We start from the raw sequence: 64458 nt of genomic DNA, 5'->3' as shown, positions 1-64458 counted from the left end.
GGGATGAGGAGGACCAAGCTGGGGAGCTTTGAAGAGATGATCCATTCCATGGAGAGCAGGAACTAAGACTGCAGCAGAATGAAAAAAAGCAAAAAAAAACCCAGAAAAACTTAGACAGCTGGTTCCCTCCAAGACACGAGCATCTCAACATTTCATCAAGTTTTTTCATCTATAAAATAGGATCACATTGCTTGCCCTCAACTTGCTGTGAGGATTACACAACAATCAATTAATAGTGGCCTTCATGGGCTTCTTTTTCATGATTATTTGCTTTCCTTTCTGATTTTCCAGAGCAGTGATTACCTTCACCACATATTCTGGCATATCTTGTTCTCCAAAATGTTTCTCTGATGTCATTTCCTCAGCAAAATTGCAAACTCCTTGAGAGCAGAGGTGGTGTCACCTCTTTCTCCCTCAGAGGAGGTGGCCCAGCTTTCACTTCCCTACCAAACATGTAGCTAGCGGCAGGTCTATGAGAGATGCAAAGATAAGTAAGACTTGGCCCCCTTTTTCAGGGGCCAGATGCCTCCTTGATATCGCCATCTGGACACACCCTCAAATATCATAGATTAAATATGGTAAACAGAGAACTTCTCTCCCCTGAACTGTGCCCCCATCCTGCTCTGTTTCGTTTTAGTGAATGACAATCACCCAGGTCAAAAACCTGGATGTAGCCTTCACCCTCTTTCTCTTGATCATTTCTGAATCTTTGCACAAGTTGTTTCCTCTTCTTGGACAACTCCCCTTCCTACCTCCACTCCCCACCCACCACCCCGCCAATTTACAGTATAGGTGAGATTCTGGACATGTCTTCCAGGAGTCCATTCCTGACTCCCAAGACTAGAGTAGATGCTACTCCTAGCTATACCTGCACCATCCTGTGTGTCACAGAGGTTAATCACATAGCTTCTAGACTCAAACTAGGCTGCCTGGGTTCAAGCCCCAGCTCTCCCCATTTTTTGGCTGTGTGAACTTGGCTCTATGCCTCAGATTCCTCACCTGTAAGGTGGAGATAACAATACTGTACCTCTTTCATAAAGTTATGAAGATTAACTGCCTGACACACAGTTCTAAATGAGATAATTAGTCATTACTACTACCTAACTTATCAGCCTCACACTGTGAGACCCAAGAGAGCGGGAGCTTTTTTCACCAAAGTATTCCTTAATGGCTTTGAATAAAGAATGAATGAACCCTGCTCACTGGCTCTGGTCAGAGCCAGGTTAGGGAAAGAAAACTGTATATTTATGGCCATAAGGAGTTATGGGTACCTGCCAAATACCAGAGAGCAAGAGTCTGGAACTTGTGAGACAGAAAGGATTTTCTGCCTCCTGGCTTCCTCCCGCGGGTTACAGGACTGCATTTAATCCAATGAGTGGGCAAGACTGCCATCTGGTGGTCAAATCTGGAATTTCTGCTTGGAGGTGGGTCTAAAACGACTTTTTTTTTTTTGCATACTTCGTGTATTTTCACTTTAGATTTCTAGTCCAAGAAGTTCTATATCATAATGTATTAAGCCTTGTTTCTCTCTCCACCCCCTCCTAGATCTTGCCTCTTTCCTTGAGTTCCCTCAGGCTTGGTACTGTTGGGTTCCCTTGAGTTGCAGGTAAACCTTGGGAGGTCTCCTTCAGGAGCTTCAGACTTTCCAGCTGCCCTAGACCCAGTCCCGAGGAGGGGACCCTGCTGGCTTTAAGGAAAAGGAATTTGGAGAGATGTGGACATTTAGATCCTCCCTCATCACAACACTAGCTAACCAGGGTTTGGGGCCCCGCCCACTGCCCTGGTCTCCCAGGCAACTGTCTTCCTGCCAAGGGTGCCCCTCTCCCGGTGTTACCCAGGCAACCTTCAGGCCCGCCTCCTTCAAGGTCCTGACTGGTTCATAGCAAATGTGGGTTGGGGTGTAAGGGAGGCACTGAGCTTTGAAGGGTGTGAGCTGCTGGGAGAGAAGAAGGGATGAGGTTTCAAGTGCTGCTGTAGGCAAGAGGTGCTTGTGCAGCCCTGGGTAGAGGGTCCCTTATGTTACATCCTCAGGAAAAGGAACTGCAGGTCCCAGGAGATGGTCACCAGGGTTTGAGTTCAGAGACACCTGGACCACTTTCAGAGCTGCAGACCCCAGCACAGGGGAGCCACTGTGAGGAGGAGGGGCTCCTGCTATCCTGCACTGCTACCATGCACCGAAACTGCCTTGTCCATCAGAGCTGGGCTTAGTGGGCAGTAACTCATAGCCTCTAATCCCATCTCTTCTTGCTTCGTCCTCCTAAAGACCCTATTACTAGGGTCAGTGGACTCATTCCCTGGCACTGCATGTCCTTCCAAGGAGGGGAAAGGCTGGGCCATTGAGAAGCAGCTGGGAAGGGGGTGCTTCCCTAGGAGGGGCTTTCCCCTCCTGGCCCTCCCAGCAGGAGCCTCAGGGAATGTGGTGTGGGGAGGCTATTCTGGGCTGGGGAGAGTTTGTTTGTGGAATGGGCCCCTCCCAGGTCCCTGCCCACAAACCCTGAAGCCCTCAGAGAGAACCTCCCTGTGTAATTACCATCCTCTCCCACACCACTGTTCTAAACCCTGTAATTATCCTGCCTGGATTGCCTGGCAGGCCTGTTAACCTCTTTAACCCCGAGGCCCTCTAGGAGAAGTTGGAGGTTGGGAAGAGGGAGCCAAAGACTTAGTGTTTTGGAGGGAGGGGGTGGAGGTGGGTGGGATACAAGTGGGGAACCCTGAGAATCACTAGGACTCACATCTTCCTCCAGCGCCCCTGCCCCCATCCGCTCCCCCTACTTTCTCAGGGCAGGCCCAGCCCTCTCAGTCCTTGGGCATGCCCTCTTTCCACCTTCACTCTTGGTCTCCCCAGGCCTGCCCACCTCTTCCTGTCTTTCTTTCCTGTTGCTCCTTCTCCAGGCCTGTGGTGGGGTCCTGCTGGGGGCGGTGGCCAAGGCTGGCTCCTTGGCCCAACTATGCTGGCAGGAGGCACCACTATTCCAGCTGTTGGTCAAAGAAAAGGAGGGGTCTGAGCACAAAGTCTGCCTTCTCCAGGGAATTCAAACCCCTGGTAGATGTGCTGATCCAGCCCCAAGGAACAGAAACCTGGGCTAAACACCCCGCCCCGCATTGCCTCTTTCTCCTTTCTCTCAGATTCATTTCTTATTTTTTTAAGAATTTATTTTTTTGATGTGGACCATTTTTTCAAAGTCTTCATTGAATTTGTTACAATATTGCTTCTGTTCCATGTTTTGGTTTTTGGCCACGAGGCATGTGGGATCCCAGCTCCCCAACCAGGGATGGAACCTGCACCCCCTGCACTGGAAGGCAAAGTCTGGACTGCCGGGGAAGTCCCTCTCCCAGATTCTTGTCTGCTTCCTCTCAGGAAAAACTTTAGTTGTGCTGACTCTCAGGTGGAGACCACTGTGCTCCCGAGCAGGTCCTGGTCCAGACCCACACAGCTGCCGAGCTCCTGGCCCAGGTGGTGCCTGGAAGACCAGGGGCTGCAGCTGCCTCTCCTGCCCAGTCACCAGCTGGGCATCTGGATTGGCCCTGTTGTAACAGTGACACAGGCTGGGAGGAGGCTGGGACAGGAGTCAGGCAAGGGTAGGGGGAAGGAGTGGCCAGAGGTCAGGGGCTGGGGGCCCCAGGAGCAGTGAAAGGAATGGGTAAGAATGTGGGGGCAGAGCTGAGGATGCAGCCTGGCAGCGGGGCTGGGGTGGAGCCAGAGCTGGAACTCTGGGCCAAGGCCAAGTTGAGTAGGAGGACCTAAAGGAGGCTGGGCTGTCCCTCCCAACCGTTTCCTTGGCCATCTCAAGTGGGGCGGCGTCCAGATATTTCTCAAAGCGAAATCATCTTAACTCCCATGAGTCTAAAAACAGGGTATGATCAAGACTTTATCATTCTTTTTTTTTTTTTTCCCCGGTACGCGGGCCTCTCACCGTTGTGGCCTCTCCCGTTGCGGAGCACGGGCTCCGGACGCGCAGGCTCAGTGGCCATGGCTCACGGGCCCAGCCGCTCCGCGGCATGTGGGATCCTCCCGGACCGGGGCACGAACCCGCGTTCCCTGCATCGGCAGGCGGACCCCCAACCACTGCGCCACCAGGGAAGCCCAAGACTTTATCATTCTTTTGTTTTGTTTTGTTTTGCGGTACGCGGGCCTCTCACTGCTGTGGCCTCTCCCGTCGTGCAGCACAGGCTCCGGGCGCGCAGGCTCAGCGGCCATGGCCCACGGGCCCAGCCGCTCCGCGGCATGTGGGATCCTCCCGGACCGGGGCACGGACCCGCGTCCCCTGCATCGGCAGGCGGACTCCCAACCACTGCGCCACCAGGGAAGCCCAAGACTTTATCATTCTTAAGGTAACAAAATTGCTCCCCTTCATTCTCCTCTGATCCTCCCAACTGCCCTGTGAGGTGAGGAAGGGAGTAGTCTCCCTCCTGCCTAAGTGGGAGAAAGCTGAGGCTCAGGGAGGGCGAGAGTTTAGTCCAAGTCACCCACTCACGTGGGGGAGAACGTGTCTCTCACCAAGGCTTCTGACCTCAGGGCGCTGCTTGCTGACGGCGAACACGGTGTGTCAAGACCCTGGTTCTCATCTGCAGGTGGTGCCTGAGTCAGTGGCTTCCTCTCTCTGGGCCTTACTTTCCTCACAGTGAGTAGGTAAGCTGACTTTGGCAATGATGATGTTCTCCTGGGTACCATGGTGTGCTGACCTTGTCTTGCCCAGAGTCGGAGTTGGCTGCACGGTGACTGGAGGCCCCTCTCTATGCCCACAGACTCCAACAATCAGAACATCTCCAACCTTGCCCTTGTTTTGATCTAACCCTGCCATCTGGGAGCAAGCACCCATGCCTCCCTCATATCCAAAGCTGGGGCCTCTGGATTGAAGTCTCAGGCCCCCAATTCAGACCCAACCTCTTGACCTTAAGTCCCAGCATCACCCTTCCTACCTTCCCCAGTGTAGAGATGCACTGTTTTCCTTTCTCTCTCCCATCCCTGTCTCCTCCCCTTCTTTCTCTCCACCCCCTCCTTCATGTCTGTTTCCCCTCTCCTATCCCCCAACCTCTCCCTTGTCTTCCACCCTCCTCTATTTGCTTCTGTATCTCTGTGCCCCTCTCCAACCCTCCTCAACTCTTCCCTCTCTTGCCTCCTCTCCTTCCCCATGCCTCCTGGCTCCTTTACCATGCTCCCCTGCCCCCAAGGGCTTCTGCGGTAGAAGTTCCCAGTTCACTGGGGCCTCTACTACCAGGGCACCTGCGTCTTATCTCTGAGCGGGCTCCTCCCAGTGGGGCTCAGGCAGGGGTCCTGCTGAGTGGAGAGAAGAAGGTGTCTGCAGCAGGCGCTGGACTCTGTATGGATCTGAGCTTTGGGAGGCCTTGGGCGCTGGCTACAAGCTACTGTATATTGCACTGGGTCTGGCCGATGCCTATGTGCTCTCAGATGGCACCACCCTTGCTTGGGACACCTGAGACTCCCATGCCCTGCTGCTGGCCCTGGTTGGAGAGCCAGAGGGCAGCCTGGCTCTGCTGTGTGGGCAGGGGACAAGCCCACCCCAGCTCACCCACCACCAGCCAGTGCCAGGCACTGAAGGGACAGAAGCCTGAGCTAATCAGGCAGCTTGATGGCATTTCTGGACACTAGCACTTGGAGTCGGTGCTGAAAGGTCTGAAGGATGTGATGTGAAGGCCAAGTCTGAGGTCAGCCTCCTCCCCACTCAGAGGTACACAGGGCTTTATGCCTACTTCCCAGGCTAGAGGGGGTAGGCCATTCTTCTTTTAAAAATTGTGTTAGGGACATAGAGAACAGACTGGTGGTTGCCAAGGGGGAGGGGGCCGGGGGAGGAATGGAGTGCGAGGTTGGGGTTAGCAGATGTAAACTTTTTTTTTTTCCCTTTTTTTTTTTGCCTCATCGAGGGATCTTACTTCCCCGACCAGGGATCAAACCCGTGCCCCCTGCAGTGGAAGCACAGAGTCCTAACCACTGGACCGCCAGGGAATTCCCCAAGCTTTTATATATAGAATGGATAAACAACAAGGTCCTACTGTATAGCACAGGGAACTACATTCAATATCTTATGATAAACCATAGTGGAAAAGAATATAAAAAAAGAATGTATATACGTGTATAACTGAATCACTTTCTGTACAGCAGTAATTAACACAACTTTGTAAGTCAACTATACTTCAATAAAAAATTGTGTTAAATAAAATTTAAAAATAAATAAAAAATTATGTATACATAACACAAAATTTACCTTTTTAAGTGTTCAGCGGCTCTAAGTATATTCACGTGTTGTGTAACTGTCACTACCATCCATCACCAGAACTTTTCCACCGTCCTAAACAGAAGCTGCATACCCAGTGGAACAATAGCTCCCTATTCCTCCCAGCCCCCGGCAGCCACCACACTACTCTCTGTCTCTATGAAGGTGACCAGGAATGGACTTTTCTTGCCCTCTCCCTTCCAGCTCCACACAGGTCTGTTCTCCGGGGTTTCCCTGGCCCCATCCTTTCCTATCTTCCTTGGCCCCATTCTTTCTCTCCCATTGCATGACCAAGCTGCTGCAGTACTCTGCACTGGCCACAATTTGCTCCCTGCCCTTCCCCTGGCGTTCCTCTAGGAGGGTCCCATTCTCCTGACTTTCACCTCAGCTCCACCCCTGCCTACCTTGATGCCTCCACTCCCCACTCAGCAGGTGCTTGGGATCCTGCCCTGACATTACACTGGAAAAGGCCACCTCATCCAATGGCCTTCTCTAGCATCTCACCTTTCTTTACTATTTGGCACTTCTGGCCACTGTCCCCTCCTCCTCTCATGGAGTTCTCTTTTCTCTTGGCCTCTGAGAGAGAAAGAGGAAAAAGCACGGGCTTTGGAGCCCCCAGAGATATGGGTTCAAATCCTAACACTGCCCTTTACCTGCTTGGACTCTGGGCACATCACTCCCTGTCTCTGAGCCTCAGTTCCCTTATCTCTAAAACAGGACAAATCATACGGACCTCACCAGGTTGTCATGAGGATTAAATGAACTCATGGCTCTAAGTGCCCAGCACAGTGCCTGGCAGAGTGCAGGGGTCCAGATCTGCAACTTCCTTTCTCTTTCAGGTCCTTTACTCCCCCATGTTCCTTAAACATAAGGGTTTCCCAAAACTCTGTCTCTGTTTTCTTCTCTTGCTCTGGCCTTCACCCATCTATGGGTTTAGATATCACTTTTATATATATATATATATATATATATATATATATATATATATATATATTTTAAATTTTTAATTTATTTTTGGCTGTGCTGAGTCTTTGTTGTTACGTGTGGGCTTTCTCTAGTTGCGGCGAGCGGGAGCTACTCTTCGTTGCGGTGTGCGGGCTTCTCATTGCGGTGGCTTCTCTTGTTGCGGAGCACAGGCTCTAGGCACGCAGGCTTCAGTAGTTGTGGCTCGCGAGCTCTAGAGCGCAGGCTCAGTAGTTGTGGCGCACGGGCTTAGTTGCTCCGCAGCATGTGGGATCTTCCCGGGCCAGGGATCGAACCTGTGTCCCCTGCACTGGCAGGCGGATTCTTAACCACTGCGCCACCAGGGAAGTCCTAGATATAACTTTTTATCTCCAGTCTGACTACTCCTCCCTCTCGAGTTTCACATCCCCAATTCCAGGTGGGACATCTTCACCCAGCTGCCTCTCGTGTGACAACCTTGGGTGACAACCACCTCTCCCCTGAGCACCCAGGTTTGGAAACTCTGAGTCATCTCAGACTCTTCCCACTTCCTCTCCTGCTCCCACAGGTAAGCAGTCACCCCATTCTTTGATCTTCCCTCTGAAGGGCCTTTCCAAGGATTTTCCCCTCCTTTCCCTGGTTCTGGCCTTCATCAGCTCTCCCTTGGACCATGATGTGCCAGCTACCCTCCAGGCACTCATCTCTCCTTTCATGGTAGGAACAATCCCAAGAGAGTTCAGCCTCTCCCCTCTGCCTCTAGAACACACCCCACACAGCTACTAGGTTCTCAACAGTCCTGTCACCCAGACTGTCTTCTTTTTTTTTGCTTCATCTATTGTCTTATGAAGTATTCCAAAATAAATTACAGACAGGACATCTCACCCTTAAATATTTTAGTATGCAGGGCTTCCCTGATGGCGCAGTGGTTGAGAGTCCACCTGCCGATGCAGGGGACACGGGTTTGTGCCCTGGTCCGGGAGGATCCCACATGCCGCAGAGCGGCTGGGCCCGTGAGCCACGGCCGCTGAGCCTGCGCGTCCGGAGCCTGTGCTCCGCAACAGGAGAGGCTACAGCAGTGAGAGGCCCACGTACCACAAACAAACAAACAAACAAACAAAATAATTTTAGTATGCATCTTTTTTTGTTGTTTTTTGTTTTTGTGGTATGCGGGCCTCTCACTGCTGTGGCGTCTCCCGTTGCGGAGCACAGGCTCCTGACGCACAGGCTCAACGGCCATGGCTCACGGGCCCAGCCGCTCCGCGGCATGTGGGATCTTCCCGGACCGGGGCACGAACCCGTGTTCCCTGCATCGGCAGGTGGACTCTCAACCACTGCGCCACCAGGGAAGCCCAGTATGCATCTTTAAAAAATAATTTTCCTATATAATCATACTATCATCACAGCTAAAAAAATTATTTTCTCATGTCTAATCCTCAGTTTATATTCAGATTTGCCTAGCTGTTCCCAAAATGTCTTTCACAGTCAGTTTGTTCAGGCAAAGATTCAGTCAAAGACCAGGCATTATACTTGGTGGTTAGGTAGCTAAAGTTTCTACATCTTGACTTCAGACCACCTTCCCCCACTTCCATCTGTCACCACATCCTTCCCCAGCCCTGTGAGCTGGCCAACCCCAACGTGTCATGGACTTTTTTTTTTTTTTAATATTTATTTATTTATTTGGCTGCGCCGGGTCTTAGTTGCGGCATGCATGTGGGATCTAGTTCCCTGACCAGGGATTGAACCCGGGTCCCCTGCATTGGGAGCTCGGAGTCTTAACCACTGGACCACCGAAGTCCCCATGGACTTTGAAAACTACTCCTTTTTTACACTTGGCCCTTTCCTTGTCCCTGGAACGGAGCGACTACCCTTTTATTGTCCAAGGTCACCTGGGAGCGCACCACCCACCTCTGTGAAATCTGTTCTTTTTCTTTTTTCTCTGGGGCAGAGGCACCACCTGTCCCTCCCTCTGAGCTCATCCAGCTGCCACTAGGGGTTTCTGCCTCTGTTCACAGTGTGGGCTCGGTTCTGCCTGCTGGCAGAGGACAGGGCCACCAATTGCCTCACCTCGCTGGCCCTGCGCCCAGCACGTCCTGGCAGAAACAGATGAAACTCCTTTCTTCAGCTTCTTTGCTCCTCCTCCACGGCCTGCCTGCCGTGATAACTGGGAAGCAAAGTCCAGAAGGAGCTTGGTGTGTCTTGCTGGAAGACTGTGATCCTGGAAACTGGTTCTCAGCCCAGCCCAGATCTCCTTCCTTCTGCTCTTACAGTTTCCTTCCTTGTGTACACATACCGAAGGCTCAGGAAACGGTTCTTCAGGCAGGACCAGAAGAACCTAAGGGGTTGGGTCCAGGCCAGGGGGGCAGGGGTGTGGTGGTTGGTTCTGTCCTTTGCTTGTTCACACAGCTCCTTCTGGGGACCACCACGGCCCACAGGAAGGGAGGCAGCTTGAGACCACCCCCTCACCTTCCAGTCCTCTCCTGGCCTTGCCCCCTGGGCTGTCCGCTAGGATGGGATGGGGAAATCCAGGGGATATATGCCATGCCCGCCTTAGTGTCCTCCCCACGCCTCCACCGTTAACAGGCTGATCCAGGAGGGGTGGGAGCTGACCTCAGCAATCCTCTCCCAGAGGGAGGGACCTGACTCTGACGTGCCATGATTGGGTGGAATGGTGCTGGGAAGGGCTTCCTCCACTTCTCGGCTCACTACTCAGGAGCCCTAGACAATGGAGAAGGGACTAAGAGACAGAGGGACAGGAACAGCCACTCTAGAACGCTGGGGGACCCCCAGGATGTGAGGCTGGGGACTTTCTGAAAGTTTATTCTGCCCCCACCCGATTCCAGAGAGCCAGCAGCGCCCTCTGCTGACTCGGGGAAGGGGTGGAACGGAGTTGGAGCGAGAGGAAGGGAGTGGGCTCTGGGTGGAGGATGCAGGCCTCTTGAAGACCATCTTGTCACCTCGACTCAGCTCTGCCGCCCGGCCGGGCGCTCAGAGAGTAACTTCGGGCCGCTCATCCCTCCTTTGGCTCTCACACGTCTCCTCCGCTTCCCTGAGCCAGAGAGAACCAGGCGGCGCCGGGCCCCGCTCTCCTACCCCGAGGTGGCCCCCTTCTGGCGGCGCCAGAAGGGCGCCAGGTACCCCGAGGTCCTGCCCTGGGCGTCCTCTCTTTGCGGGGGTGGGCGCTGTCTTACGGACAGGGGCCACGTGGCCTCGACCGGGCTGGGGGCTCGGCCTTACCCACGCGGGCCGGGTGACTCAGGCCGCAGCTGTTCTCGCGTCACATGAGGGAGGCTGGGGCCACTCGGCGGGGGAGCGGGCTGTGGCTGGAGCCGGGGCGGGGCCGCGCGCCGGGCGGGGCCAGAGCCGGGGGGCGCAGCTAGAGAGCCCCTGAGCCGCGGCGGGAGAGCAGCACACAGCCTCGGGGAACCCAGGTGAGGCCGCAGGGCTCGCGCCGGCTTCTGCTTGGGGTGGGGAGGGGCTCGCCCCGGTCCTCCGAAGATCCGCCACCCTCCCCGCCGCTCCCGAGGCCCTTGCAACTTTGCAAAGTTCCGGAGGCCCGGGTGGGGTGGGGTGGGGGTGGGGGTGGGAGGGGCGCCGGCCGCACTTCTGTTTGGCGGTGGTCAGAGCCCAGGGGAAAGGGCCTGGGGGTCGGGCTGGGGCTGAGGACTGTTTTTCGTGACTAGTTGGGTGGGGAGGGGGTGTTTAACGCCTGGGGGCTGGAGGGCCGAGGGTGGGCGTCCGGCCCTGGCCCCCGCCGGCGCCCTGGGTTGGGTCCCGGGCCGCGGAGGCGGCGGGGCGGGGTCCGGACTGGGCGGCGGGCGCCCCCACCCCTCTCCTGCGGGGAGAAGAGGGGGCTGGGAGACGTGGATCTGACCGCGGGTTTCCGGGTGGGAGGGGCCGGGAATGGGGGCCCCGCAGGGAAGGTCTCGAGGGCCGGCAGGGAGCTCGGAAGCCGAGATCCCCCCTCGACAGGTTCTGATCCCCCTGCCGTCCCCTCTGCCCCAGGCCAGGCAGCCATGGCGGTGGAAGGAGGAATGAAATGTGTCAAGTTCCTGCTCTACGTTCTTCTGTTGGCCTTTTGCGTGAGTGGGGAGCGGGGACGGTGAGGGCGCGCTGGCAGGGTGCGGGGAGACCTGGCTCCGGAGTGGTGAGGGCTGAGGGGCCGGGAATGAAGGCAGCTGGGGACCAGATGTGGAAGGAAAGCCCGGGGAACGACCGAGGCCAGCGCGGCCGTCCTCTTCTCCTCCAGCTTTCAGGAACCTCTGAGGCTGGTTTGGACCAACAATGGCCGGCCACCCTCCCCGTAACCCCTCCGGGCCCTTCCTGTCTGGTGACCCAGTCTCTTGTGATATGGGGCAGTGGGGCAACCAGCCAACCGCCTGATGCTATCGCCACCCTCCTCTCTCCCCCTCCACTCCCTCATTCCTTGCCATTCCCTCATCACCCCTCCCGGCTGCTTGGGGTGGGTAAGGGCTCTGCCCACCTCCATTCTCCCGTCCTGGGCTCCTGGCTGGAGAGGCTACTGTTTGTCCAGGAGGAGGCAGGCTCCTTTTACCCCCTTTTCCTCCTCCCTTCTCCTCCCTGGCCTAGTTGGCCTGAGGAACCCTAGTCACAGCTGATGAGGATGTGGTGGGCATTGGAGGATAGTGAGAGGGCAGTTCTGGGAACCCTAGAGGCCCATAGGAAGAGGCTCAAAGGAAGCACTGCTCTTTGTCAGGAATATGTGCGCTGGGGTCAAGGCTTTCTGGGAACTTCTCTTTTTGCTTTTGGTGAGGAGCTGCTTGAAGGAAGGCGTGGTTCCTCCTGGCTGCCTTCTCCCAGAGAGCCTTGAACAATTTTCCAGCCCTCACTGTGGGGCAAGGATGCGTCCTCTTTCTCCGCCATAGTCAAAAGTTTCCTGGAGCTGTGAGAATTGGTCTCTCTGGCGTGGGGTTCCGCCTGTGTCCTGGGTGCACCTGCCACCCTCCACCGTGGAGGGCTGATGGGTTGTGGGTCTTTGAATCCTGACCTGCCCTCCTCCCAGGCCTTTGCAGTGGGGCTGATCGCCGTGGGCATAGGGGCCCAGCTCGTCCTGAATCAGACCATCACCCCGGGGGCCACCCCTGGCTCCCTGTTGCCCGTGGTCATCATCGCAGTGGGTGCCTTCCTCTTCCTGGTGGCCTTTGTGGGCTGCTGTGGAGCCTGCAAGGAGAACTACTGTCTTATGATCACGGTGAGTGGGTGTGGGCCAGCCTGGGTGCCTGGGACTGTGGAAGGGCATTTCTCTGGAGGGGTCTTGTCGGGGTGGGTGGGTGAGGGAAACCTTGGTGAATGTTCCCGAGACCGGCGGGCCCCTCTCACCCGGACTCCAAACGTGACTCCCGTCCTTTGCACCTGCAGTTTGCCATCTTCCTGTCCCTTATCATGCTGGTGGAGGTGGCTGCAGCCATTGCTGGCTATGTGTTTAGAGACAAGGTAAGCAGGGAGTAAGGGGAGCGCCTTGCCTCAGAGGCCTGGATACTCTGGGACCCAGGTGCCCTGAATTCTGGCCTCAACAGTGCTCCTCCCTACTCCCAGGTGGTATCAGAATTTAATAAAGATTTCCGGCAGCAGATGCAGAATTATCCCCAAAACAACCACACAACATCGATCCTGGACAGTATGCAGGAAGACGTGAGTGGGGTTGCTGGGGGCAGGGGTAATGGGGGAAGGAGATTCTCATCTCCATGTTGAAGATGGAGGTTCACCTAACAGCCTTTTCCCCCATATCTTTCCGCAGTTTAAGTGCTGCGGGGCGGCTAACTATACAGACTGGGAGAAGATCCTGATGACAACCAAGCAAGTCCCTGACTCCTGCTGTGTCAATGTCACTCAGGGCTGTGGGATTAATTTCAACGTGAAGGATATCCATACTGAGGTAGGGAAGGGGCTGAGATAGTAGGGGACTTGGGGAAGCTGGGAAATGTTTCAGGAGGAAAGAGGGACCCGGGGTGGAGGTGGAGAGGGTTGGGGCTCTGGGAAGTTGGGTGTCAGGGGTGGGGAGGGAATTTGGGAATGCTAGGGGTGGGGTTAAAGGTACAGAGGGTGGGGGAGAGACAGATGGTCCAAGGAAGGTGGGTGGGAAGTTTCTGATGGTGTCTTGTGTGCCTGCCACCCTTCAGGGCTGTGTGGAGAGGATCGGGGGCTGGCTGAGGAGCAAAGTGCTGGTGGTGGCTGCAGCAGCCCTGGGCATTGCCTTTGTGGAGGTGAGAGACGCCCTTGAGCATCTGGGATCTAGGGGAGGGTGCTGAGCAGGAGGTGCTGGCCTGGGGAGGGGAGCCCTTGTGGTGTTTGGGGTCTCTTGGGTGGGTCCCGGGTACCTTGCCTCCCTGACTCCTCTTCACCCCCATCTCTGTCTTTCTTTCTAGGTCCTGGGTATCGTCTTTGCCTGCTGCCTTGTGAAGAGCATCCGAAGTGGCTATGAGGTGATGTAGGGGGTCTAGTCTCTTCAGCCCCCTCATCCAGGGGAGTGGGTAGACTCCAGGTTTTTCAATTAAACGGATTATTTTTTCAGACCGAAAAGAGAGAGAGTCTCAGTTTGTCTTAAAGAGTGATACTTTATCCCTTCCCCCTCCTCATCCATGTTCCTGTCCTCTGGGACCTCGTTCTGTTTGCACCTCTGGAAAGGCAGGCCTATTTTGGGGGGTGTGGAGGAAAGGATGATTGTGCTGAAGGCGTTCGTTGGGCTGGCAGTGGAAGTGGGGATCCCGAGGAGGCTGAGGCCCACTGCCCTCCCTGTCTCCTAGTCTCATGCTGCCAGGCTCAGTGCTGAAGGGTTCGTGAAGCCATTTCCCACGTCAAAGGGATTCTCTACAAAGGTCCTACCTGGGAGAGACCAGCCCACATCCACTGTCGACATCTTCTCCCTGGCCTTCTGCCCACCTCTGAGGGCCCAGCAACTCCTTGCCACACTGACCCTCAAGGGGGCCTGGCTCCTTTCAGGATGGTGACAAGTTGCTTTTATACCTGTGTGGCCAGTGTCTATCCTTCTTGACTTACGTTAGATAACAGAAGAATTTAAGAGAGTATTGGCTTTTTTCCCATGGAAACCACCCAGCTTGGCCTTGACCCCTCTTCATCACCTCCCCATGCCCCGCTTCCCACTCCAAACACTGAATTTCAACCTTACTCCAGGTAGAAAGGAAACATCCAACAGTGCCCTCTAGTGGCCACCCCTCCAGGTGCAGCTTCAAAGATGCCTTACAGATGCAAGACAATCCCCTTGCGCCCCCGAGTGGGTGCTGGTTGTTTTGCAGGTACTAAATGGGCCAGAGACCCTGGAGGATGTCAGCCTAGTTAGTTAGGAGTTACATGGGGTCTTCCACTGGGCACCTTCATTTTTGCCCACCTACAGTGTTTTTGGTTTTGTTTTGAACAATACACATTTTAATTAATTAATTAATTAATTTTAAATTTTCGGCTGTGTTGGGTCTTTGTTGCTGTGCGTGGGCTTTCTCTAGTTGCAGCAAGCGGGGGCTGTTCTTCATTGCAGTGTGCGGGCTTCTCATCGTCACGGCTTCTAGTGTTGCAGAGCACAGGCTCTAGGTGCCCGGGCTTCAGTAGTTGTGGCACGCGGGCTCAGTACTTGTGGCTCACGCGCTCTAGAGCGCAGGCTCAGTAGTTGTGGCACACGGGCTTAGTAGCACTGCGGCATGTGGGATCTTCCCGGACCAGGGCTCGAACCCGTGTCCCCTGCACTGGCAGGCGGATTCTTAACCACTGCGCCACCAGGGAAGTCCCAATACACATTTATTGAGTGCCTGTTTTGTACCAGGCACCAGGCAGTGCCAGGGTGGGGGACAGAAATAAAGTCCTTGCCTTGAACAACAACCTCTTGCTGGAGGGCTGGGTTCAGTAGACCGCCTGAGCAGGCTTGGGAAGGACCCAGGTGAGCACAGCATCCACCAGGCTGGCTGGCAGGTAGGAGGCTGGCAGCCAGAGCAGCTTGGCGTCCCAGCCTGGGCTGTAGCGGGTTCTGGGGTGACGGGCAGTCAGGGCATGCTCCAGGCACTTGCTCACCTTGGTCAGGTCCGGGTCACAGATCAGGTTCATGATTCGCTGCTGCACTCTCAGATCTGCAGCCCAGCGGACAGTTGTAATCAGTGTCCCCGCCCCGTTCCAGCCTACCTCAGGCCCTGTCTCCTGGGTCCTGGGGCTTGCTGCCCAGTAGAGGTGAGAGGGGTCCTCAGTCCCCTCCCCAGTTTGGGGAGTGGGCAGGTTGCACATGGCCTGGGTGTTCTCCTATGGCATCCCATTCACCCTCACCCCTTCCCTGACTGCTCTACCCACCTCCCCCCAGCAGGCTGGTGCAGGCCTGGCCTTTGTGGCACTCTCATTTCCCTTCATATGCCCTTGCGTGGGCCCATCACTCACACTTGGTGAGGAAGGTCTCCCCATAGAGGGCCTGTGTGGCTGGAGGCAGCCGTGCCCAGCAGGCCTGCAGGTTGTCCTCCAGACTTTGCAGGTTTGTCACAGGGGTTCGGAAGAAGCCAGGCTCCACGATAGAGACTCGTACCCCGAAAGGAGCCACGTCCCGCCTGGAGTGGGGGCAGAGGGAGGTTTCTGGGTCCTTGTCTTTATAGGGAGAGGACTTCAGGGACATGGGTAGGGAGGAGGCTAAGATAGGAAAGCATCACAGGGTCAGTGGTCATGACAGGAAGGGATATCCCCGCTGCCCTGGGATGAGAGGCACGTGGGCCAGAGGGAAGGAGGTATTTCTGAGGTTTGTTTTCCTTTGTATTCTCTTCTAGCATCTAGTGCAGGGACCTGCAAACTTCTTAAAGGGCCAGACAGTAAATATTTTCCGCATTGCAGATGTAAAATTAATGGTATTATATAGCTACTTATATAACCATTTACACTGTCACCATTTAAAAATGTAAAAGCCATTATTAGCTTGTAGGCCAGTGGCAGGATCTGGCCTGAGAACCACAATCTGCCAACTCCTGAACTGGAAGAACCACATTCCCTATATCCCCAAACACAGGGTTGAGCCTCAAGTGCTGGATATGGAGGGTATAGACTGGTATTTGCTGGGGGAAGGCGGGAGCACTCGGCACAGATTGCAGAAGTCCAAGTATAAAGTATGTGCTCTGTGATGCTGATTGGAAAATTAAAAGACTGAGGCATAGGGACAAAAGGAGATATTGATGTTATTTGCTGAGTGATGGTGACAGAGGAAGACTTCCTTCAGGAGGTGGGCCCAGCTTGGGGGAATCGAACTCTGTTCCTGTGTCATCCTTAAGTCTCCCTTGTGCTTTCGTGGGACTTTGAACATTATTGTCTAAAGATGAGGGGCAGGAGAATGTAATGACCAGGGTCTGTAGGCAAGCAGACCTGGGCATACGTCCCAGTGCTCCCACTAACTACCATGTGGTCTTGGGTAACTTATGTTACCTAAGGGTGTTAACACCTACCCTTACAGGATTTTTGGGAGAATTGAATGAGAAAGTGTTCAGTAGAGGTACTAGCTCATGGTAAGTAATAGTTGTATTAGTAATAATAACATTAATAAGAATGAGGGCGGGCTTTGGGGGGCATTTTCTACATGCCAGGCTCTGTTGGGGCCTCACATGTACCTCATTTTACTCACCCATGAGGCGGGCTTTCTCATCCTGATTTAACAGAGGAAGAACAAACTGGGGAAAAGAGAAGTAACTGACTAAGGTCACCAAGCTCACATGAGAGAAGGCTGGGATTTTAACCCACAAACTCGAGCCCTAAACTGTCTCTAAGTTTCCACGACGCCCTGTTTTCATCAGCTCTGCAGGGCAGATGCTAATTTGCTTGTTGAGTGGGCTCCCCCCGGACTGGGCGCAGGGCCCTGCACCCCTCACCTCAGGCTGTCAGAGAACGCCTCCAGGCCAAATTTGGAGACACAGTAGCCCCCTCCATTGGCTGCCAGGCGGCCCAGGACACTGGTGATGTTGATCACCCGGCCCTGGGCCTGCCGCAGCAGGGGCAGCAGGGCGAGGGTGACCCTGATGGGACCCAGTGTGTTCACATTCAGCACCCGCTGGAAATCCTCCTGTGTCTGCCAAGGTGTGGGCCCGATGAGGCCAGCCATGCCGGCATTATTCACCAGACCGAAAAGCCCTGTGGGGAGGTGAGACGGGCACAGGGTAGGTGAGGCATTCCAATGGGCCCTCTCCTTTCCAGGAGGATCTGAGCCCTGCTCCTCCCCCGCAGTCCCCCTAGCTTCCCACAGCCCCTGCGAGTGCACACCTTACGCCCCGTTCCCGGTGGCCCCCTGCCACACTCACCTGCTTCCCCGACGTGTGTTTCCACCCACTTGGCTGCCTGCCGGACGCTCTGGGGATCTGTGACATCCAGCAGGGTGGTGTGGAGTCGGGAGGAGGCCACCCGCTCGAGGTCCTCTGCCCCTGAGGGGGTCAGGCAGCTGGCCAGGACCCGGAAGCCTCTCTGGTCCAGCCTCAGTGCCAGAAGCCGCCCAAAGCCCGAGTCACAGCCGGTGACAAAGACGAAAGCATCGCTGGCGGGCAGGCTCTGCCGGTCCCTGAGCAACCACAGTGCTGCCCAGAGCGAGACTCCCAGAAGCAGAGGCAGCCACATGGCTGGACCCCAAGTGACCTGCAGGTGGCAGCCGAAGCTGGGCAGGGAGACTTGTCTAGTTTACTCTGGCCCACCAGCCCTCGCTCCTCATATCTTCCCCCTAGCTGGAAGTCTCTGGTTTGAGCAGACTGAGGAATTATCTGCTTGGCAGATAACTCGCAAACTACAGTTCATCTAAGTAAAGCGAAGATCTGGGCAGACCCTGTATCTGTGGGTAACTTAACTAAAACCAGATGAGCTGGGTCCTGTGTGCAGACCCGCCACACAGGAGCAGAGGGATCTTGTTTGTTATCACCTCTTACCTCCTGCTAAACCAGCTGGGCCTTGTTTTTGGAGACACATACGGAGCCCCTGCATTTTAGTCCTGCTGGCTCCAAGCTTACTGTGTGAGGCCGAGCACCTCACTGTGTCTCTGAACCTGTTTTCTCATCTACCAAGTGGGGCTAACACCCAGCATGCCCACCTGGGAGCTGCGGGGGATCAAAGGGGATAAAGTGCGAGGCGGCGCATGAAAAGCTTTAGGCTTTGAGTTATCAGTACATGAACATCTTGCCAGTCTTCTCATAGCCCCCGAGCTCCCAGTACCCTGCTTACCTTCTCAGGGGAAAGCTAGCAGGCACTACAACACCTGAAGTTTCTTCTTTTGCTTTGCTTGAGAAACTTTGCTCCAGGGCTTCACAGGCTCCCACACTAGCTACCACTGAGGCCAAAGTCCGAGGCAGGTGGACTGGGTGCCAGAAGTATTAAGTGCATGTGGGGTGGGGTGGGGTGGGGGAGGAGGAGGAGGAGCCAGGGAGGCTGAGGCCTGTGGGTTGAAGCCAGGGCTTGGTACAGGCCAGAAGTGCCCAGTGCCCTGCTTGGCTCTCTTTTCCGGTGGGGCTCCCTGACCACCTCTGTCACAGATTCTTTTTTCTTTTTTTTTCTTTTTTCTAAATTTTTGAATTCCACAAGACCTAGTCGTCTTTTTTGTTTTTGTTTTTTTTTTTGCGGTACACGGGTCTCTCTCTCATTGCTGTGGCCTCTCCCGTTGCGGAGCACAGGCTCCAGACACGCAGGCTCAGCAGCCATGGCCCACGGGCCCAGCCGCTCCACGGCATGTGGGATCTTCCTGGACCGGGGCACGAACCCGTGTCCCCGGCACTGGCAGGGGGACTCTCAACCACTGTGCCGCCAGGGAAGCCCCGTATTTTTTTTTTTTAATTTATTTTTTGGCTGTGTTGGGTCTTTGTTGCTGCACGTGGGCTTTCTCTAGTTGCGGCGAGTGGGAGCTACTCTTCGTTGTGGTGCGTGGGCTTCTCATTGCGGTGGCTTCTCTTGTTGCGGAGCATGGGCTCTAGGTGCCCGGGCTTCAGTAGTTGAAGCTCGCGGGCTCTAGAGCGCAGGCTCAGTAGTTGTTGTGCACGGGCTTAGTAGCTCCGCGGCATGTGGGATCTTCCCGTACCAGGGCTCGAACCCATGTCCCCTGCATTGGCAGGCGGATTCTTAACCGCTGCGCCACAAGGGAAGTCCTGTCACAGATTCTTAAGAGGAGGGAATCTATCAAGGATGGCAGCTGCCCCTCTCTGTTGGTGACCTTGGACCTGTCACTCCTCCCCCTTCCCTGCTCTGAAGTGCTCCCATGCCCAAGAATTAATCTCCCAACTGATCCAGACTCATGACACTACTTAGCACCAGGCTGGGAGAGGCCGTGAGCACGTGGAGAGGCAGAGAGCCAGAGCTGGACCAGGCCTGCTCCCTGTCTTGTTTCTCCTCTGCGGGAAATGGAAGTCCTGGGTTAGGAAGCTTGGGACAGGGCCCCCTGCCCTTCTCTGGGGAGGGGTGGGAAACTCCCACCCTCTGCTTACCCAACAGTACCTGCATCAGGTACCAGGCCCAAGGAAGAGAAGAGAGTTGAGCTTGTAAGAGGAAGCTAGTTCCAGCCTCTACCCAAAAGGTACCATTGCTCAGGGGAAGGGTCTTCGAACCTTCCATTCCTACCCGCCACACTGAGCTAGTAGCTCCTTGAGACAAACACAGAGAAATGGAGGCTTGTGTTTTATTCATGGCCTGTCACCCTCCTTCCTGCCCGCCTGGGGGAGGTAGGAGGAGTGGGGGAGGGGAGGGCAGTGGGGCTAGGAGGGGGCCGACTGCAGCTGCCCTTTGTAGATGTACTCCAGCGCGGTGGCAATGGTGCGCATGTCCAGCTCGATGCTCCGAGCCCAGTTCTCCACATCCCCAATTTCCTGGAAGGTGGTGGTGGGGTGCGGGAGCCCGGGAGTCAGGGTGGGTGGGGTGTGGCTCTAGGGGATGGATGGGGGCACTTTCATTCCATCCCCTAGAAAGGGCTTTGCGTGGACCCACCAGCTGCTTTTACTTCTCTAGCTTCTGTGACACTGGGGCCATAGGTTTCTGGGGTTTATGGGACGATCCCCACTTCCTCCTCAACCCCAGGCCTGAGGTGACCCCACTGGAGGCAGCCAATGGGGGCGCAGGATGTGGCTGGAGACGTAGGGAGCATGGCCTACCTTGAGCGCCTGGTTGAAGTTCTCCACCATCCCGATCCACTGGCCTGTCTGCTTGGCAAACTGGGCAGCCTGGACCTGTAGGGTCTTCACCTCGTGGTCCAGCTTTCTCTGGTTCATGTAGGCCTGGGCCACGCTAGAGGTTGGAGGAGGAAGGAGGTCAACTCGCCCAGCTGGTGGGGAGTGGTCTCCAGAACCGATACCCCATTGCCAGAATGGGAGGCCGGTCAGGAGTCAGGCTGGAGAAAACCGTGTGATTTTGGCCATTCCTGGATGTGAGGCAAATGACTACGATGTACATGCAAATGAGCCTGGTCCCTTCCTTCCACTCCCAGGATTCCCAGGAGAGCCTAGCCGGGAGCTGACCAGAAACATACCATTTCCGACCCCCAGAGGAGTTCTTGAAGCTGGGTGAGAAAAGGGAGGGTTAACCTGGTGGGGCTGAGGGGTATCACTGAGGAAGAAGCTGGGAGGGAAAAGGGGGCGTGGGAAAGCTTGGGAAATCCAGCGGCAGGGACACATCTGGCAATCATTGGAAGGCCAGGGATCTGTGCGAGAAGTTGGGAAGGGAAATTGGGCTCCTCCCTGAATCTGGGGTGGGATGGGAGAGCAACCCCCTCCCCAGGAACTCAGGGTCAAGGGAAGGTATCCCAAGGGCTGCTTCTTGGCTCTCTCGCGGTCCTTCTCCTCTCGCCCACACAGATAAACGAACACACACACACACACACACACACACACACACTCTCTCTCTCTCCCTCTCTCTCTCTCTCTCTCTCTCTCTCTCTTTTCCTTCTGCTCTAGGCAACAGGTTTTCTATTCTCCTCGATCATGGTTGCCTGCGGTTACATTACTGCCCCAAGGCTGGTATCCCCCCACCCCGCTCACCAGCGCCCCCCCCGCAATAACTGTGCAATAACTGTTCCGCCTTGTTGGCTGATGAATCTTTCATTCCCCACCCCAAAGCTCTGGGTCAGCTGAGAGACCCCACCCACTGGAATCTGTGGGGACTGGAGGGGACAAGGGGACGGGGTGGGGGGGTGTCCAGAGAGTGGGAAGGACACCTGACAGGGGCTGAGATAGACTGAGCCTTTGTTTTCCTTTCCGGGGAATGAGAGGAGCCGTGGGCAGCAACACAAAACCCTTTCTAATCTGGCTTTGGCTTAGCTGCCCTCTAAGCTGAAAGTGGGGTGGCCCCTAGCAAAGGAAGAGAAGTAGGAGAAGCCTGGGCCAACCACAGAGCAGAGCCCAGGAGGCGCCAATGTGGGAGGGAGGGAAGGCACAGACCCTGTCCCTTCTCTCTGGGAGATAGCTGGGTCACAGTACGGGGTGTTGTGGAGCTGAAACAGTCATAGCAGGGTGCTCCCAATGCTTCAAGATTCCCCTGGGAGTTCCTGAAATCCTCATTTTCCCTGTTGACCTCTTGCTTTCTGTCATTCACACTGCGTGGAGGGAGAGGCCTGGAGGGAAGGGAGATCAGAGGCCCCAACCACAGCCTTCTCTCCCCCTAATCTTCCCGAGATGAGCAATGAAGGTGACAGTTCCTGCCTGGCTCACTTGGGTGACTCAGTCTCTGAATTCACAACAAAGCTATTCGACTTGCCCTGGGGTGGAAGGCATCATACTGCCTCCTTTCTCCCAACAGACGGCCTGGCTATCAGATCATCATCTCTCCACTTTTCTGGGTCACTCAGGGTCAAGAGACAATGTTCTTTGCTCCTTCCCAAGTCACTGGTCATTACTGGTATCCTCACTTAGGACCAAAGCAAGGGGTGGTCTCTGGAGACCCAGAAGGAAGGGAAGTGACAGCCTGGCTCTAAGGTGGCTCCTGGCATAGGTTCTGCCCTCACCCTCACCAGCTGTGCCATCTTTTTCCTGCCAGCTGCTCTCCAGGTCTGCCAGAGGGTGGGAGGTGGAGAAGGAGGGGCTGGGAAGCTGTGGTGAAGGACGGTGCTCTCCCTCCCGCTGGAAGTGACAGCTGGACTTGGACGGGTGAAGAGAGGTGGCCAGATGGCATTAAGTTGTGAGCACCAGGGAAGTTATTGTTGGGAAGGGGAAATCTGGCTGCTTTTCCAACAACCGCAGCTGTTCCTCTCTGCCCTTGTTAGGGGTCAGAGCTGGCTCAAGCCTCTCTCCATAAAAGTTAAGCTGGGTGGGGGGAGGATAGGGGAATGAGCGGAACATCTCATCTCCTCAAGAGCAGTCTGAGGGCTAGACCTTGCCAGTGCCTAAACTTGGGGGGGGGGCGGGGTTGGTGTTGATGGGAAGAGGTTCATACCCCACATTGAGGTGATCCACCAAAGCTTCTGTCAGGCAGGTCGCTGCAGTGATAGCCTCTCGCCTCCTCTTCTCTGGGTGGAGGGGGAAAAGGGATTAGACTGGAGACTTGGTTTTTTGAGGGGTGGTGCTTAAGGTTCCCCCACCCATTCATTACTATTCTGCTAGTTGTGGGAGCATTTCAACTAATCTCAGAGTGCCAGAGCTGAAAGGACCTTGCAAAACATAAAGCAAGCCCTTTCATTTTGGCGGGGAGGAAACTGGTACCCTGAGAAGGGAAGCGATTCGCCCGGGGAGGCTAACGAGTCTGTGGCAGCGCCCAGGACTCCAGACTCTCAGGCACGCTTTTCCCAATGTCTTGGCCTTAGGATTGGTAACTCCGGGATTCCCAGCCCGGATTCAGGAAACAAGGGTACCACCCCCATTTTGGTGGTTTCAGGCCTCCAAGAATCCCAGCTCTGCCGGGTCCCCAACTCCCTCTTCCCTTCAGGAGCGTTCCTTCCCACTTCCAGGATGAGCGGCTCCCTGGACCAATCGGCACAGCGTTCCGTGACAGAGGGCGGGGCTAGGATGCCGCTGAGACTTAGCGTGGGGGGCGTTGCCGTGGGGGACTGGAGCGCTGCTAGAGACCAGGGCCCGTTGGCAAGAGAACGGAACTCCCCCCAAAGCTCCTCTAATTCCCTCTCCCACATGCCCGTTCCCACGCCGGCGCCCTTCCTTGGATTTGGGCCGTTACTCAAGGTCCCAGGCTCCGGGCTGAGGCTAGGCCGCGGCGGGAGAGAAAACGGCGGACTGGATATTTGGCTCACCCTGCAGCTCCTTGCGTTCATTCTGCTTGGCCTGGTGTTCTTTCAGCAGGCGGGACAGCATGGTCGCGGCGGGCTGGGGGAAGGGCGCGCCCGGCCCACTCCGGCTCCCGGAACTGGAACGAGCTGCTCGGCTCCCGCGGGGCCCGGGGTCACGTGGCTGCAGTGTCACGTGAGGCGCGGAAACCGCCCTCCTTTTGAGACTTGGGGTGGTAGGTAGTGAGGATCTTGGCTGGGAAGGGAGGGGATAGTAGGGCCAGGTGAGCTCTTGTCTTTATTGGGAGCTCACTTTTGGTGAGTGTGGGAATGTGGGTTTCGTACCCACATTGCAGAACCAGTTTTTAATCTCCTCTGGATCTCAGGCTCCCAGGAGGGTTGTTGTTGCCAGGCTGTCCATCACGGTTCGGTTGTTGCGGGAGCAGAGGCTCCCAGGACTCATTGAAATTCTTCTCCTTCCCTGGCCGTTCCCTTCTGGCAGCTCTGGTCGGTTTTCAGTTGATCCTCAGCTCCTCCCTCTAGGGGGGGAATGCTTTTCTCTCTCTTCCAGCTCTCTCTCTTCTCACCACCCCGCCAAAGTCCCTCAGCTCTGGCTGATCATTGTCGAGAAGAAACATTTTAGGCCCTTCCAGCGGCCTCCTAGGGAGCTTTGCTAATTTGGCTGGCTATGTGTGGTGAATGTGCAATTCCATCTCTGTCCTTTTGTGGTCAGGGAATGCAAACCCATTTATTTCAGTCTTACCAGCAGAATAAGCTGCTGCCAAAGTAAAAGGTAAATTATATAACACCTCTCTGAACTAAAGAGAAATGCTTCTGGGATTAACCCCAACAAGAAAAAATTATAAACATCCGCAACACATTCTTGCTATTACAACATTCTCTCTTGGTGCACTGTGCACTGACATGCCGGGTGACTTTGGGCAAGTTGCTTATCCACTCCGGGTGTTGGTTTTCTCCTTAGGAAAATTAGAAGATCAGATTAAATCAGTGGTTCTCAGCCCTGGCTAAACATTAGAATCATCAGGGGAAGTTTAAAAAAATATGCCTTGGTCAGATCTCTGAGGGTGGGGGCCTGGTATAATTATTTTTTAAAAAGTTGTTCAGGTGATTCTTTTTTTTAAAAAAATTAATTTTTTGGGCTGTGTTGGGTCTTCGTTGCTGCTCGCGGGCTTTCTCTAGTTGCTATGAGCGGGGGCTACTGTTCGTTCTGGTGTGCAGGCTTCTCATTGCGGTGGCTTCTCTTGTTGAGGAGCATGGGATCTAGGCCTGCTGGCTTTAGTAGTTGTGGCTCGTGGGCTAAGAGCGCAGGCTCAGTAGTTGTGGCGCACGGGCTTAGTTGCTCCGCAGCATGTGGGATCTTCCCGGACCAGGGCTCGAACCCGTGTCCCCTGCATTGGCAGGCTTCTTAACCACTGCTCCACCAGGGAAGTCCCGCTGATTGATTTAGAATAGAACATTCTTGAATTTTCTGAGTCAGAGTTGAAGATTACTGATTAGTTCACTCAACTCTTTGCAGACTAGCATCTTAAATCCCGGTAGGTGTACAAGTGTCAAAGGATTAGTGAGTGAAATGGTTAAGTGGCAGCGTAAAGCAGAACATTAAGTGCCAAAATAAAAACTCTGAATAAAAAGTGTTGGATACTGTGTCTATGTGTTTTTGCTTATATGTGTACTTCTTTAACAACATATCCTGAGTGCTTACCATGTGTGAATCACTTTACGTGTGTTATTTCATTTAATTCCTAGAACAATCATGTGAAGTATAGTAACTGTCATCCCCAGTTTGCAGAGGAAGAATCTGCAGTACAGAGCAGTGCAGTAATAGAGCTCATAAGTGGTCTAGCTAGGATACAGATCTGGGCTCTCTGAGGCCAGAGCTTGAGTGTAACCACTGTACTATACCATAGAACCCATGGGAGAGAACCCAGGAGGGGGAGGCCTAGAAGCACTTTTGGGGATGGCTCCATGTCTCTTGTCATTATACCTCTCTATGCTTGTGGGGCATCAGTTGGAGGGAATCCTGGTAGTGGGGGGAGTGTTTGGGAGGAGGCTCCGCTCCAGAGAGGGGCTGAGCAATACAAGCGGGAAGAGTGAGAGCACTGCAGGGCAGCCTGGCCCAGTCCTCCCCCACTCTGGCTTTCGCTTCCAACCACAGTGAGCAAGCAAAATAGAGGCAGACTGGAAGATGCCTGGTGCCTCACTCGCAAAGCTGGGAGAGAAAGGCAGGGGTTGGCCGGGGTGCCAGAGAATGGTGACAAGCGGATCGTGAAACAGAGGGCAGGGGCTAACAAGGGAGGGTTGGTGTTGGGGCTTTCAGTGGTGAGTCTGTACTGTTAAGATCAGGATGACTCATGGAGAGTGCCAGGCTCATCCTGTATTACCCTCACCCCGTTGGTACAACTGCCTGACATTTTCACAACGGTATAGAGCCTGCCAGGACTCTGCGGACATCAGCCCCGCCCTCCTCTCCCACACACGGGCTGTTCCTTTGCCCTAGAGTTGGGCAGAGGACATGGGTGCCTGTATCTGGGGACTCCAGTTGATCTCTCCAGGGTCATCCTCCACCTACTCTTTTTCTGGGCCCTTGTTGCTCACTGTCTAACCTCAGTGTCTACTGTGGTTGAAACTCAGCTCCACCTGCCTTTGGTAGAGGTGGACACTGGCTGCATGAATATCCGGAGAATGACTCTTGAAATCTGAAATCTCTTTCTGCCCACCTCTGCTTACAATTTCCCACTCAGATTATTTTTCTCTTAGAATAAATGAATGCAACTCCATACTCTTTTTGTCCACTCATTTCCCTGTTCTTTTGAGGTCTCTTTCAGATAGCTTTAATTAGCAAGCTCCAAGCTGACTGGCCGGGCCAAGCCTTAGGGCCGGATGCTGCTGAGCTGTTAGGAGTTGGGTGAGGACTGAGGGAGGACATGGTGTGAGTGGAGAAGGCTTCTCATACTGGGAAATCTGGCTGGGCTTCAAGAGGGGGCCGTTGGTGGTGTGGCCAAGTTCCAAAGGTTGGCCTGAAGCCAGTGCTCAAAGAAAAGGGGCCCTCAAGACAGTCTAAATGGCTCACTGTGGGAAGTGACCTCCCAGTCCTTCTCCCCAAGACGCAAGGGATTTCCCTGGGATCCTCAAAGACCAGAGCGGTCAAGTCATTTCCCCACTGACTGTCCTCAATCACGTTTATATTCTTTCTCTCCCAGCCACTCCCATAGTTCGAACTTTGGTTCCAGCCAGAATTCAGAGGCTAGCAGAAGGATTCCAGTGCTGGAGAGGTGGGTGGGGTGAGAAAGTCCTCATGTATGTTGGGGAGGAAGAGGCTGACCCTAGGACATATGCTCCAAAGCTCTGCTGCCAGATGAGGTATAGGGAGAAGTTAACCCTGCAGTGTGTGTCCTGGAAGTGTCTGCTCCTAAGCTAGAGACAGCAGCTGGGCAATGTGTGATCTGGGGGAGGTGAAAAACAGGGATCCCTGTCAGAGGGGAAGAGGGCTGTTAGAGGGGGAGGGGCTGCCAGACAAGGGCCAAAGTCTTTGCTGGGTCTGGAATCCATCAATGTTTAAAATGTTTTGAAATTATTTTGAAATAGTTGTAGACTCAGAGGAAGCTGCAAAAAAATAGTGCGTGAAATCCTGTGTACCCTTCACCCAGCTTCCCCCAGAGGCGACATCTTATATAACTGTAGCACAATATCAAAACCAGGACGCTGACATAGGTACAATACTGTTAACTAGCCTACAAGCCTTATTCAAGTTTCCCCAGTTTTTTTTTTTTAACATGCATTCATTTGTGTGTGTGCGTAGCTCTATGCAATCTTATCCCACGGGTAGATTCGATAACCACCACCAAAATCAAGATACAGAACTCTTCTTCCCCAGGAAGGAACTCCCTATGCTATCCTTTTATATTCACACCTCCACCTCCCCATCCCTGTCCCCCGGCAATCACCAATCTGTTCTTCATCTCCACAGTTTTGTTATATTAGTGGAAACACATAGTAACAGCATTGGTGTTTTTTGTTTTTTGTTTTTTTTCTGTCGTGCCGCAGGGCTTGTGGGATCTTAGCTTCGCGACCAGGGATCAAACCCGGGCCCACCGCAGTAAAAGCGTGGGGTTCTAACCACTGGACCACCAGGGAATTCCCAGCGCTGGTTTTAGTTTAATGAATTCCTGAACTTTGAACTCAAATACAGAAGTTCTCTGGCAGGTTGTTTATTCGAATATTAAGCTTGTTCCATTCTCTGGATTCCTCCGGCTTCTTCATTCCCCCTTAACCTGAAATACTGCTCCCCACTCCAACAATCTGGTTCCATTTCTCCTTTAGGGAAAATCTACACATCTACATTTACTAGGCTGGTCTGGGACTCTCTCATGTTCCCCGCCCTCCCTTTCCCGGCTATTTATAGCCAGGCTAATTTTGGGTGGCCTGTCTCTCTCTCTTCTTTCCTGCTCCTTCCTCCTGTGGCGGGTGAGGTGACTTCTCAAATATTTGGGCAGAGGAGGTCAGAAGCAGATTCTTGGCGTCTGATTTCAGCCTCGGATTTAGCAGGAGCCAGTGGAATAGAGATGGAGGGAGGCAAGGATTGCAGGTGCAGAGACAGAGGCAGCTGGGGCTCTGAAGGCATTTTGACCCCAGTTGGATGTTTGGGCTGAGAGTCAGGAGTCCGGGTTCTATCCTGGTTTTACTCCTCTGCATTCTCCTATCAGCTCTTCTCCATTGTCTGGGCTCTGAGATAGAAAAGGAATGGAGAGGGTATATCTGGGGGATAATAAAAGTAGGATCTCGGGGCCAGCCTGCTGAACTACCTGGACAGCACCTGTTTAGAGGTGTGCTGGTCCCCTGGAGGGGATGGCCACAAGTGTAGTGTTGCAAAAATGGAGGCCCAAACTTTCAAATGTATAGTAACTTACACAGGGCAAGGATTGTCCCACTGGGCAGCAGAGTGAGAGCCTATTTAAAAATTAAAAAAAAATTTTAAGTATAATCCTGGAAAAAGGAGTAAGAGAGACAAAGGGAACATGGGAAGAGGAATTAGGGAGAACACATATTGGAGCTTTGAAGACAGGGAGGGAGAACAGAGAGTCTTAAGGATATGATAGTGTTTGGGGGGCAAAGGAAACATTAGAGACATTGAGAAATAGTCTAGAAAGATTCCAAGTGACAGAGACAAGAAGGGGGATGAAGACAGAGCTGGGGATGAAACAAAACCAGAGGGTGAGAGAGAGAAGGGAGAAAAATGGAAAGATGGATATACCCAAGACCAACACCCAGTAAGAAAGAGAACTAGGAACGGGATGTGGCAGCAAGTGAGGTTCCAGTTGTGTCAAATTATTTCCTATCTCTCTTCTTGGCCCCATTTCTGGATTAGAGTTATAAATAGCACAGTTGGAAAATGTCCTCCCACCCTTTGCCTTTGTCTCAGTCTGGGGGGAAGGGAGAGGCAGAGGGACAAGTCCCTGTGGACATCCCTGGGAAGCCCCACCCCGATCCTGCCTGGGCCAGCGCAGGACCCTGTCCCCTCCAATCCCTTCCCCTTTGGAGGGTAGGAAATGTAAGGTTCTGGGAAGGATCTGGAAGCCAGAGACCTCTTTCCCATCTCTCTGCCTCTTGGGGCCAATCTCTCACATTTTTGGCCTTCTTTGACAGTCTATGCTTTCACCCCAGCTTAATTTCCTCTTCCTATATCACCCTCAGTCTTTTCCTTGTTTTCTCCCTTCATTCCGTCCTTGGTGATCAAACTCTTACCCTTCTTTCTCCATCTCTTTTTTCTTTCAGTTTTCTTTCTACCTGCCTCCTTTGTTCCCCTCCCCAGGCCTGCTGAGTTTTTCTTTCTTCTCGCCTCTCTTTTCCTCTGCTTCTCTGAACGCTGACGATGTATGTGTCCAGCAGAGCCGTCGTCACGGCCGGACTCTGAGAGGTGGGATGGGATGGGGTGGGAAATGGTTTGATTCAAACAGCAGGAGAGGTGCTCTGTGTGTCCATGGGGAGAAGGGACCACACCGGACTCATCTGCATCTTTCTCTCTGCATTTCTCTCTTCCCAGACTCTCCTTTAGCCTCATCCACTTCCCATCTCTTACCCGTCCCGCCCCCCGCCGCTCCTCTTTTTCGGCGCCTTTCTATCCTTATTTCTCACTCCCTCCCCGTTCCCAGACACCGCCTCCACCGCTCGCGGGCTAGGGCCGGAGTGGGGGGAAAGGGAGAGCGCTGGCGGGGGCGGCGCCCGAGGTGGGGTGGGGCTCGGAGGGTTTCCACCCGGAGCCACCCTCCTGGGCATCCCTCTGCGACTCCGGCGACCTCCACCTGCAGCGGGGCCGAGGGGCGGGGCGAGGGCGGGGCCGGGGCGGCACCCGTGGGAGCGGAGGCGGGAGCCGGAGTGGACCAGGGGTTGCGGCCGCTGCAGTTGTCTTGGCTGGTGCTGGGGCGGCGGAGCGGCGGGAGAGGGGTGGCGAGGCGGAAGACTGGGAGACCCTCTGAAGGGCCAGCGAGACTCGGAGACCAGAGACCCGCCTCGGGAGACCTGGGACTCGGGGCGCGAGAGGATTTCCTTGCGCTCTCCCGGAGCGCGCGCGGGGGTCGCCCCATGGCAGGGACTCCGGGCCGCGATCCATGGGGGACCCCTGGGATTTGTTACCTTCTTGGCTCCCTGCTTGCCGGACTGCTCTTCCCAGGGGCTGTCGCCTTCAATCTGGACGTGATGGGCGCCCTGCGCAAGGAAGGCGAGCCAGGGAGTCTTTTTGGCTTCTCAGTGGCTCTGCATCGGCAGTTGCAGCCCGGACCCCAAAGCTGGTGAGTCACCACACCCGCGCAGAATCCCCGTGCCCGAGCCACAGATGCCCCCTCGGCCCGCCCCATCTCTCAGTCTTCCAACCCCATCAAGACTCAGGCTGCCTACAGATAACCCACACCCCAGCCTGGAGCCTTGCCTGTCTTGGGTCTGACACCCAGCATCTTGCTTCGGGGATAAGTTGGAGAACAAGGTTCTTGTCTTGGCTGGGAGTTATCTCCTTTCACCTTTCACCCCAACTTGCATTCTTGTTCCAGTCCCAGGGCTTGTGGCTCCCCTCCTTCTGGGGGCTGAACTCCCTCAGGGAGGGAGATTGAGCATTTGGCCTCTGCTTAGGTCAGGAGGAGAGGGAAAGGACAGAGAGGCTGAAGGTGCCATGGAAGTGATGGAGGGTAGACTCCAGAAATAACTTCCTGCCAGGGCATTGCCATGGGATGGAAAGAGAGCATCAGGACACTGGGCTGCCGCTTCTGTGGCTCAGGGCCACAGGAAGGCTGGGAGAGGACCTGGGAGGGTCTGGCAGTCTGAACTATGTGGTTTGGTGATAGAGGGTGGCAGAACACAGAACCTCCAAAGTTGTAGCAGCAGCAGCAGCAGTAGCAGCAGTGAGAGAGATCCAGGAAGGATGCTGGCCAGGCTGTTCCCCTTCCTCCTCCTCAGGAAATTTCCAGCTCCAGGAATCTCAGCAGTGGGGAGAGGCAGGGAGAGTGAGGGGCAGAGGACAATTCTGGTTATTTTCTAATCAGTTCGGGACCTGTAGGAGAAAGACACACTTATGGGGACTGTGACTGTCATGCTTCCTGTACTATTGGCCCCAGCTCCTTATACGATTTTAAAAAGAGAGGCAGGAAGGGGAAGAAAGCGGCCCACCCCTTCCTTCCAGGGGACTTTTCTCTCCTAGGCCAGTGCCTAAGCCACACTAAGTGTCCATTACTGGGATCAGTGCTGTCCACTGGGACTATCTTCTCCCCACTGCTATTGGCCTGGGGGCAGAGAGTAGGGACAAGAGCTCATTTCTCTCCCCTGCTCAGGGAGGAGGGGCTAGCTCTGATTCTTCATCTTCCATTATCCCTGTCATCAGCGAGCAGGGTCAAGCAGTCTCCCAAACTTTGGGAGCAATGGAAAGCTACTGACTTCATCTCTTCTTCAGCCTTCTATCTGCTTCCTCCCTCATCTCTGTCTCCCTCCCTCCCCCCTCCCCCTATGTGCTAGAGTTCTAGGACTGGAGGCCTTTTTAGGACATGCTGAGCTCTCTGAGCTATTTCCAGGCAAATTCTAGGTTATTTTTAATAGCTTGGTCTCTTGTCATTTCCCCCTCGTCTCTGATGGTGGCCCCTGAGCCAAACTGGGGGCCTTCCCAGAGGGGCCTGACCCCCTCACCCTGCTCTTGTTCCAGCAGGGGGCGCTCTGCTGTCTGGTGGCCTGTGAGAGGCCAGATACCTCGCTAAGTCCCTGGCTTTGGGGTTGCAGGTCACCTTCCCCAGCACTCACTGATCGAAAGACCTCACCAATTTTGATGTCTTTCAGTCTGGCCCCGGATGAGACTTTGAAGTGTAACCTTCTTTGCTCTGTGGTTTCAGCCTCATTTATTTCCATCAACTGTAATACCATCAACTGTACTACCATATAGAGTTGCTGTGAGCATTGAAAGAGTTGTTAACACATGTAAAATGCTGAGAATAGTGCGAGGCCCACAGCGGGTGCTATGAGTGTTGGTACCTTTTTTCTTGTACGGTGATCCACAGAGCTGGAGCGTAGCTTTAGTGCCTTACAGCGAGCCTGGATCCAAAGGCTTGGCTGGAGGACCCCCGGGGCTGAGCCAACCTTCCAGGCCAAGCACCCTCCCCAGAGGGCCACCCAGATTGAGAGAGTCAGAGTGGGCCAGACTTGGGTTGGAGCCTGGAGTGAATGGGGAATTGAGAAGTGCAGAGGTACTGGGCTACTCCCTTCACCTCCACTTAGCCAGGCTCCCAGGGAGTCCTTTGCTCCTAGCTGCCTTTCTCTCTGCAGTGGCTGCATCTGTGGATACTGTTCTGTCCAGAGGTCTGGGGTGGCTGGGGATCATGGGATGAAGCCAGGAGGGAGTGTGTGGCTGGGGCAGAGGTGGAGGGACTGGAGAGGCTGTGTGTGGGAACTGTTGTTCCAGGTGGGATGGTCTGGTCTGTTCTCCACCAAGGGTGGGGCTGGGCATAGCTATGCACTCAGCTTCTTTCCTCCATATGGACCCCTCCCCTCCTTTCTACTCCCTACTCATGACCTCCAGGGGAGATGTGAGCATTAAACACGACTGTTAACTTCTCCTGGTGCTTAGTTATGCGCTGAGCAGCTGAGACGCTGCATGTCTCTGTGAGCCTACATAATGTGTGGGTCCAGCAAACACATATGGACACCTCCTGGGGGGCAAATGCAAAGATGAATGAGGCAGCCCCAGTCCTCCAAGGGCTCCCCATCTCTGTGTTTGGAGGTGGGAGCACCATGGACTTGTCTGAAGGTTGGCCATACCACCTAGTTTCTTTTTCTGCTTGGTTACCCTCCTCTCCTCATCCCTGTCTTCCTTTTCTGAAGGTGGCCAGTTATTGGGTGGAAAAGGCATGGATATTGGAATTGGCAGATGTGGGTTTGAATTCCAGCATCCAACTAATGTCTCTGAGTTTCCTCATCTGAAAGAGAAGCAAAGAATCCTCACATAGGATTGTTGTGCAGGTTAAATGAGATAATGCAGGTAACATGCCTAGCCTGGTGCCCGGCACCTAGGAGAGAGTCATAAACGTTAGTTCCTCATATCCCTGGCATCTAGCCTAGGGCCTGACCCATAGTAGGTGCTGAATAAATATTACTTCCTTGTCTCACCAGTGCCTGACACAGGGCTTGGCAGATGATAGGTTCTCGATAAATAGTTGTTAACGAATGCCCAGTGTATGCTCTCTTCCCTTACACTCCCCACCCCCCTCTCTCGTGACATTGGCTCTGACACGGGGTGACAGCTGCTAAGAGACGAGGAGGAGTTGTGGGAAGAGAGAATGGCTCTGTGCCCCATCAGAACTGGCACAGTGCCCCACAGATGCCTGTCTGCAATATTGCCCCACACAGTTTCGGGCCTCGCGCCCCAGTGAGGGCGATGGAGGAAAAGAGTGGGGGAGAGAGGCCTCGAGGTTTGTCTTGCTGATGCTTCTGAGTCTCCTTCTGCGAAGAGAAGATCCTTGTAGCCAGCTGGGTGCCAATCACCTCACCTCTCTCTCTCCTCACTCCTGGCGTGGGGGTCCTCCCCAGGGGACCCAGGCAGCCTCCATTCCCAGCACAGTCCTCCCCTGGGGAAGAAGCCTTGGCTGTGATCATGGAAAATTGTCCTGCCAAGAAAGTTGTAGCTGGGAAAGCGTCTGAGGGGGAGGTAGGAGAGCAGGCTGGGCGGGGGTGGGGCGGGGAGAGGAATGGGGAAAATCATGGACGGGGGAGGAGAAGGAAGGATGGGGAAGGGGATTCAGGATGTATGGGGAGAACGGGGCTAGGATTGGAGACAGAAAGAGAAACTTGCCCCTACCTCCAAGCCAGCCGGCGTGACTGATAGGATCCTGGGCTGGCACGGTTGCTGGGCGGTGGGTCTTTGACGGATCCCCGAGGAGAGGGTGAGGGAGGCGGACCCATATCTAGTCTCTTGCTTGGCCCCCCAAAGCTGGTCCCTGGGCCACCTCATGGTGCTGTTACTTTTGCTTCCAGCATTTTTGGCATTTCTTGGAAGGTTTGAACTGAACTGTGGTTGTGGGGGAGGGCAGAGGTTGGGGATGGGGCCAGGGAGTGGGGGGTAGGAAGGGCTGGTCAGGAACAGGTGCTGGGAACAGGCGGTTCTTTCAAACCAGTGGCCAGGCTGCTTGGGTGGCGTGAGCATGCGTGTGTGTGTGTGTGTGTGTGTGTGTATCTACTATGTATGTGGTTCTTCATCCAGATAGTATGTGCATGCGTAATGTGATGATTGCACGGCCAAGTGTGTTAATTTGCCCGTATCAGGACATGGGAAAACTGGCTCTTGGCCCTTTGCCTTAGTCCTTCAACACTCTGCCTGGTACTGAGGAGTTGGGCCTGGGCAGCTCTGGGGAGGTGGAGCACTCTGGCCACCAACTCCTGCTGCTGCCCCACCATGCAGGCTGCTGGTGGGTGCTCCCCAGGCTCTGGCCCTGCCTGGGCAGCAGGCGAATCGCACTGGAGGCCTCTTCGCTTGCCCCCTGAGCCTGGAAGAGACTGACTGCTACAGAGTGGACATCGACCGGGGAGGTGAGGGCCCTGTGGGGGTGGGGTGGGGGGCACAGGAGGAGGGGAGGGGAGGACTTGGCTTCCTCTTTCCTCCCCTAATTCCCAGTGTCCTGCCTCCAGCTGACGTGCAGAAGGAGAGTAAGGAGAACCAGTGGTTGGGAGTCAGTGTCCGGAGCCAGGGACCTGGGGGCAAGATCGTTGTGAGTACCATATCTTTTTTTTTTGACTTTTAATATTTACTATTTTTATTGAAAAAGGTCATGAAAACTAATTTTTTAAAAGAAGGAAAAACAGTTTGACTCTGTAACAGTAATATAATTGCAATGAGTACCACTTCTTGTGACTTATGCAAGAGTGGTGTGTGTATGTATGTGTGTGTGTGTCTGGTGTGTGCATATGCACAGATGTGCTTACAGAACTCAGGTTGGCAATACGGTAAGATGGTCCGCTTCTGAGGACCTCAGAGAGATACCAAAAGGTGTAAGACATGGTCCCTGTCCTTATAAATTTAAAAATATCTAACCGTTCATCCATCCACTGATTTGTCAAACTTACTGAGAACCTTTTAAATATCAGGCATTGTGCTGGTTACTGAGAGAGGACGTGTAAACTCAGGGAAAAGCCTGCTTCTCAACTAGCCTCCTGCATAGTTCCAGAGATTCTCATTCTTTCTCTCTGTGTTGTCACTAACATGCACAAACAATAATATAAGTCCCTATGGAGCAGAATATGGTTAATGCTAAGTGAGTGGTATGGTCCCCAGTCTATACAAGTTCAAGGGAGGAGTGGAGAGCAAAGACTCCTGCAGGTGGGGTGATTTGAGCCAGGATTTCCAGAATAAGCAACACTTGGAGAGTGGAGAAGGGAGGGAGTTCTTTGCAGACGAGGTGGCGGTGCTTAGAAAGGTTCAGAGGCTGTACCAAGCTGGGCATGTCGGGGATAGTCCCATCTGGCTGGATCGAGGGGATACGAGTTCTGGGTGCTGGCTTAGTTGTGCTCTGGGTGCCTGGGCAGAATGTAGAACAGGGTCTCTTCCTGCCGGGGTGAAGAAGTGGGTGCAGAGAGGATAGGGCAGGGGATTATATATATACCTGCCTTACACTGGACTGGGGGGCGGTGCCCAAGTGATGCTGGCAGATGTGTCTGTGTGTGTGTGCGCGCCTGTACGCACCTGCGTGCGTGCAGCCGTGTGCAAGTGAACCAGTGTCTGCCAAATGTCTGCACACGGGCAGTGTGGCTCAGGCAGGGTCCTGGCCCTCACAGTGGAATGACCCCCTGTCCTTTTCTCCCACAGACCTGTGCGCACCGATACGAGGCGCGGCAGCGTGTGGACCAGATCCTGGAGACGAGGGACGTGATTGGTCGCTGCTTTGTGCTAAGCCAGGACCTGGCCATCCACGACGAGCTGGATGGTGGGGAGTGGAAGTTCTGTGAGGGACGCCCCCAGGGCCACGAACAGTTTGGGTTCTGCCAGCAGGGCACGGCCGCTGCCTTCTCCCCCGACAGCCACTACCTCCTCTTTGGGGCCCCAGGAACCTATAACTGGAAGGGTGAGTGACTCCCTGGGGAGGGGAGAAGGGAACCAAAATGTCCAGTACCTCAGAGAGGGGGTTGGGGGCAGCATGTGGCCAAGCACGCCCACATGTCCACTGCCGTGGAGCCCTGGGGCCCTGCCACGCTTCTCACCACAGCCATGCCAGCACGCACACGAACGGGGCCATCGCCTCTCCTCCGCATGGCCGAGAGCTCTGCAACATGCTGGCATGAGCTCCCACATGCCCAGCCGGGGCCCGCATGCTCCAACACACCAGCCCACACCTCATCACTCCCATTCCCATCTCCGCACGCTGCCGCTGGCCAGGCTGACACTCGGTGAGTGTGATGCCAAGTCTGGGGGACCCCAGGCAGCTTGGGCCGGGAGGGGGTGGAGATAGGGCTGGAAAGGAGAGGAGGGGCTTCCCTGGGTGCCTGTCTAACTAGCGCCTGGCCTGCGGGTGCTCCTTGCTCCCTGTCCTGGGCACTAACGGGTCTGTCCTTGCAGGCACGGCCAGGGTGGAGCTCTGTGTGCAGGGCTCAGCGGACCTGGCACATCTGGACGACGGGCCCTACGAGGCGGGGGGTGAGAAGGAGCAGGACCCCCGCCTCATCCCGGTCCCTGCCAACAGCTACTTTGGTAGGGACCCCTCCCCGGCCCGGAGCCGCTCTAACCCTCTGCTCCTCTCTCTTGTCCTCTCTCTCCACGCTCCCGTCCTTCCGTCTCTGTCTCTGTCCCTCACTCTGTGTCTCTGATTCTTATCTCTCTGGTCTGTTTGTCTCTCTCGTATTCTTCCTCCACTTCTTCCTCTTTCTGTCTGCCTGTCTCCCCACTCTGTGGCCCCTCCTCTGGATGTCCCTCCCCTGGTGTCTCCCCTGCCCCGCCCCCCGCAGGGTTGCTCTTTGTGACCAACATTGATAGCTCAGACCCTGACCAGCTGGTGTATAAAACTTTGGACCCTGCTGACCGGCTCCCAGGACCAGCCGGAGACTTGGCCCTGAATAGCTACTTAGGTTTGTAAGCTCCCCTCCACGTCCTCCTGGGCCCTGGGGGCTTGGCCTGGCCTCCCCACCTCTCCTGCCCTGCCCCACAACGCGTACCCAGAGAAACACCCACTGGGCCCAGATTACAGACAAGAGCTGAGCCCAGTAACCAGGCCCAAGGAGAAGAGGCCCCAGGGGTGAAGCCTCGGGGCTGTGAACGGGGGTCTCCATGGAGGACGATCCAGATGGGCTGAGGCTGTACTGGGAAGGAAGGAGGCTAGACCTCTGGGGGACTTTCTGTGGGGGATGGATGGAGGGCATGTGCGGAGAAAGGTCCAGCTGTGTTGGTAAGTCCCTCTCCTTTCTCATCCGCGTCCTTCTGCAGAAGAGGAGGAAACGAGGCCTGGGAGAAGCTTGCGTGAATCAAGCTCTTCCCCATTTCCCCCCTGTTTCCTCCTCTCCTGTCCATGTGAAGTCTTCCTCTTCCTGCCAGGATGGTGGGAGTAGGGGGCAAAGAAGGTGCATTGGATGGGATGGGGGCCTCCTGGGTGTGCAGAGAGGAGAGCAGTTCCAGGGAATCATATGGGGCCCCCTGACCCAGCTCCGCCGGTGCCTCAGCCCCCAGCCCAGCGGCCTGGCCTTCTCAGCCATTGCCTTTCTCCTTCCTCCCCAGGCCCTGAGGCCGACCTCATCGCACTTCTTGTGCCAGACCTTAGTCTCTGGGTGGGGAGGGCTTCCGGGCCTCTGGAGGGGAAGAGGAGTGGTCCAGCTGTGGTGGTGACATCTCAGAGGGCACCTCTACCTTTTAGGGAGGGGCGGGGTGGGAGGAGGTGTGACCTACCCTGGCTGGGAGTCTGGTGGGGAGAGCTCACTGGTGAGTTGCCCCCATCCAGGTTTCTCCATCGACTCGGGGAAGAGTCTGGTGCGAGCAGAGGAGCTGAGCTTTGTGGCAGGGGCCCCCCGTGCCAACCACAAGGGTGCTGTGGTCATTCTGCACAAAGACAGCGCCAGTCGCCTGGTGCCTGAAGTTATGCTGTCCGGGGAGCGCCTGACCTCTGGCTTTGGCTACTCGCTGGCGGTGGCTGATCTTAACAATGACGGGTGAGAGTGGGCTGAGGCGGGTGGAGCCTGGGGGAGGCTGGATCTAGGAGGGGTAAGGGGCCTCTGGCCTCTCCACCTGACTCCACTGGCTGTCTCCCTCTCTCCATAGCTGGACAGATCTGGTAGTGGGTGCCCCCTACTTCTTTGAGCGCCAAGAAGAACTGGGGGGTGCCGTGTATGTGTACCTGAACCAGGGGGGTCACTGGGCTGGGGTCTCCCCTCTCCGGCTCTGCGGCTCTCCTGACTCCATGTTTGGGATCAGTCTGGCTGTCCTGGGGGACCTCAACCAAGATGGCTTCCCAGGTGTGACTGGGGACAGGGAAGGCTGGGGAAGGGGGGGAGGGAGGGGGGAGGGGCAGGGGTGCAGAAGTGCCTCTGAGGTCAAGGGGAAGGTCTTCTGAGGGCCCAGGGAGAGGAGCAACCTGGGCTCCTGTCTGAGCTTTACCATTTACCAGCTTTGTGACCTTGGGCAAGTACCCTTTCTGAGCTAGTGATACCTGCAGAGAGTAACTGAAAGGATTAAAAATGACATGTGTAAGGTGCCCAGGACTTAGTAGCCTCTCAATAAAATAGAAAACACAGGGTATGGAACTGAGTGACTGGGGGAAAGTAGGGGCCTGGGCCTCATGCCTCCCACCCTCAGCCCCCAGGTCTGATTGCCTTTCTCCCACTCCTGCAGACCTTGCTGTAGGGGCTCCCTTCGACGGGGATGGGAAAGTCTTTATCTACCACGGGAGCAGCCTGGGGGTTGTCGTCAAACCTTCCCAGGTGAGGGGAGTGGTGGGGATGAGGGAATGGGTGTCTGGGGGATCCAGGGGGCACAGCATCAGAGGGTGGGGGAGGCAGAGGCTGGGGGGTGATGGGTGGGGAGGCTGATGGTCTGGTCCCCCAGGTGCTGGAGGGCGAGGCTGTGGGCATAAAGAGCTTTGGCTACTCTCTGTCGGGCGGCCTGGATGTGGATGGGAACCGCTACCCGGACCTGCTGGTGGGCTCCCTGGCCGACACTGCTGTGCTCTTCAGGTGAGCCCTCCCTCTCTGCTGGCCTCCCCCTCCCCAAGGCCGGAGCCGCTCTGCAGTGCCAGATCTGCCGCCTCCCCTCTTTCCCAGCCTCATGTTCTCATGTTTCCTGTGCCCTGGACTCCCCCTTCCCCAGGGCCAGGCCCGTCCTCCACGTCTCCCACGAGGTCTCTATTCTTCCAAGAGCCATCGACCTAGAACAACCCAACTGCGCCAGTGGCCACTCGGTCTGGTGAGGCGGGGTCTGAGGGGAGGGTGGAGGGGAGCCTCCAGGGTCCAGTTCTCCCCTGTCTGCCCAGTTTGGGGCTGGGGCTGGGACAGGAGTGGGCAGGGTTGGGGTGTGGCCCGGGCCTGTCAGCCTTGCCTTTGTCCCCACAGCATGGACCTCAGGGTCTGTTTCAGCTACATTGCATCGCCCAGCAGCTACAGCCCTGTTGTGGGTGAGTGAGGCCCCTCCGCTCCCACCCCTTTGGGTGTCAGGGTGGGTCACTCCGGGGTGCAGAGAAGGGCCCATTGGAGCTGCTCTGCAGCTCACGGGCCCCTCATCTCCCGCCTGCCACAGCCCTGGATTACACGTTAGATGGGGACACAGACCGGAGGCTCCGGGGCCAGGTGCCCCGTGTGACCTTCCTGAGCCGTGGCCCGGATGACCCCAAGCACCAGGCCTCAGGCACCGTGTGGCTGAAACACCAGCATGACCGAGTCTGTGGAGACACTATGCTTCAGCTTCAGGTGGACGCTGACCCCTTGGCCTCTGAGGGTCATTGTCATCACATCTTCTCTTTTCCTGGGTTCCTCTCATCTTCTTCCCAAACACACTCACACCTCAGTCTAAGATCTCGACTTTTGGGAAGGCTCCCTTTTGGGCCTCTCTTTTACCTGCTGTTTTCTTGCATCTCCTGTCAAGTTCTATACGCCCTGGAGATGACCATGGCAGGTTCCATCTTCTCGTCTGGTCCCTGAAGCCCTAAATCCTGGCTGTCCTCCCTTCTCCACCCCAGTTGCTCTCCCCCTGCTAGTCCAGTTCTCCACCTCTCTCCTTTGTCTCCCTGAGCCTCTTTCCAGGTTTCAGGATCTGTCCTAGGTCTGGCTGGGGCTTTGGGCAGGGCTGGGGTCTGGGGGTTGTTCTTGTATTCATGTCTATCTTTTCCCTTCCCCAGGAGAATGTCAAAGACAAGCTTCGAGCCATCGTGGTGACTCTGTCCTATAGTCTCCAGACCCCTCGGCTCCGGCGACAGGCTCCTGGTCAGGGGCTGCCCCCCGTGGCCCCCATCCTCAATGCCCACCAGCCCAGCACCCAGCGGACAGAGGTGAGCATGCATTCTGGTTTAGCCCAGGAAAAGAAGCTGGGAGGGACAGGGATCATGAATCCCTCGCCAGTGACATTCATAGCTTGCAAAATTCTTTCATGTTACCCCAGTTGTTCCTCATATTTCTAGATGCTGTAACAGGTGGACCACAGATGTAAAATGGCCCAAATTATCATGTGTTCCTAGTCAGAGGGGACAGGCAGTCATTCAGGGGCACAGGGTGGTGGGGGTCTGCCATGTTCAAAATGTGGCCTCCCAGTCCTTAGGTCACCTCTATCCCCATCAGTTGGAGGGGGGCGGGGAGCTCCTTGTATGGTTCTTATGGCCAGTCCGGAAGTGATGCTCTTTACTTCTCTTCACGTTCTAAGTCTGGGACTTAGTTACATGCAAGAAAGGCCAAGGAAATGCGGCCTCGCTGTGGACTAGCCTGCTGCTTTCTACCACGGCATCGTAATACCCCCATCATTTTACTTTTTTTTTTTTTTTTTTTTTTTTTTTGCGGTACGCGGGCCTCTCACTGTTGTGGCCTCTCCTGTAGCGGAGCACAGGCTCCGGACGCGCAGGTTCAGCGGCCATGGCTCACGGGCCCAGCCGCTCCACGGCATGTGGGATCTTCCCGGATCGGGGCACGAACCCGTGTCCCCTGCATCGGCAGGCAGACTCTCAACCATTGCGCCACCAGGGAAGCCCCCATCATTTTACTGATGAGGACACAGCTCAGAGTGGTTAGGTGACCAGCTGGGTGTATCACACAGCTAGGAAGCAGCAGATCCACGGGTTGAACTCAGGTTGTTTATTCCCGTGATCCTCTACCCCGCCATACGCCTTGGAGATACATTCACCCCCTGGGAATGACCCCCTCTTCAAATCTCTCCCCAGATCCACTTTCTGAAGCAAGGCTGTGGTGAAGACAAGGTGTGTCAGAGCAATCTGCAGCTGGTCCACGCTCGGTTCTGCGCCCGTGTCAGCGACACGGAGTTTCAGCCTCTGCCCATGTGAGGGGGAGCGAGGGAGCAGGTGGGGTGGGAAGGCAAGAGATCAAGGGACAGAAGCAAGTCCCCTTGGGAGGGCCAGCAGGGGCGGGGGCTGAGCCTTCAGGGAGAGGGTGGAAGGTGGGGAGGACCTGCCGAGAGCTCAGAAGTTTGCAGGATGAGGGCAGTGAGGGGCCCACAGGGGCTCCTCTGACAGAGAGTGACAAGCCTTCACCATATAAAAAAAATTATACAGTTCACATACATCTCACTGTTATGTCTTCACAACCCCATGAAGCAGGAACTATTACTAGTCCCACTTTAGAGATGGGGAACGGAGGCCTAGAGAGGTTAAGTTACTTGCCCAAGGTCAATAAGTGCTGGAGCTGGGGCCAGAAACAAAGGTCCCCTGACTCCCAGTCTTGACTCTCTTGAGTCTGAGGCTTGGACCAGTGTGTGCGGAGATTTGGAAGAGCCAGGGTGGGAGGAGAGGTTCAGGGAGTGGGGGCAGGCAGCACGCACTGGCGGGGGGAGCAGGAAGAGGGAGAGGCGGGGGCACGTGTTCAGGTCTTAGAGTGAGTGGGATCTGACCCCCCAGGGATGCAGATGGGACGACAGCCCTGTTTGCACTGAGTGGGCAGCCAGTCATTGGCCTGGAGCTGAAGGTCACCAATCTGCCTTCGGACCCAGCCCAGCCCCAGGCTGATGGGGATGACGCCCATGAAGCCCAGCTCCTGGTCACCCTCCCTGCCTCTCTGCACTATTCAGGAGTCCGGGCCCTGGACCCTGCGGTGAGGGCCCGGGGGAAGGGCAGGGGTGGGGTCTTGGGGGCTCCAGTAACCCAAGCTGATCTCTCCTTCTCTCCCCACTCCAGGAGAAGCCTCTGTGCCTGTCCAATGAGAACGCCTCCCATGTTGAGTGTGAGCTGGGGAACCCCATGAAGAGAGATGCTCAGGTCGGCATATCTGCCCTTATCCCTATCCGAGTGGCTCTCTCACCCCTGACCCCTCCTCAAGCCCTTCGCCCTCCTGGACTCTAATCTTGCTCCACCCTTTGCCTAGGTCACCTTCTACCTCATCCTTAGCACCTCAGGGATCACCATTGAGACCACAGAGCTGGAGGTGGAGCTGCTGTTGGCCACGTAAGGCTGGCGGGGCAGGGTGGGTGGGGATGGGGGCAGTGGCTTGAAGTCCACCTAGAAAGGGCTCTGCTGTCCTCACCTGATCCCTTGGGGCGGTGCCTGTGCCCAGCGCCCACGCCTGCCCCTGCCACACACCAGGATCAGCGAGCAGGAGCTGCAGCCGGTCTCTGCCCGAGCCCGTGTCTTCATCGAGCTGCCACTGTCCATCACGGGGTAAGCCCTGTCCAGGTGGGCACCTCCGCCAGAGGGGTGGGCATTGTTACCCCCAAACCCAGGCCTGGGCTCTGCCTCACCTGGCCTGACCCTCCTGACCCTCCATCAGGCCCCAGGCCTCCTCAGCCCCTGTTTTGACCCCTCCTCACCAGGGTGGCCATTCCCCAGCAGCTCTTCTTCTCCGGCGTGGTGCGGGGCGAGAGTGCCATGCAGTCTGAGCGGGATGTGGGCAGCAAGGTCAAGTATGAGGTTACGGTAAGTGGCCTGGTGAGGTCCCTCCCTTCTTGGCACAGAGGAGAAGCTGAGACACGTCCCAAGGGCTGTGGCTTTTCTCCCATCTGGCGCCTGGTGGTCCGGCGAGTTCGAGGCCTCCCCCAGTTCCTGGGCCTTGGCTGTGTGCAGGTGTTTGTGTTGAGGGCTCAGTTGACCATTTCCTGCTCATTCCTGACTGGACATCTCACCTGCTGGTCTGGGGAGGCCATGAGGGCCCAGGGGCCTCCGCTGGGGGATGGGGACATGGGGGAGGGCTGATATCTCTCCCCAGAACCTTGCCCTTTCTTGTCTGGGGCCTCCTCTCATTTCCTGGTGACATCTCCGGGTTTTCCTGGGTTTGGAGTGGGCAGAGAATGGTGCCTGGATCTAGGATCCTGAGTCTTTGTTGAAGCTATGCTTCCTGAGGCTTCCCCGCAGCCCTGTCTCCTCCATCTCTGGGGATTTAGAACCTGTCCTTCGCACTCTCTTGTGCCCACAGGTCTCCAACCAAGGCCAGTCACTCAATACCCTGGGCTCGGCCTTCCTCAACATCATGTGGCCCCACGAGATTGCCAACGGGAAGTGGCTGCTGTACCCCATGCGGGTGGAGCTGGAGGGCGGGCAGCGGCCGGGGCAGAGGGGACTCTGTTCCCCCAGGCCCAACATCCTCCACCTGGTGAGGCTTAGGCGAGGTGGGTGGGGCTGCGGAAGCAGGGTGGGGCGTGGTCAGACTTTGGGAAGGATGCCGTGGGGCTGGGGCTCTGTGGCTGGTCGGGGGCCAGGAGGAGGGTGCTGGGGAGGAGGTGCCACCTCTCCTTGCTGCGTTTGGAGGGACCCTCACTGGGCCCCCTCCCCACCTCAGGATGTGGACAGCAGGGACAGAAGGCGGCGGGAGCTGGAGCAGCCAGAGCCGCAGGAGCCTCATGAGCAGCCGGAGCCCAGCACGTCCTGGTGGCCAGTGTCCTCTGCCGAGAAGAAGAAAAACGTCACCCTGGTGAGGGCGGGGCAAACGTGGCCCAGGCAGGATGGGGTGGGGCACGTGGTATGGCAGAGGATGGCGGGGAGAGGGGAGGGCAGGGAGCTTCGGGGTGCTGGGTGGCCTGTCAACAGCTGTGATGGTCACAGACACTGGGGGCAAGGTGACAGGGCACTTCACATCACACCTGTGAAGCAGCTGCGGCCGCCGCCACTCCCCCATGCCCACCAGGTGTTCACTCCAGAGCAGGGCACTTACCATAGCCCGTTACCCATGCAGTTGATTCTCCCTGCGTTTGTATGAAAGGTCACATTTTATAGGGGGTGGTTTTAGCCGTCTTGGAGATCTATTTGTTATTCTTTTGAATTCTTTTAGGCCAGAAAGTCAATTTGCATAAGGAAACTTGCTTGATTTTCACAATGTCAAAAAACACTTGAAGGTTTTAAAAGTTCTAATAATTAAATCGGTAGTATATTTATGTGATTCATTAAGCCTATCCTTTTCGAGCCCTTTTGCCTCTCCGTTTCCTCCTTGTTTCACACGGTTTTGTTCCTGGGGGTGCTCACTGAGCAGATTAGCGCAGACTCTGTGTACTCATCCCTTTTAGGATGGCACTGGCAGTGAGAGTTGGCGGGGGACACAGATCAGGGGGTGCTTGGCCTGGTGGCAGAAGGTGAATCCCAGGTGTGGAAAGGATGGGCAATAGAGGCAAAAAGAGGCAAAGAGACCTTGGCAGGGGGAGAGCAGCAGTTGGGCCAGCTCTGGTGGCATCTGTCTGGGAGGAAGTTCCGCTGCCACAGCCCATCCTTCCTGGGGGCCCTCGGCTTCCCTGCACCCCTGAGAGCATGGTGGAAAGCAAATGAAGGCACCTCAGGGGTGGTATGGGACTGTGTAACTGCTGTTTCCCTGTTACATGGATAGTCCTGCTTTCTCCAGGTGACTTATTTCTTCTGAAAGGCCACCCTTTTTGATAAGAACTTTGAAATGGATTCTTTTACTTAAAATGACTTTTAGACAAATTGACCAAGGATTCTTGAATTGCTCGAAAGTGGCCATTCTTCTATATAGGCAGCGTGATGAAAAGAACATTAATTTTTAGGCAAATGGGCCATTAGATGGGACTGGGCCAAATGGATTTAGGTCAGGCTTGGAAGGAGAAGGGCCTAAGTCCCCTGTCCCCCCAGAAGCTCCTGGGGCATCCTCCTCCTCCTTCAGTGAGTTTGGGCTTCACAGAGGAGTGCAGCTTTGCTCACTCTGGACCTGGGTTCAAGTATCTGCTCCACCTCTTTCCAGCTTTGCTAACTGTGTGACCTGAGGCAGGTCACCTGGCCTCTTTGAACTTTAATTTCCTAGTTTGAAAAATGGGGATGATAATAATATGCACCTTGCAGGACAGTTGTGAATTTAAATGAGATAAGTACCTTGCAGATAGATGCTCAATATACGGGACTGTCATTAGGTAACATAAGCATCTACTGGGGAAGATACTCTGCCTGCTGCTGTCAAAGGACCTCCTCCCTGCTCCCCATGCATTTCAAAGCCAAATAGCCCAGATTTGGGGTAGGCTGCTATTTTGGACCACAGGGTTAGTTTTGGAGGACTTCTTGGAGGAGGGGAGTTTGAAGCCAGGTAAGGAAAATGGGAGAGATATTGAATGGAGAGCCACGGGGAAATGGGGGCTCATGGAGGGATGGAGGGAAGGCTCTGGGCAGACAGTGTCTGTGTGACCACGTTTGTGAGGGTGCTGGGCCCTGGGCAGCTCAGTGGGCTGGGGCCAAGCAGCTCAGAGCCCTGCCTTTCCTGGTCCCCAGGACTGTACCCGGGGTACGGCCAGCTGCGTGGTGTTCAGCTGCCCTCTCTACAGCTTTGACCGTGCAGCTGTGCTGCATGTCTGGGGCCGCCTCTGGAACAGCACCTTCCTGGAGGTGAGAGTCAGGCTGGGGCGCTGGGCTGGGCATCCTCTTCCCCAACACCCACCCTGGGGCTCTCTTCTCCTTCTTCCTCCTTCCTGTCTAAATGCAGCATACTCTCAACCCAAGACAGGCAGAAACACCCTCCGTGCTGGGCACCATTCCGTTTACAACTTCAGGAGCTGGGGGGAGGTGGGGGCATGGGGGCATTTAGGAGGAGGGTCTCCTTCCCTGCTCCCTTAGGAGTACTCAGCTGTGAAGTCCCTGGAAGTGATTGTCCAAGCCAACATCACCGTGAAATCCTCCATCAAGAACTTGCTGCTCAGAGATGCCTCCACAGTGGTGAGCTGCTGGGCTGGGGGTGTGGAGCAGGGGAAGCTCTTCTGTCCTGTTGCTCCAGCCCTTCTTCCCTTAACCCCTTGCTCCCCAGATCCCAGTGACGGTATACCTGGACCCCGTGGCTGTGGTGGCAGATGGAGTCCCCTGGTGGGTCATCCTTCTGGCTGTACTGGCCGGGCTGCTGGTGCTGGCGCTGCTGGTGCTGCTCATGTGGAAGGTGAGGCTTGGGGAGGGTGAGGCCAGTGGGGGCAGGGCTCCCCTGTCAGGCAGGTGGCCTTTCATGGTGTGGTTCTCTCACCCAGTCTCCCATTTATTCAGCAAATCTGCATTGAGCACTTACCCTGCGTGTACCAGCGTCTCTATCAGGCCCTGGATGTTTCAGAGATAAGTCAGATGTAGACCTTGTTCTCAGGGATTTTATAGTCTAGTTGGGGAGGGGAGTAGTCAAGGACGAGGCAGTGGACTAAGTCAAGAAAGTGAAGTGGGAATTCAGGCGAGAGAAAGCTTGAGAGCAGGTGGCCCTGGAGCTGCGCCTTAGAATGTGGGGTGGTAAGATCTGGATGTGGGGAGAGGGATGGGTGGGTCTGGGCCTTTTAGGACTATGAGAGGCAAAGTCATGGAGGCAGGGAAGTGTGGTCTGAATTAACTAGAGCATGGTGGGTAAGGCTGGGAAGGAAACTGTGGCCAAGAAAGCCAACCAGTGTGGAGAACTGCCTGCAGGGAACTGCTGCCAGGACTGAACTCGGAACCTCCACACACTAGGCTCTACATGGAACCATTCTCATACACACAGAGTGTAGCCAGAATCACGTGTGCATCTGGGGCTCCACATTAAAAGCCCGTTCATGCGCGTGTCAGTACAGAGAATCACATCCATCACCAGCGGTCATCCCCTGAACCACATGCCACATCTGGGCTATGTGGAGCCATGCACGCCCTTGGGGCCCTATGGAGAACTGCCCCCCATCCCCAGGACCAAGCACACCCTCTGGCAAATGTGAGTCATCAGTGGACCAGGCCTCTGGGCATCCAGACTTTTGGGAACCTTGCCATTCTTAGGGGAGATTGATGCCTCCGAGAAACTGGCTCCAGAATCTCTGCTCCCCGCTCCCATGGAAGGGGGACAAGGCAGAGGTAGAGGCCCCCATCCTTCCTCAGTCTTCCCATCCTCCACCTCTTCTGCTCCCTTCCTCCCTTACGTCCCAGTGTGGCTTCTTCCATCGGAACAGCCAGAGCTCATCTTTCCCCACCAACTACTACCGGGCCCGTCTGGCCGTGCAGCCCTCAGCTGCGGAAGCTGGGGGTCCAGGGACCGTGGGGTAATTGTTGTGTGTGAGCATGTGTGTGCGTGCGTGTGTGTGCGTGTGTGGGTACGTATGTGAGTGTAGGTCGAGCTCCCAGCATTCAGGGGACCAGGAATGTGCAGGGTGTAGAAAGGAGATTGCATGAGGGCGGTGTGAGTTCCAGGAACTGAGGGGAGGTGGTTGTCGGGGTGAGGCCCTAAGGGTGAGTGTGCACAGCCTGGGGCACGCACAAGGGTTGGGTGGGCTCCTGGGGTTGTGAGCATGTGGGGAGTGCAGGGAGGTGCCGTGCATGTCTTTTCTGTGGGCATGAGTGTGCAGAGACACACGTGCAAGGAGGTGCCGTGCAGTCCAGCATGTAGGAGTCCTGGGAAGTCCTGAGTGTGAGTGTGCAAGGGGCACATTTCTGTCTTGGTAGGTAAGGGCCAGCATGTTTATGACTTAGGGAGGGGCCAGGCTACCATATTCATAGAGGAGAGGGCCCGCCCTAAGGGCGATGCTGCTCGGTACACAGGGGTTGTGTGTATGAGGCTTGAGAGGAATCATTCTGGAGTCTGCAGGGCTCTGGGAAGCCACGTTTTCCCTCTGCTCTTGTCTGTGTTCTAGGGGATGCTACTGGGTCTCTTAAAAATCTTGGGGGTGTGGAAACCTTTGGGGTCAGCAGTCCTGATGTTCTACCTTCAACCCCCTCTTTCAGGCACCAAGGGAGATGTCCTTGGTCCTGCACCTCAGGCCCCTCCTGGTCTTTCTCTTGCTGTCAGTGAGAACCTGGGGACCCAGCACTGATGGTGGCACCTGTGAGGGCTGCTTCCTGCACGAGCTGCTGCCCAGCCAGCCCCTTTCTGCTGCTATTGGTTCTTTCTGTCCCAGGGATGGTGGAGGCAGGAGGCTGGGGTGTGCTGGGCATCTGCTCCAGGGACCTCAGCCCCGCAGCCTCCTCATGTCTGGCCTGCTGTTCTTCCAGATGGGATTCTTCAAGCGAGCGCGGTACCCCGAAGCCACTGTGCCCCAGTACCATGCGGTGAAGATCCCATGGGAAGACCGGGAGCAGTTCAAGGAGGAGAAGACGGGCACCATCCTGAGGAACAACTGGGGCGGCCCCCGGGGGGGCGGCCCCGATGCACACCCTATCCTGGCTGCTGATGGGCACCCAGAGCTGGGCTCCGATGGGCGCCCTGTGCCAGGCACTGCCTAGCCTCCTCCTTCCCAGCCTGGCCCATGGGTCCCCTGCACCCCTTCCCCAGAGATGGCTCCTGGGGATGAAGAGGGCAGGCTGGGTTGCTGGTGTCCCATCAGGATTTGGCAGGATATGTTTCCTGAGGGGCACAGACCTCTCTCCCCGTGAGGACCACCCCCACCCACCCCCAAACCTCCCCTTAGGAGGCTGTGAGATGAGAGGGGGTAAATCAGGGATGGGTCGTGGGGCAGGGGGAGGAGGGCAGTGGTGTCCTGATGCAAAAGTGGGGAGAAGGGACCCTAAACCCTCCCTCTCCCATTCACCCTGTATAATGAGACCCCAAGGACCTATCTCCCTGAAAGTGCCTTAAGCCCAGAGGGTGGGGAGGAGGTTATGTCGCTGACTCAGGGGCTCTTCCCTCCCTAGCTTCCCCTCTCCTCTGACCTTAGTTTGCTGCATCAATCAGTGGATTTTATCTATTTATTAAAAACTATTTGAGGACGAAACTTCTGGCTTCTTTGCTGAGTGCTGCTCCCTCATGCCCAGGGTCTCCAGAGAGGACTGGTTCTCTCTGTATCCCCACAGCCCAGAACAAAGGTGGTGGTTGGAGGGAGCCCAGGGGGCCTGGCAGGGATACTGGTGACTTTTGTGACCAGGTCCTTGGGGCACGTGGGTGTGGTCTCAGAAGTGGGGGGAACACGGGGAAGGGATGGGGAGCTGTCCTAGGGGTAGTGGGCAAAAATTGGGAGACCCAGTCCCGGAATTTGCAGTTAGGGTATGACAGGGTATAACGGTTTCCTCCCCGTAGTCAGGATGGGAATAGAGCTTTTTCACTGCACAAGGAAGGGTTGAAGTTAGAGGTTCCCCCGCAGAGGTGGGAGAAGGAGGGGCTTATTTCACCGCCTTTCCCATGATATGGGGCCCAACAGGTAACCACTTGATGGGAGGGGGTTGTCGTTCCATTTGGAGTTCAGAGAACTGGGCATTCTCCAGATCTTTCCAGGTCTCTCTGGTGAGGCAGCAGCCATCCCCAATGTGTTTCCAGGTGGGCTCTAAAACCTCCTGCCACAGGAAGGCCCAGCTTCCACGCGGCTCAGCCACATGCTCCCAGAAAAAAAACATTCCTCCCTGGGAGAGAAGAGAGAGCGTCACTTACCTGCTCCATTCCGCAACCTTCCTCTACTCTCACCTCCATCCCGCTGCCCAAGCCTGGTCAAAACCTCTTGGTGGAGTGGGAGGTGCTGGCCTGCGAGTTTAGGGAGATCATCCTGCTCTGTGACTTTCTCTGCATCCCCCGGCTCTTACCTCCCAACTCAAAGTGAGTGTGAAGAGCCTCCTGTGACCTAGGGGCCATGACCGGTGAGAGAATATTATTATTATTATTTTTTTTTTTGCGGTATGCGGGCCTCTCACTGCTGTGGCCTCTCCCGTTGCGGAGCACAGGCTCCGGACGGGCAGGCTCAGTGGCCATGGCTCACGGGACCAGCTGCTCCGCGGCATGTGGGATCTTCCCGGACCGGGGCACGAACCCGCGTCCCCTGCATTGGCAGGCGGACTCTCAACCACTGCGCCACCAGGGAAGCCCTCGGTGAGAGATTTTTAAACAATGACCTGAAGGACAGCGTAGCCGAGGGCAGACAGATGGGGAGGTGGAGAACCAGGAGCAGAGATCTCACTGGATACAGAGATGCTCGGCTGAGCCCTCTCCCGAGACCAAGACGCCTGCATCCCGGACATCTCAGCCAGCATCCCAGGGAAAGGGCTCCTGAGTAAGCTGGGGTTCCTCCAGCTCTTCCCTCCTCACTGTACCCTCCCTAGGTGATCTCATGCACCCAAAACAAAAAAACCAACCAAAAATTATAATTAACTGTTAACGTTAATGAATTTAAACCTTCCAGAAAGCATGAATCCAAAAGGAAATGTCCAACAGGTGATACAAGCCAGATATTCTACGGCCTTTCCTGTTTCGGTCTCAAATTCCAATGTGCTTGGAATTTACCAGCTACAAGCTGGTGACTTCCAAATCTAAAGCTCCAGGCTACATCTTTTTCTGACCTCCAGATCTGGACTTCCAAGTGCCTCTGGGTTTTCTGCCTGGCTGTCTCCATGGCACCACAGACCTAACAAGTCCAAAACAGGTTTCTCCTATCTTGCAAATGGCACTTCTCTCTACCCTCCCTCCCTCCCTCCACCAGTCGCTCATGCCAGAAACCTGGAAATCATCCTAAACTCCTTTCTGTCCACACCCAGTTCCAAACTTTATGGATTCCACTACCCCTAATACCTCTACTTAGAACACCCTTTTGTTTCCGCCACTCCCTCCACCCCCTGCTTAATTGAGATCTGAGGGCAGATCTCAATTTAAACACCACATCCCTAGGTGTCCTTCACCCCTCTTTCCCCCTTTGTTAGGTGGATCACCTGTGTGCTTTCACAGCACCCTATTCTGCCCCATCCAGGCCCTGGTCATATCTCCTGTTCACCAGCAGGTGGGGGTGGGTGGGTGTCTAATGCACTAGTGCCTGAGATTCCCCATCCTGGGTGCCCTGGACACCGGGGTGGCTGATGCTACGTTTGTTGCCCCGTGCCCATACACTTCCCATTCTGCTCACCGGCCTCAGTACTCTCTGAACTTCCTGCAGGACCCTCTTTGGGCTCTGCACCGAGCACAGCACCAAGGTGCTGACCACCACGTCCATGGAGCCACTGGCCAGCTGTCTCATGTCCTCTCCGAAAGCCACCACAAACCGTTCATATTCAAGATGCCTATTTTTGGCCATACTCTTTGTCAGGAACTTCTCAAAGTGAGGGTTTGGGTCCAGGCAGGTGATCCTGCAGCCAGATGGGTAGAACTGGAAGTTGGCACCAGTGCCACAGCCCAGCTCCAGCAGGGCCACCCTCCCCGAGGCTCCTGCCAGCCCCTTTATCTGGCTGAAGAGCTCCTGTTTCTTGCTGTCCATCTTGCGGTTGCACTTGACTGTCAGCATGGCCATCAGGTAGGGGAAATAGGTCTTGCACAGGGGCTCCCAGAAACCCAGCAGAGCCATGAGGTGCAGGGGCAGGGTCAGGAGCAGCACCAGCAGCTGCAGGAATCGGACCAGGGTGTCCATGGTAGCCTGGCTCTGAGTGGAGCTTCCCTTGGGTGACTGGCCTGTCTCTCTGCTCCGCCGCTGCAGACTCGAGTCTCCTTTCGCCCAGTGATAGGACTTTGTTCCCTGTCTCCTACTTGGCAGTTTCCTCTTTGCCGGGGTGGAGTTGATGTATGAAATCTCTCCAGAGGGCACCAGTCCCAAAGTCCCGTAGGCTCTTCAACCAATTTTATTACGTGGGGGCGAAGAAACAGGTGGTGCCAGTGTGTCCTGAGTTCTGGGGTGCTGTGCCCAGTTTTAAAGAGGCTGGTGTGTGCTGATCATCTCAGAGGGACGCGGGAAGTGGGAGGGGAGCTACATCTCAGATCACAGCTTCATGGGGGCCAAATGCCCGGGCAGAGAGGACTCCTGTGGCACGTCCCGGCCTCATTCCGGGCTCAGGTTCTGCTCAGTTTATGCAAGCTGGAAATTCTGGTTGGGTGTCCCTGGAACACCCCCAGGGCTTTGTAAACTGTAACATGCCTCTGCCCCAGATAGAAGCCAAACACAGAGAAGAATGTGTCAACCCCAGGGGTGCGGTCACAAAACTTCTCTGCTAGGCAGCAGCACAGGGGCTGCCCTGGCTCCAGCAGCGCCGTGTGGGAGACAATTTCCTGAAATAGTTCATCCCTGCCTGACTCAGGAATTGTCCCAGACCTTATCCCTCAGCCCCGCGCTGGCCGGGGCACAGTGGGTTTGACCGGCAGGACAGAGGCAGTGGACTTGGACAGAGCACCCGCCCCAAGCAGGGACTTTGTTTAAAGTCGTCCTCCCCCAGAGGCCACCAATGGCCCTGGAAAATGCTCCTCGTGAGACTTGAGGCTATTGGACTTTCCCTCTTGTAGAGTGCCCATGCATAGTGGCCGAAGGAAGTTTTGTTTAGAGAAAAGAAAATCAACATTCATTTTATTGTTGAGTGGTATTCCATTTTATGGAGTTACCATAAATTATCCATCCAGCTGTTGACGGACATTTGGATTGTGTCCAGTTTTTGTCTATTACAAATAGAACTGCTATGAACTTTTATGTCCATGTCTTTGTGTGGATATATGCTTGTATTTCCTGTGTGTAAATACCTGCATGTGGAATGGTTATTTATTCATTTATTTAAAATGTGTAATTATTCTTTTGTTTTGGCGGTATCATTTAATTTTTTTCTTTCTTTCTTTTTTTTTTTTGGTTGTAGTAAAATACACATAACAAAACTTACCATCTTCACCATTTTAAGTGTACAATTCAGTGGTATTAAATATATTAACACTGTTGTGGACCCATAACTGCCATCCACCCCCATAATTTTTTTATCTTGTAAAATTGAAACTCTGTATCCATTAAACAGTAACTTTCCATTCTCTCCTCCCCCAACAAGCCCCTGGCAACCACAATTATACTTTCTGTCTTTGTGATTCTATGTGACTGCTCTAAGTACCTCATGTAAGTGAAGTCTTCCGTGACTAGCTTATTTCACTTAGCTTAATGTCGTCCTCAAGCTTATCCATGTTGTACCATATTGAAGAATTTCTTCCTTTTTAAGGCTGAATAATATTTTGTTATATGTATACACCACATTTGCTTATTCATTCATCTATCAATGGACACTTGGGTTTCTTCCATGTTTTAGCTACTGTCAATAATGCTGCTATAGGGGACTTACCTGGTGGTCCAGTGGTTAAGACTCTGTGCTTTCAATGCAGGGGTCGGGGGTTTGATCCCTGGTCAGGGAACTAAGATCCCACATATGGTGCAGCCAAAAGACAAAAAAAACGGGTGTACAAATATCCCTTTGGGACCCTGCCTGCTTTCAATTCTTTTAAAGGGTATATACCCAGAAGCGGAATTGCTAATCATATGATATTCTATCTTTGATTTTTTGAGGAACCACCATGCTGTTTTCCACAGCGGCTGTACCATTTTATATTCCCACCAACAGTGTTCTGTTTACTGCACATCTTTGCCAACAACTGTTTGCTGGGTTTTTTTTTTTTTTTTTGATGATAGCTGTCTTAATGGGTTTGAGGTACTATCTCATTGTAGTTTTGATTTGCATTTCCCTAGTGATTAGTGATGTTGAGCATCTTTTCATGTGCTTATTGGCCATTCATATATCTTCTCTGGAGAAATGTCTATTCAGGTCTTTTGCCTATTTTTGAATTGGGTTGTTTGTTTTTGTTGTTGTTGAGTTTTAGGAGTTTTCTATTCTGGGTAATAATCTGGTATCATATATGATTTGCAAATGTTTTCCCCCATTCTGTGGGTTGCCTTTTTACTTTGGGGATAGTGTCTTTTGATGTTCAAAATTAAAAAAATTTCACAAAGTCCAATTTTTCTATTTTTTCTTTGTTATCTGTGCCTTTGCTGTCTTACCCAAGAAATCATTGCCAAATTCAATGCTGTGAAGTTTTTCCCTGTTTTCTTCTAAGAGGTTTTTTGATTTAGGTTTTACATTTGGGTCCTTAATCCATTTTGAGTTAATTTGTGCGTGTGTGTGTGTGTGTGTGTGTGTGTGTGTGTGTAGTGTTCGATAAGGGCTTAACTTCATTCTTTTGCATGTGGATATCCAATTTCCCCAGAACCATTTGTTGAAAAGACTTCCATTTCCCCCATTGAATGGTCTTGGCACCCTTGTCAAAAATCATTTGACCATGTAATTGAGGGTTTATTTTTGGACTCTATTCTATTCTATTGCTCTATATGTCTGTCTTTACTCCAATACCATACTGTTTTTTGTTTTGGGCCACATGGCATGCAGGATCTTAGTTCCCCGACCAGGGATTGAACCCATGGCTCTTGCAGTGGAAATGCAGAGTCTTAACCACTGGACCACCAGGGAATTCCCTATCTAATACCATACTGTTTATTTTTTAATGTAGATTTATTTATTTATTTGGTTGCGCCAGGTCTTAGTTGTAGCAGGTGTGCTCCTTAGTTGTGGCTCATGGGCTCCTTAGTTGTGGATCACTGGCTCCTTAGTTGTGGCATGCAAACTCTTAGTTGGGGCATGCATGTGTAGGATCTAGTTCCCTGACCAGGGATCAGACCCAGGCCCCCCTGCATTGGGAGCATGGAGTCTTAACCACTGTGCCACCAGGGTAGTCCCCATACTGTTTTGATTACTGTAGCTTTGTAGTAGGTTTTGAAATCAGGAAGTGTGATTCTTCCACTTTTGTTCTTTTTTCTTTTTTAAGATTGTTTTTGCTATTTAGGGTCTCTTGAGATCCCATATGAATTTTAGGATGAAATTTTCAATTTCTGCAAAAAATATCTTTGGGATTTTGATAGAGATTGCACTGAATCTATAGATTGCTTTGGGTAGTATTGACTTTTTTTTTTTTTCCACACGGCTTGTGGGATCTTAGTTCCCCCACCAGGGATTGAACCTGGGTCCTCGGCAGTGAGAGCACGGAGTCCTAACCACTGGACCACCAGGGAATTCCAGTACTGACATTTTAACAATATTAAGTTTTCCAATCCATGAATAGGGGATGTATTTCCATTTATTTATACCTTTTTTAGTTTAATTTGGCAATGTTTTGCAGTTTCATTGCACAAGTCTTTCACCTCCTTGGTTAAGTTAATTCTTAAGTATTTTATTCTTTTTGAAACTATTGTAAATGGAATTTTCAGATTGTTCATTGTTCATGTATAAAAATGTAACTGACTTTTGTGTGTTGGCTTTATAGCCTTCCACTTTGTTGAATTTATTTATTAGTTTTAACAGCTTTTTTTTGTGTGTGGAATCTTTAGGGTTTTCTACATGTAAGATCATATCATCTGTAAACAAAGATAGTTTTACTTCTTCCTTTCCAATGTGGATTTTTTTTTTTAAGAATCAATTTTATTTATTGATTGATTTTTGGTTGCATTGGGTCTTCGTTGCTGCACACGGGCTTTCTGTAGTTGTGGTGAGCAGCGGCTACTTTTCGTTGCAGTGTGTGGACTTCTCATTGCGGTGGCTTCTCTTGTTGTGGAGCACAGTCTCTAGGCACGTGGGCTTCAGTAGTTGGGGCACACAGGCTCAGTAGCTGTGGCTCACGGGCTCTAGAGGACAGGCTCAGTAGTTGTGGCACACGGGCTTAGTTGCTCCATGGCATGTGGGATTTTCCCAGACCAGGGCTCGAACCCTTGTCCCCTGAATTGGCAGGCGGATTCTTAACCACTGTGCCACCAGGGAAGTCCCACCAATGTGGATACTTTTTTTTTTAATAGTGATCTTGGGGTCTTCTTATTTATATATTTTAATTTTATTTATTTTTGGCTGTGTTGGGTCTTCGTTTCCGTGCAAGGGCTTTCTCTAGTTGTGGCAAGTGGGGGCCACTCTTCATCACGGCGCGCAGGTCTCTCACTATCGCGGCCTCTCTTGTTGCGGAGCACAGGCTCCAGACGCACAGGCTCAGTAGTTGTGGCTCATGGGCCCAGTTGCTCCGTGGCATGTGGGATCTTCCCAGACCAGGGCTCGAACCCATGTCTCCTGCATTAGCAGGCAGATTCTCAACCACTGAGCCACCAGGGAAGCCCCAGTGTGGATACTTTTAAATTAATATTTCTTGCCTAATTGCTCTGGCTAGAACTTCTAATGCTATGTTGAACAGAAGTGGTGAAAGCAGTCATCCTTTTTTTGTTCCTTATCTTCAAGGAGATTTCAGTCTTTTACTATTGAGTATGATGTTTGCTGTGGGCATTTTATTAGGATTGTATTAAATATATTTTAGAGAGAACTGACATATCTTTTTATCCAAGAGTATACTATGTCTTCTCAATTATTCACATCTTCTTTTGTCCCCTCAGCAGTATTTCAAAGATATTGAACATTTCTATTGTCTAGTTATTTTACTTTTTTGGTTAATATAAGAGGGAGTCTGTTCTTCATTGTATCTTCTAATTGGTTGCCATTTGCATGTATATATCATCTTTTTTGATCTATGTTTGTTCATTTTCCACCTAGTCATCTTACTAAATTCTCTCATTGTTTATAATAATTGTTTCTATTTAATTATTTGGACTTATTGCGTATAAAAAGATCTGTGTAAATAATGATAATTTTACTTCTTTCTTTCCATCCTTCCCAATTTTTATACCTTTTATTTCTTTCTCTTGCTTACTTGATTTCACTAATGCCTTCAATACAATGTTAAATAGTAGTATGTACACTAAATTCCTTTCCTTGTTCTTGAAATTAATGGGAATACATCTAATGCTTTCCCACAGGTTATATCTATTTTCTCTCAGGCTTTCACCCACCCTATTATACTATGCTCTATTTTGCTGGGATGAAGAGTCTGCAGACTACAATTACCTGGCTCCCGTGCTTGTGGGTTCTGCCAATAGTAAGCATTCGAGGGAGGTCAGACTGTGGTAGGAAGAGGGCATCTTCCTGCTTTTAGCTGGACAGGATGGCTGTTGTGGGCAAAGGTGGTTGTGTAGCAGCAGTGGAGATGGGTGATTCAAGGCTCTGTCAGCCTGAGCCAAAGGCTGTACTTTTTCAGCAATTCCAGCTCTGCCCTCTTTGGCAAATGGGGAACATGTTGTGATAATGTCCACAGCAGACTAGCAGCAGGGGTTTGTGGGATCCAGCCCAAGGGTGCTCTCAGCTTATGATCTCTGGGTATCACCCTTTCTTCCTGCCGCTCATCCAACCTTCCTAACTTCTCCCTTTAAACCAGTTCTCTACCTTACACTGCTTCTGTTTGAAACTGCTAGAGTGAAACTGCCTGACTGGACCTTGGCTAAGGTACCCATTAAGAACGATGTGGGGGACTTCCCTGGTGGTGCAGTGGTTAAGAATCCGCCTGCCAATGCAGGGGACACGGGTTCGAGCCCTGGTCTGGGAAGATCCTACATGCTGCGGAGCACCTAAGCCCATGCGCCACAACTACTGAGCCTGTGCTCTAGAGCCCGTGAGCTACAACTACTGAGCCCGCGTGCCACAACTGCTGAAGCCCACGTGCCTAGAGCCTGTGCTCTACAACAAGAGAAGCCACTGCAATGAGAAGCCTGCGCACTGCAATGAAGAGTAGCCCCCGCTCGCTGCAACTAGAGAAAGCCTGCACGCAACAACGAAGACCCAACGCAGCCAAAAATAAATAAAAATTAAAAAAAAAGAATGATGTGGACTTTGGGGTTGAGATAAAAATACTTAATTGTGTTAAATAAGTATTGAGATGAATGTTTCATACCAAATCCTCTGTCCTCAAACCTATTATAACCTCTTTTCTACCCTTACTCTTAATTGATGAATTTATCTCATCCTTTATGATAGAAACTATCAGATGTAAACTTCTATCTTTTCTATCACAAGACTTACAGATTATCTGAATCTTCTCCCATCCTTCCTGCTTTATTATAATGGAGGCTATGTTGTTACTCCTGTCCAGGGTTAATCTCTCTATTTAGGTCTCTATTATAGCCCAACCTTTTTTATTACTCATATAACATAACAACTTTATTGAGATAATTCACAATTCACATACCATAAAATTCGCACATTTAAATTATGCAATTCAGTGGTTTTAGTATATTTAGAGTTGGGCAACCATCACAACAGTCAATTTTAGAATATTTTCATCACCCCCAAAAGAAACTCTGTGCTTATTAGCAGTCACTCTCTGTTTCTTCCAACTTTCCCATTATCACCAATCTGCCTTCTGTCTCTATGGATTTACCTATTCTGGACATTTCATATAAATGGAATCATTCTATATGTGGCATTCTGTGATGGGCTTCTTTCACTTAGCATAATGTTTTCAAGGTTCACCCATGTTGTAGCATGTATCAATGCTTCATCCTTTTTATGTCCAAATAACATTCCATTGTATGATATTCTATAGTTTGTTTATGCATTCATTAGTTGATGTTCGTTTGGGTTGTTTCCACTTTTTTGGGTATTATGAACAATGCTGCTATGGATTCTAATCTTAGTTTTATCTCCTTTTTCTCCTAAATCATTTATCTCTACCCCTTCTTGGATCTTTCAACATACTAATGTACTCTAATATATGTCAGGTTAATAAAACTCAGCTCTCTCTTGACTCCACATCTCCCTTTAGCTAACCTCATTTTATAGATCGACTTCACAGTCATGCTTCTTGAGTCACCTGCTCATGTTATCTAAATTTCCTCACCTTTCATTTGCTCTTCCACCCCCTCCAACCCATTGCTCTAATAAAAACTGTTCTTATCAAGGCTGTCGATGACCTTCACATTGCCAGATCCAGTGGCTATTCCCTGTTGTTATCCTTTTATTTTTTTAACATCTTTACTGGAGTATAATTGCTTTACAATGGTGTGGTGTATAACAAAGTGAATCAGCTATACATATACATATATCCCCATATGCCCTCCCTCTTGCCTCTCCCTCTCACCCTCCCCTCTAGGTAGACACAAAGCACTGAGCTGATCTCCCTGTGCTATGTGGCTTCTTCCCACTAGTTATCTACTTTACATTTGGTAGTCTATATATGTCCATGCCACTCTCTCACTTCGTCCCAGCTTCCCCTTCCCCCTCCCCGTGTCCTCAAGTCCATTCTCTACATCTGCGTCTTTATTCCTGTCCTGCCCCTAGGTTCTTCAGAAGCATTTTTTTTCTTTTTCTTTTAGATTCCATATATATGTGTTAGCATACGGTATTTACTTTTCTCTTTCTGACCCTGTTCTTATCTTATTTGACCCCTTAACAGCTTCAGTTGGCTACTAATTCCTCCTTGAAATATTATCTCCTTTAGGCTGTCCCAACAACAGTCTTCCTTTTTCTATACCATTCCCCGGGTGTTACTTCTCAGACTCCTTTCTCAGTTACTCAACCCTCTAAATTTTGTTTCTTTGGATTTGGTCTTGGATCTCCCTTTGTCTACATTCTCTCATTAAGTAATTCCATCCATTTTCATTGTTTTAAACACCATGTATATGCCAATTATTCACATATTTATCTCTTTTGTGCAGATTTTTCCTCTGAGTTTCATTCAGATTTGCATATCTAGTTGCCTACACGACATCTTCCTCAGCATGCCTCCTGGATGTGTCCAACTTAAAGTGTCCAAAATGGGACTTAACGATACTCCTTAAATCTCTTGTTCCACTCTCTGCCCATTCTCTTCACCAGCTCAGTAAATGGCACCATCAGCTGCTCAAGCTAAAACCTAGGACTCAATTTATTCTCCTTCTCCCTTTCACTCTCCCCTCCCCCTCTCATCTTCTTCCTCCTCCTTCTTCCATCTTATCGTTCTCTCTTTGAAAACTTTGTATAATGGAAAATTTTGAATATATACAAAAGTTAACAGAATAGTACAATGCACCCATGTATACGTCGTCCACCTCAACAACTTTTTTTTTCTTTTTGAAACCTTCCGGAATTTTTCCCTACATTTTAAAAATATTAATTAATTAATTAATTTGGCTGCGCTGGGTCTTAGTTGCAGTGTGCGGGATCGAACCTGGGCCCCCTGCAATGGGAGGGTGGACGGTCCTGGACCACCAGTGCGGTCCCCAGCCCTAACAAACGTTGACCCTTGGTTAGTCCTGCTCTGCCCACGTCTTCATCCACTTTCCCCTCCCAACCCCGAGTATTGTTTTGAAGCAAATCTTTTCAGTTCATCTCTAAATATTTTAGTCTACAGCTTTAAAAGATACAAAACACAAAAATATAACTACAATATTATCATACCTGAAAAACTGTAACGTAATTCTCGGACTCATTTTTTTGTTTTTTTAAAGGTTTTCAAATTTATTTTAAATAAATAGCTTACAAAGACTAGTAATTATATTTAGAGAACGTTTTATAAACAAACACACACACAAAGAAACAACCAGGGCTTCCCTGGTGGCGCAGTGGTTGAGAGTCCGCCTGCCGATGCAGGGGACGCGGGTTCGTGCCCCGGTCCGGGAGGATCCCACATGCCGCGGAGCAGCTGGGCCCGTGAGCCATGGCCGCTGAGCCTGCGCCTCCGGAGCCTGTGCTCCGCAACGGGAGAGGCCACGGCGGTGAGAGGCCCGCGTACAGCAGAAGAAAAAAGAAAAAAAGAAAAAAAAAAGAGAAAGAAACAACCAGTCATGATACACAGTTACAACACCAGCCAAAAGTTCTTCATCAAACATGTTTAAAAGCTGGACTCATTTCTGACTTTTCTTTTCCCCTCGTTCCCACATCTAAGCCATCTCCAAATCCTTTCAGCTCTACCTCTCGATTCATCTTAATCTCATGTGCTTCCATCATCTCGACTGGCACAACCCCAGGCAGGCCACAGCCCTCCTCTGCCTGCTGCACTGCAACAGCCTCGTAACTGGTCTCCCCACTTCCACCCTCTGTTTAAAATCCTTCAGTGAATTTCCATTATCTTTAACATAAAATTCAAACTCCTTAGTGTGGCCCAGAGGCCCTGCCTGCTCTGGCCTCTGCCTACCTCTCTAGTCTCCCTGCCCCCAGGCTTCAGCCTTACCACCTTCTTCACACAGTTCCTCCTGTGCTCACTCCTTTTTGCTTCAGGGCCTTTGAGCTTGTCATTTCCTTTGCCTCTTATGCTCCTTTCTCTTCAGCAGTCCCCTCCTCCCTCCAGCCTAGTTACCTTTTACTCACCTTTGAGATCTTAGATCAAGCATTGCTTTCCTTCCCCCATCTAGAGCAATAGTCCTTAGCTTAGTTTGTAATTAGTGTTTATTGCTGTTGCTATCTAATTAGTGTCTGTTAATACATTCCATAAGAGCAAGGATTGTGTCTTTTTTCCTTATCACCACATGTCCAGTACCTAGCACGGTACCTGGCAAGTAGTAAACACTGAAAACGTGTGTGTCAAATAAACGACCAGTAGGGAATTCCCTGGTGGTCCAATGGTTAGGACTCTGTGCTTCCACTGCAGGGGGCACAGGGGGCACGGGTTCCATCCCTGGTTTGGTGGTCAGGGAACTAAGATCCCACATGCCGAGCCCAAAACAAAAACAACAACAACAAACAAAACTCATGACCAATAGATTCATCACAGTTTATAATTTAAAAAATTGGTCTATATTTTAAAAACTGCTGTTTTCTCTAGTGAGTTAGCTCTACAGTGCCAGACAGCATATTTTCCTCTTCACTGCCATGCCCTCGGGGTCATTTCCAGTGCATGTCTCAGGGACCATTCAACACATATCTATTGGATGGATGAATAAAAGGTCCAGATCATTGAGAAAAGGGTCCATATCACTGAGGGCCTTCTATGCCAACCTAAGGGGTTTGGATCTTATCCTACAGGTAATGGGAAGCACTCATATGGTTTGATTGGCTTGTTGGAAACATCTCTCTGATGATTGATTTAAGGAAAAAAGACTGGAGGCTGGGAGACCAGTTGAGAAAGGATTTGCAATGGTCAAAGGGATAATGACATTTGGAACAACGGAGGTGGGGACAGAGAGGAGGAGATTTATACAGGAGATTTATAAGAAGGTAGCACGAATAATCCCTTTTTTTCATTAGAAAAGTTTTGGTAAAATATGCATAACACAAAAGTAACCGTTTAAACCATTAAAAAAATTATTTTATTTATTTATTTATTTATTTTTGGCTGTGCTGGGTCCTTGGCACGGCACGCGGGCCCTCTCTAGCTGCAGTGAGCGGGGGTCACTCCTCGTCGAGGTGCGAGGGCCTCTCATAGCAGCAGCCTCTCCTGTTGCAGAGCACAGGCTCCAGGTGTGTGGGCCCCAGCTGTCGTGGCACACAGGCTCAGCAGCTGTGGTTCATGGACTCTTGAGCACAGGCTCAGTAGTTGTGGCGCAGGGGCTTAGTTGCTCCGCGGCATGTGGGATCTTCCCGGACCAGGGCTCGAACCGGTGCTCCCTGCACTGGCAGACGGACTCTCAAGCACTGCACCACCAGGGAAGCCCTACACCATTTTTTTTTTTTTTTTTTTTTTTTGTGGTACGCGGGCCTCTCACTGTTGTGGCCTCTCCCACCGCGGAGCACAGGCTCCGGACGCGCAGGCCCAGCGGCCATGGCTCACGGGCCCAGCCACTCCGCGGCATGTGGGATCCTCCCGGACCGGGGCACGAACCTGCGTCCCCTGCATCGGCAGGCGGACTCTCAACCACTGCGCCACCAGGGAAGCCCCCTACACCATTTTTAAGTGTATAGTTCAGTGGCATTAAGTTCATCCCATTATTTATCTATTTATTTATTTATTTATTTTAAATTTAATTTTTAAATTTTTAATTAAAAAATTTTAAATTTATTTATTTATTTATTTATTTATTTTATTGGAGTATAGTTGCTTTACAATATTGTGTTAGTTTCTACTGTACAGCAAAGTGAATCACCTATACGTATACATATATCCCCTCTGTTTTGGATTTCCTTCTCATTTAGGTCACCACAGAGCACTGAGTAGAGTTCCCTGTGCTATACAGTAGGTTCTCATTAGTTATCTATTTTATACATAGTATCAATAGTGTATGTATGTATGTATCCCAATCTCCCAATTCATCCCACCCTCCCCTTTCCCCCTTGGTATCCATACGTTTGTTCTCTACATCTGTGTCTCTATTTCTGCTTTGCAAATAAGATCGTCTATACCGATTTTTTCAGATTCCACATATATGAGTTAATATACGATATGTGTTTTTCTCTTTCGGACTTACTTCACTCTGTATGACAGTCTCTAGGTCTATTTATTTATTTATTAAAAAATATTTATTTATTTATTCATTGGGCTGCGCTGGGTCTTAGTTGCGGGATGTGGGATCTAGTTTCCTGACCAGGGATGGAACCCGGACCCCCTGCATTGGGAGCACAGAGTCTTAACCGCTGGACCCAGGGAAGTCCCTCATTCCCATTATTGTGCAACTATCACTGTCATCCATCTCCAGAATTTTCCGATCTTCCTAACTGAAAGTCTGTACCCATTAAACATTAACTCCCCAAGAGCTCTTGGCAGCCGCTAAGCATTTATAATTCTTAGCAGATTACTTTGATGCTTCTGATTCTGGTCACTAGATTAAATTTACCAGAATAAGGAGATTTCTTCTTTTGAAAGATGGTGAATTTGGTTTTAGCATGCTGATTTTGAGGTGATACGTTCAGGGAACAGTTAAATGGTGAATCTAGAACTCTGAAGAACATTTTAGGCTGGAGATGAATATTTGAGACCTATTAGCATAGAGCTTGGATCTGGTCCTGAACTCCAGACAAGCAAGCCTTCTTGTCCTCTCTGATATGGTTGGCTACATCAAAATTGACCCAAGCTAAGCACTGGGAGCTGTTCTTCAGCCTCCTGTTCTCTGTCTCCATCCCCATTCAATAAATCACTAAATCTTGCCATGTAGCTCCAAATACCTTCCAAACATATCTTGAATCTGTCTCCTCTTTCTTATCTGAACCACCAGTGCTTTAGTTCAGGCACAACTCATTGGTTTCCAGACCATGAAAACAGCTTCCTAATGGGTACACCCTGTTTTTAGTTTGGTACCTTCAAATCCATTCTCCACACGGTCACCAAATATGCTTTACCAAAAACACAAACATGACCATGTCACATGCTTATTTAAAAATCTGACTTGTTTCCTCATTGTCTGCAGGAAAAAGTCCAAGCCCCTTGATGTGGTAGGCGAGGCCCTCTGTGATTGACCCCTGATGGAAGGAAACCCCAGCTTCTTTTCTGAGGCTTCATCCCTTGCCAGCTGTGGTCCCACAAGCTGGAGCGTGTGCATATGAAGTTCCCCCTCCTCCCTGGCTGTTTTGTGCTCTGCCTGGCAGGTCCCCTGCACCTAGCTCGGCTCAC

At 52.9% G+C, this 64458-nt stretch overlaps 5 protein-coding genes across 17 annotated transcripts; 2 read left to right on the top strand and 3 right to left on the bottom strand.

Moving 5' to 3' along the window:
• The first annotated feature begins 10543 nt into the window (after window positions 1-10543).
• On the top strand, window positions 10544-13716 carry CD63 (CD63 molecule). Its single transcript, XM_079714848.1, has 8 exons — window positions 10544-10603; window positions 11178-11254; window positions 12196-12384; window positions 12552-12626; window positions 12729-12824; window positions 12931-13068; window positions 13313-13396; window positions 13559-13716. The coding sequence occupies exons 2-8, from the start codon at window positions 11189-11191 to the stop codon at window positions 13622-13624; spliced, it is 714 nt and encodes a 237-aa protein (XP_079570974.1). The 5' UTR covers window positions 10544-10603; window positions 11178-11188; the 3' UTR covers window positions 13625-13716.
• Window positions 13717-15041: 1325 nt separating this feature from the next.
• Window positions 15042-17762, bottom strand: RDH5 (retinol dehydrogenase 5; the record flags this gene model as incomplete). Its single annotated transcript, XM_079714720.1, has 4 exons — window positions 15042-15265; window positions 15564-15727; window positions 17027-17285; window positions 17453-17762. 4 exons carry the CDS (start codon window positions 17760-17762, stop codon window positions 15042-15044), a joined length of 957 nt encoding a protein of 318 aa, XP_079570846.1.
• A 2021-nt stretch (window positions 17763-19783) lies between these two features.
• Window positions 19784-23478, bottom strand: BLOC1S1 (biogenesis of lysosomal organelles complex 1 subunit 1). Of its 2 annotated transcripts, none has more exons than XM_079715315.1 (4): window positions 23347-23478; window positions 22539-22611; window positions 20267-20399; window positions 19784-20041 (listed from the first exon to the last, which is right to left on the bottom strand). In XM_079715315.1, exons 1-4 carry the CDS (start codon window positions 23405-23407, stop codon window positions 19874-19876), a joined length of 435 nt encoding a protein of 144 aa, XP_079571441.1. In that variant the 5' UTR covers window positions 23408-23478; the 3' UTR covers window positions 19784-19873. The 2 variants fall into 2 exon arrangements, with proteins under 2 accessions (XP_079571441.1, XP_079571442.1); XM_079715316.1 differs by having other exon boundaries at window positions 19784-19984.
• Window positions 23479-29919: 6441 nt separating this feature from the next.
• On the top strand, window positions 29920-49090 carry ITGA7 (integrin subunit alpha 7; the record flags this gene model as incomplete). 12 transcript variants are annotated; one of them, XM_079714168.1, is made up of 26 exons in its annotated part: window positions 29920-30125; window positions 34262-34389; window positions 34489-34568; window positions 35663-35918; window positions 36796-36915; window positions 37779-37986; window positions 38096-38161; window positions 38249-38289; window positions 38666-38754; window positions 38879-39006; window positions 39140-39235; window positions 39382-39443; window positions 39566-39735; window positions 40164-40313; window positions 41193-41308; window positions 41883-42075; window positions 42159-42239; window positions 42346-42425; window positions 42564-42638; window positions 42791-42893; window positions 43390-43566; window positions 43753-43884; window positions 45678-45791; window positions 46020-46118; window positions 46207-46332; window positions 48381-49090. In XM_079714168.1, 26 exons carry the CDS (start codon window positions 29920-29922, stop codon window positions 48609-48611), a joined length of 3327 nt encoding a protein of 1108 aa, XP_079570294.1. In that variant the 3' UTR covers window positions 48612-49090. The 12 variants fall into 12 exon arrangements, with proteins under 12 accessions (XP_079570294.1, XP_079570298.1, XP_079570303.1 ...); XM_079714172.1 differs by adding an exon at window positions 36410-36487 and having other exon boundaries at window positions 38096-38289; XM_079714177.1 differs by lacking the exon at window positions 36796-36915 and adding an exon at window positions 36410-36541.
• Window positions 49091-49484: 394 nt separating this feature from the next.
• Window positions 49485-51703, bottom strand: TMT1B (thiol methyltransferase 1B; the record flags this gene model as incomplete). Its single annotated transcript, XM_079715243.1, has 2 exons — window positions 49485-49721; window positions 51206-51703. The coding sequence occupies 2 exons, from the start codon at window positions 51701-51703 to the stop codon at window positions 49485-49487; spliced, it is 735 nt and encodes a 244-aa protein (XP_079571369.1).
• Window positions 51704-64458: the final 12755 nt, after the last annotated feature.

The sequence above is a fragment of the Hyperoodon ampullatus genome (assembly GCF_949752795.1).
Source record: "Hyperoodon ampullatus genome assembly, chromosome: 11".
Classification (NCBI taxonomy): domain Eukaryota; kingdom Metazoa; phylum Chordata; class Mammalia; order Artiodactyla; family Ziphiidae; genus Hyperoodon; species Hyperoodon ampullatus.
This window is presented reverse-complemented; position numbering and strand designations above follow the sequence as displayed.

What these genes read in the sequence shown, in the direction of transcription:
- CD63 (XM_079714848.1), top strand. Translation starts at nt 11,189, where the DNA reads ATGGCGGTGGAAGGAGGAATGAAATGTGTCAAGTTCCTGCTCTACGTT. An exon ending in TTCTTCTGTTGGCCTTTTGC is followed by an intron (nt 11,255 to 12,195) that starts GTGAGTGGGGAG and finishes CCCTCCTCCCAG; the next exon opens with GCCTTTGCAGTGGGGCTGAT. An exon ending in TGGACAGTATGCAGGAAGAC is followed by an intron (nt 12,825 to 12,930) that starts GTGAGTGGGGTT and finishes ATCTTTCCGCAG; the next exon opens with TTTAAGTGCTGCGGGGCGGC.
- BLOC1S1 (XM_079715315.1), bottom strand. Translation starts at nt 23,407, where the DNA reads ATGCTGTCCCGCCTGCTGAAAGAACACCAGGCCAAGCAGAATGAACGC. An exon ending in GTGGATCACCTCAATGTGGG is followed by an intron (nt 20,400 to 22,538) that starts GTATGAACCTCT and finishes TCCAACCTCTAG; the next exon opens with CGTGGCCCAGGCCTACATGA. An exon ending in ACTTCAACCAGGCGCTCAAG is followed by an intron (nt 20,042 to 20,266) that starts GTAGGCCATGCT and finishes TCCATCCCCTAG; the next exon opens with AGCCACACCCCACCCACCCT.